The sequence below is a fragment of the Mytilus trossulus genome, chromosome 2 (assembly GCF_036588685.1).
Source record: "Mytilus trossulus isolate FHL-02 chromosome 2, PNRI_Mtr1.1.1.hap1, whole genome shotgun sequence".
NCBI lineage: Eukaryota > Metazoa > Mollusca > Bivalvia > Mytilida > Mytilidae > Mytilus > Mytilus trossulus.
The window spans coordinates 63,312,028-63,372,975 of NC_086374.1; the positions used below are offsets into that span (position 1 = coordinate 63,312,028).

At 31.9% G+C, this 60,948-nt stretch overlaps 1 protein-coding gene across 2 annotated transcripts; it reads right to left on the reverse strand.

Annotated features, from left to right (window-relative positions):
- Window positions 1-30,732: 30,732 nt before the first annotated feature.
- Window positions 30,733-60,738, reverse strand: LOC134707754 (uncharacterized). Of its 2 annotated transcripts, none has more exons than XM_063567782.1 (13): window positions 60,417-60,738; window positions 50,879-51,127; window positions 50,071-50,313; window positions 48,361-48,627; window positions 40,517-40,662; window positions 39,359-39,467; window positions 38,169-38,281; window positions 36,942-37,170; window positions 35,981-36,580; window positions 32,890-33,034; window positions 32,431-32,508; window positions 31,825-31,881; window positions 30,733-31,230 (listed from the first exon to the last, which is right to left on the reverse strand). In XM_063567782.1, the coding sequence occupies exons 1-13, from the start codon at window positions 60,502-60,504 to the stop codon at window positions 31,119-31,121; spliced, it is 2,436 nt and encodes an 811-aa protein (XP_063423852.1). In that variant the 5' UTR covers window positions 60,505-60,738; the 3' UTR covers window positions 30,733-31,118. The 2 variants fall into 2 exon arrangements, with proteins under 2 accessions (XP_063423852.1, XP_063423851.1); XM_063567781.1 differs by having other exon boundaries at window positions 31,825-31,884; window positions 60,417-60,737.
- Window positions 60,739-60,948: the final 210 nt, after the last annotated feature.

Genomic DNA, 60,948 nt, shown 5'->3' on the forward strand with positions numbered 1-60,948 from the left:
AATCTAGGGTGGGCTCGAATGTCGACAAGGTATGAAGAGTATGCAACGTTTTTGTGATATCTACTGTTTTTATCGGAAAGAGCATGTATAAATCTTGAATTTGAAGGTAAATTTTGGTTTTTAACCTTAATGACAGTGTCTCAGTTGCTGTTCTAGCAAAAAGCTAATTTCGTGAAAATTGGCCAAAAGGGTCCCTAAGCAAATACCAACGATTTAGTTAAATTGCAAAGTAGAAAAAATAATCTTGGCATTGAATATCGTAGTCTAAGAATAGTTTCTCTGGTTAAAGTAGAAATATCATAATATTTTCAACATTTGGGAAAACTATAGTCTGTTTCAAAAACGTGTTTTTTCGAGAAATGGTTTCATATATAGCCATTCTTCCAAATTCGATGTAGCTTTTCCATATCAGAACGGTTTTGTCGACAATATGGTCAGTGTTGGATGACCTTCGAAAAATTTAGCCAATAAATCAACATTATCTTCATGTCTCTTTGACCAGTACCGTTTTTGGTGAAAAAATCAGTTCCAATTTTAGGCCTGATCGGCGGGCAAAAACTAATTCTCCAAATTCAGAGAGTGATCAGATAATGTTTTGAAGATGTGATATCATCTAGATAGACGCGAGCGCGACTTTTGGCGCGGGCGCTTAATTTTCGGAAATTTTTTTCACTACTGTATAGGTTACAAGTGCGCAATTATTTGTTTACATTTTACCGGCAAGTTTTTTACCCCAAGATGGTACTCAGAATAGAATCCTATACGGCTTCTGATTGGTTGATACAGGATTGGAATTACATTTAATCGAAAGCTTATCAAATTAGGTTTAAAAATTGCCGAAAATCATATTCACATTTTACGAAGTATAGAAAATATCTTCAATTTCTGCATGTCGGAGCCATTAAAAATATGCCTTTTTCAGTAAGCGAAAAAAGTAGACGATTTTTTTCAACTGCATTTTAGGTCAATTTGAGCCGCATGACCCTATATTTTTTGTTGGTTGTAATGCAACACTGGCATTTCTAGTAACAGGAACTGCCACCCGTTTTTCCCTAGTTTGTGTAGTCTTCGAGAAAAAAAATACGGAACACTAGTGGTATCCTATGGAAAATGCATTACGAATAATTGCGCTCTTGTAACCTATAGAGAAATGACACTTTTTTTTAATAAGGCTTTGAAAAATATCAAAAATTGTCATTTTGCTCGGGAAAAATGTGAAACAGTGAGAAACGGGGTCAAATGGACTTTTCGTCGACGTGAATTCATTCTATAGTCTGTTTCCTATTTGTATTTATTTCTGTATCTAAATCTAGGGTGGGCTCGAATGTCGACAAGGTATGAAGAGTATGCAACGTTTTTGTGATATCTACTGTTTTTATCGGAAAGAGCATGTATAAATCTTGAATTTGAAGGTAAATTTTGGTTTTTAACCTTAATGACAGTGTCTCAGTTGCTGTTCTAGCAAAAAGCTAATTTCGTGAAAATTGGCCAAAAGGGTCCCTAAGCAAATACCAACGATTTAGTTAAATTGCAAAGTAGAAAAAATAATCTTGGCATTGAATATCGTAGTCTAAGAATAGTTTCTCTGGTTAAAGTAGAAATATCATAATATTTTCAACATTTGGGAAAACTATAGTCTGTTTCAAAAACGTGTTTTTTCGAGAAATGGTTTCATATATAGCCATTCTTCCAAATTCGATGTAGCTTTTCCATATCAGAACGGTTTTGTCGACAATATGGTCAGTGTTGGATGACCTTCGAAAAATTTAGCCAATAAATCAACATTATCTTCATGTCTCTTTGACCAGTACCGTTTTTGGTGAAAAAATCAGTTCCAATTTTAGGCCTGATCGGCGGGCAAAAACTAATTCTCCAAATTCAGAGAGTGATCAGATAATGTTTTGAAGATGTGATATCATCTAGATAGACGCGAGCGCGACTTTTGGCGCGGGCGCTTAATTTTCGGAAATTTTTTTCACTACTGTATAGGTTACAAGTGCGCAATTATTTGTTTACATTTTACCGGCAAGTTTTTTACCCCAAGATGGTACTCAGAATAGAATCCTATACGGCTTCTGATTGGTTGATACAGGATTGGAATTACATTTAATCGAAAGCTTATCAAATTAGGTTTAAAAATTGCCGAAAATCATATTCACATTTTACGAAGTATAGAAAATATCTTCAATTTCTGCATGTCGGAGCCATTAAAAATATGCCTTTTTCAGTAAGCGAAAAAAGTAGACGATTTTTTTCAACTGCATTTTAGGTCAATTTGAGCCGCATGACCCTATATTTTTTGTTGGTTGTAATGCAACACTGGCATTTCTAGTAACAGGAACTGCCACCCGTTTTTCCCTAGTTTGTGTAGTCTTCGAGAAAAAAAATACGGAACACTAGTGGTATCCTATGGAAAATGCATTACGAATAATTGCGCTCTTGTAACCTATAGAGAAATGACACTTTTTTTTAATAAGGCTTTGAAAAATATCAAAAATTGTCATTTTGCTCGGGAAAAATGTGAAACAGTGAGAAACGGGGTCAAATGGACTTTTCGTCGACGTGAATTCATTCTATAGTCTGTTTCCTATTTGTATTTATTTCTGTATCTAAATCTAGGGTGGGCTCGAATGTCGACAAGGTATGAAGAGTATGCAACGTTTTTGTGATATCTACTGTTTTTATCGGAAAGAGCATGTATAAATCTTGAATTTGAAGGTAAATTTTGGTTTTTAACCTTAATGACAGTGTCTCAGTTGCTGTTCTAGCAAAAAGCTAATTTCGTGAAAATTGGCCAAAAGGGTCCCTAAGCAAATACCAACGATTTAGTTAAATTGCAAAGTAGAAAAAATAATCTTGGCATTGAATATCGTAGTCTAAGAATAGTTTCTCTGGTTAAAGTAGAAATATCATAATATTTTCAACATTTGGGAAAACTATAGTCTGTTTCAAAAACGTGTTTTTTCGAGAAATGGTTTCATATATAGCCATTCTTCCAAATTCGATGTAGCTTTTCCATATCAGAACGGTTTTGTCGACAATATGGTCAGTGTTGGATGACCTTCGAAAAATTTAGCCAATAAATTAACATTATCTTCATGTCTCTTTGACCAGTACCGTTTTTGGTGAAAAAATCAGTTCCAATTTTAGGCCTGATCGGCGGGCAAAAACTAATTCTCCAAATTCAGAGAGTGATCAGATAATGTTTTGAAGATGTGATATCATCTAGATAGACGCGAGCGCGACTTTTGGCGCGGGCGCTTAATTTTCGGAAATTTTTTTCACTACTGTATAGGTTACAAGTGCGCAATTATTTGTTTACATTTTACCGGCAAGTTTTTTACCCCAAGATGGTACTCAGAATAGAATCCTATACGGCTTCTGATTGGTTGATACAGGATTGGAATTACATTTAATCGAAAGCTTATCAAATTAGGTTTAAAAATTGCCGAAAATCATATTCACATTTTACGAAGTATAGAAAATATCTTCAATTTCTGCATGTCGGAGCCATTAAAAATATGCCTTTTTCAGTAAGCGAAAAAAGTAGACGATTTTTTTCAACTGCATTTTAGGTCAATTTGAGCCGCATGACCCTATATTTTTTGTTGGTTGTAATGCAACACTGGCATTTCTAGTAACAGGAACTGCCACCCGTTTTTCCCTAGTTTGTGTAGTCTTCGAGAAAAAAAATACGGAACACTAGTGGTATCCTATGGAAAATGCATTACGAATAATTGCGCTCTTGTAACCTATAGAGAAATGACACTTTTTTTTAATAAGGCTTTGAAAAATATCAAAAATTGTCATTTTGCTCGGGAAAAATGTGAAACAGTGAGAAACGGGGTCAAATGGACTTTTCGTCGACGTGAATTCATTCTATAGTCTGTTTCCTATTTGTATTTATTTCTGTATCTAAATCTAGGGTGGGCTCGAATGTCGACAAGGTATGAAGAGTATGCAACGTTTTTGTGATATCTACTGTTTTTATCGGAAAGAGCATGTATAAATCTTGAATTTGAAGGTAAATTTTGGTTTTTAACCTTAATGACAGTGTCTCAGTTGCTGTTCTAGCAAAAAGCTAATTTCGTGAAAATTGGCCAAAAGGGTCCCTAAGCAAATACCAACGATTTAGTTAAATTGCAAAGTAGAAAAAATAATCTTGGCATTGAATATCGTAGTCTAAGAATAGTTTCTCTGGTTAAAGTAGAAATATCATAATATTTTCAACATTTGGGAAAACTATAGTCTGTTTCAAAAACGTGTTTTTTCGAGAAATGGTTTCATATATAGCCATTCTTCCAAATTCGATGTAGCTTTTCCATATCAGAACGGTTTTGTCGACAATATGGTCAGTGTTGGATGACCTTCGAAAAATTTAGCCAATAAATTAACATTATCTTCATGTCTCTTTGACCAGTACCGTTTTTGGTGAAAAAATCAGTTCCAATTTTAGGCCTGATCGGCGGGCAAAAACTAATTCTCCAAATTCAGAGAGTGATCAGATAATGTTTTGAAGATGTGATATCATCTAGATAGACGCGAGCGCGACTTTTGGCGCGGGCGCTTAATTTTCGGAAATTTTTTTCACTACTGTATAGGTTACAAGTGCGCAATTATTTGTTTACATTTTACCGGCAAGTTTTTTACCCCAAGATGGTACTCAGAATAGAATCCTATACGGCTTCTGATTGGTTGATACAGGATTGGAATTACATTTAATCGAAAGCTTATCAAATTAGGTTTAAAAATTGCCGAAAATCATATTCACATTTTACGAAGTATAGAAAATATCTTCAATTTCTGCATGTCGGAGCCATTAAAAATATGCCTTTTTCAGTAAGCGAAAAAAGTAGACGATTTTTTTTCAACTGCATTTTAGGTCAATTTGAGCCGCATGACCCTATATTTTTTGTTGGTTGTAATGCAACACTGGCATTTCTAGTAACAGGAACTGCCACCCGTTTTTCCCTAGTTTGTGTAGTCTTCGAGAAAAAAAATACGGAACACTAGTGGTATCCTATGGAAAATGCATTACGAATAATTGCGCTCTTGTAACCTATAGAGAAATGACACTTTTTTTTAATAAGGCTTTGAAAAATATCAAAAATTGTCATTTTGCTCGGGAAAAATGTGAAACAGTGAGAAACGGGGTCAAATGGACTTTTCGTCGACGTGAATTCATTCTATAGTCTGTTTCCTATTTGTATTTATTTCTGTATCTAAATCTAGGGTGGGCTCGAATGTCGACAAGGTATGAAGAGTATGCAACGTTTTTGTGATATCTACTGTTTTTATCGGAAAGAGCATGTATAAATCTTGAATTTGAAGGTAAATTTTGGTTTTTAACCTTAATGACAGTGTCTCAGTTGCTGTTCTAGCAAAAAGCTAATTTCGTGAAAATTGGCCAAAAGGGTCCCTAAGCAAATACCAACGATTTAGTTAAATTGCAAAGTAGAAAAAATAATCTTGGCATTGAATATCGTAGTCTAAGAATAGTTTCTCTGGTTAAAGTAGAAATATCATAATATTTTCAACATTTGGGAAAACTATAGTCTGTTTCAAAAACGTGTTTTTTCGAGAAATGGTTTCATATATAGCCATTCTTCCAAATTCGATGTAGCTTTTCCATATCAGAACGGTTTTGTCGACAATATGGTCAGTGTTGGATGACCTTCGAAAAATTTAGCCAATAAATTAACATTATCTTCATGTCTCTTTGACCAGTACCGTTTTTGGTGAAAAAATCAGTTCCAATTTTAGGCCTGATCGGCGGGCAAAAACTAATTCTCCAAATTCAGAGAGTGATCAGATAATGTTTTGAAGATGTGATATCATCTAGATAGACGCGAGCGCGACTTTTGGCGCGGGCGCTTAATTTTCGGAAATTTTTTTCACTACTGTATAGGTTACAAGTGCGCAATTATTTGTTTACATTTTACCGGCAAGTTTTTTACCCCAAGATGGTACTCAGAATAGAATCCTATACGGCTTCTGATTGGTTGATACAGGATTGGAATTACATTTAATCGAAAGCTTATCAAATTAGGTTTAAAAATTGCCGAAAATCATATTCACATTTTACGAAGTATAGAAAATATCTTCAATTTCTGCATGTCGGAGCCATTAAAAATATGCCTTTTTCAGTAAGCGAAAAAAGTAGACGATTTTTTTTCAACTGCATTTTAGGTCAATTTGAGCCGCATGACCCTATATTTTTTGTTGGTTGTAATGCAACACTGGCATTTCTAGTAACAGGAACTGCCACCCGTTTTTCCCTAGTTTGTGTAGTCTTCGAGAAAAAAAATACGGAACACTAGTGGTATCCTATGGAAAATGCATTACGAATAATTGCGCTCTTGTAACCTATAGAGAAATGACACTTTTTTTTAATAAGGCTTTGAAAAATATCAAAAATTGTCATTTTGCTCGGGAAAAATGTGAAACAGTGAGAAACGGGGTCAAATGGACTTTTCGTCGACGTGAATTCATTCTATAGTCTGTTTCCTATTTGTATTTATTTCTGTATCTAAATCTAGGGTGGGCTCGAATGTCGACAAGGTATGAAGAGTATGCAACGTTTTTGTGATATCTACTGTTTTTATCGGAAAGAGCATGTATAAATCTTGAATTTGAAGGTAAATTTTGGTTTTTAACCTTAATGACAGTGTCTCAGTTGCTGTTCTAGCAAAAAGCTAATTTCGTGAAAATTGGCCAAAAGGGTCCCTAAGCAAATACCAACGATTTAGTTAAATTGCAAAGTAGAAAAAATAATCTTGGCATTGAATATCGTAGTCTAAGAATAGTTTCTCTGGTTAAAGTAGAAATATCATAATATTTTCAACATTTGGGAAAACTATAGTCTGTTTCAAAAACGTGTTTTTTCGAGAAATGGTTTCATATATAGCCATTCTTCCAAATTCGATGTAGCTTTTCCATATCAGAACGGTTTTGTCGACAATATGGTCAGTGTTGGATGACCTTCGAAAAATTTAGCCAATAAATTAACATTATCTTCATGTCTCTTTGACCAGTACCGTTTTTGGTGAAAAAATCAGTTCCAATTTTAGGCCTGATCGGCGGGCAAAAACTAATTCTCCAAATTCAGAGAGTGATCAGATAATGTTTTGAAGATGTGATATCATCTAGATAGACGCGAGCGCGACTTTTGGCGCGGGCGCTTAATTTTCGGAATTTTTTTTCACTACTGTATAGGTTACAAGTGCGCAATTATTTGTTTACATTTTACCGGCAAGTTTTTTACCCCAAGATGGTACTCAGAATAGAATCCTATACGGCTTCTGATTGGTTGATACAGGATTGGAATTACATTTAATCGAAAGCTTATCAAATTAGGTTTAAAAATTGCCGAAAATCATATTCACATTTTACGAAGTATAGAAAATATCTTCAATTTCTGCATGTCGGAGCCATTAAAAATATGCCTTTTTCAGTAAGCGAAAAAAGTAGACGATTTTTTTCAACTGCATTTTAGGTCAATTTGAGCCGCATGACCCTATATTTTTTGTTGGTTGTAATGCAACACTGGCATTTCTAGTAACAGGAACTGCCACCCGTTTTTCCCTAGTTTGTGTAGTCTTCGAGAAAAAAAATACGGAACACTAGTGGTATCCTATGGAAAATGCATTACGAATAATTGCGCTCTTGTAACCTATAGAGAAATGACACTTTTTTTTAATAAGGCTTTGAAAAATATCAAAAATTGTCATTTTGCTCGGGAAAAATGTGAAACAGTGAGAAACGGGGTCAAATGGACTTTTCGTCGACGTGAATTCATTCTATAGTCTGTTTCCTATTTGTATTTATTTCTGTATCTAAATCTAGGGTGGGCTCGAATGTCGACAAGGTATGAAGAGTATGCAACGTTTTTGTGATATCTACTGTTTTTATCGGAAAGAGCATGTATAAATCTTGAATTTGAAGGTAAATTTTGGTTTTTAACCTTAATGACAGTGTCTCAGTTGCTGTTCTAGCAAAAAGCTAATTTCGTGAAAATTGGCCAAAAGGGTCCCTAAGCAAATACCAACGATTTAGTTAAATTGCAAAGTAGAAAAAATAATCTTGGCATTGAATATCGTAGTCTAAGAATAGTTTCTCTGGTTAAAGTAGAAATATCATAATATTTTCAACATTTGGGAAAACTATAGTCTGTTTCAAAAACGTGTTTTTTCGAGAAATGGTTTCATATATAGCCATTCTTCCAAATTCGATGTAGCTTTTCCATATCAGAACGGTTTTGTCGACAATATGGTCAGTGTTGGATGACCTTCGAAAAATTTAGCCAATAAATTAACATTATCTTCATGTCTCTTTGACCAGTACCGTTTTTGGTGAAAAAATCAGTTCCAATTTTAGGCCTGATCGGCGGGCAAAAACTAATTCTCCAAATTCAGAGAGTGATCAGATAATGTTTTGAAGATGTGATATCATCTAGATAGACGCGAGCGCGACTTTTGGCGCGGGCGCTTAATTTTCGGAATTTTTTTTCACTACTGTATAGGTTACAAGTGCGCAATTATTTGTTTACATTTTACCGGCAAGTTTTTTACCCCAAGATGGTACTCAGAATAGAATCCTATACGGCTTCTGATTGGTTGATACAGGATTGGAATTACATTTAATCGAAAGCTTATCAAATTAGGTTTAAAAATTGCCGAAAATCATATTCACATTTTACGAAGTATAGAAAATATCTTCAATTTCTGCATGTCGGAGCCATTAAAAATATGCCTTTTTCAGTAAGCGAAAAAAGTAGACGATTTTTTTCAACTGCATTTTAGGTCAATTTGAGCCGCATGACCCTATATTTTTTGTTGGTTGTAATGCAACACTGGCATTTCTAGTAACAGGAACTGCCACCCGTTTTTCCCTAGTTTGTGTAGTCTTCGAGAAAAAAAATACGGAACACTAGTGGTATCCTATGGAAAATGCATTACGAATAATTGCGCTCTTGTAACCTATAGAGAAATGACACTTTTTTTTAATAAGGCTTTGAAAAATATCAAAAATTGTCATTTTGCTCGGGAAAAATGTGAAACAGTGAGAAACGGGGTCAAATGGACTTTTCGTCGACGTGAATTCATTCTATAGTCTGTTTCCTATTTGTATTTATTTCTGTATCTAAATCTAGGGTGGGCTCGAATGTCGACAAGGTATGAAGAGTATGCAACGTTTTTGTGATATCTACTGTTTTTATCGGAAAGAGCATGTATAAATCTTGAATTTGAAGGTAAATTTTGGTTTTTAACCTTAATGACAGTGTCTCAGTTGCTGTTCTAGCAAAAAGCTAATTTCGTGAAAATTGGCCAAAAGGGTCCCTAAGCAAATACCAACGATTTAGTTAAATTGCAAAGTAGAAAAAATAATCTTGGCATTGAATATCGTAGTCTAAGAATAGTTTCTCTGGTTAAAGTAGAAATATCATAATATTTTCAACATTTGGGAAAACTATAGTCTGTTTCAAAAACGTGTTTTTTCGAGAAATGGTTTCATATATAGCCATTCTTCCAAATTCGATGTAGCTTTTCCATATCAGAACGGTTTTGTCGACAATATGGTCAGTGTTGGATGACCTTCGAAAAATTTAGCCAATAAATTAACATTATCTTCATGTCTCTTTGACCAGTACCGTTTTTGGTGAAAAAATCAGTTCCAATTTTAGGCCTGATCGGCGGGCAAAAACTAATTCTCCAAATTCAGAGAGTGATCAGATAATGTTTTGAAGATGTGATATCATCTAGATAGACGCGAGCGCGACTTTTGGCGCGGGCGCTTAATTTTCGGAAATTTTTTTCACTACTGTATAGGTTACAAGTGCGCAATTATTTGTTTACATTTTACCGGCAAGTTTTTTACCCCAAGATGGTACTCAGAATAGAATCCTATACGGCTTCTGATTGGTTGATACAGGATTGGAATTACATTTAATCGAAAGCTTATCAAATTAGGTTTAAAAATTGCCGAAAATCATATTCACATTTTACGAAGTATAGAAAATATCTTCAATTTCTGCATGTCGGAGCCATTAAAAATATGCCTTTTTCAGTAAGCGAAAAAAGTAGACGATTTTTTTCAACTGCATTTTAGGTCAATTTGAGCCGCATGACCCTATATTTTTTGTTGGTTGTAATGCAACACTGGCATTTCTAGTAACAGGAACTGCCACCCGTTTTTCCCTAGTTTGTGTAGTCTTCGAGAAAAAAAATACGGAACACTAGTGGTATCCTATGGAAAATGCATTACGAATAATTGCGCTCTTGTAACCTATAGAGAAATGACACTTTTTTTTAATAAGGCTTTGAAAAATATCAAAAATTGTCATTTTGCTCGGGAAAAATGTGAAACAGTGAGAAACGGGGTCAAATGGACTTTTCGTCGACGTGAATTCATTCTATAGTCTGTTTCCTATTTGTATTTATTTCTGTATCTAAATCTAGGGTGGGCTCGAATGTCGACAAGGTATGAAGAGTATGCAACGTTTTTGTGATATCTACTGTTTTTATCGGAAAGAGCATGTATAAATCTTGAATTTGAAGGTAAATTTTGGTTTTTAACCTTAATGACAGTGTCTCAGTTGCTGTTCTAGCAAAAAGCTAATTTCGTGAAAATTGGCCAAAAGGGTCCCTAAGCAAATACCAACGATTTAGTTAAATTGCAAAGTAGAAAAAATAATCTTGGCATTGAATATCGTAGTCTAAGAATAGTTTCTCTGGTTAAAGTAGAAATATCATAATATTTTCAACATTTGGGAAAACTATAGTCTGTTTCAAAAACGTGTTTTTTCGAGAAATGGTTTCATATATAGCCATTCTTCCAAATTCGATGTAGCTTTTCCATATCAGAACGGTTTTGTCGACAATATGGTCAGTGTTGGATGACCTTCGAAAAATTTAGCCAATAAATTAACATTATCTTCATGTCTCTTTGACCAGTACCGTTTTTGGTGAAAAAATCAGTTCCAATTTTAGGCCTGATCGGCGGGCAAAAACTAATTCTCCAAATTCAGAGAGTGATCAGATAATGTTTTGAAGATGTGATATCATCTAGATAGACGCGAGCGCGACTTTTGGCGCGGGCGCTTAATTTTCGGAAATTTTTTTCACTACTGTATAGGTTACAAGTGCGCAATTATTTGTTTACATTTTACCGGCAAGTTTTTTACCCCAAGATGGTACTCAGAATAGAATCCTATACGGCTTCTGATTGGTTGATACAGGATTGGAATTACATTTAATCGAAAGCTTATCAAATTAGGTTTAAAAATTGCCGAAAATCATATTCACATTTTACGAAGTATAGAAAATATCTTCAATTTCTGCATGTCGGAGCCATTAAAAATATGCCTTTTTCAGTAAGCGAAAAAAGTAGACGATTTTTTTCAACTGCATTTTAGGTCAATTTGAGCCGCATGACCCTATATTTTTTGTTGGTTGTAATGCAACACTGGCATTTCTAGTAACAGGAACTGCCACCCGTTTTTCCCTAGTTTGTGTAGTCTTCGAGAAAAAAAATACGGAACACTAGTGGTATCCTATGGAAAATGCATTACGAATAATTGCGCTCTTGTAACCTGAAGATACCAAGGCTTACTAAACTTTAGGAGTTGTCCTTCTGTTAAATGACTAGAAAACATTATGATTATGTTTCAAGGCAAACGTAAATTACTCGTGTCTTACATAATGAGACACTACACTTACCAAAGAGGAAATCCTGGATAATCATAGGTCTGTTCTTTGATCCTTTGGTATTTCAACCAAAGATGAAGAACTGGATCTTCCATCACTGTATTGGATACCTAAACTACATAAGTGTCCTTACAAACAACGGTATATTGCTGGGTCTTTCAAGTGCTCCACGAAACCCCTTTCTAAATTATTAACATCCATTTTATCAGCAATCAAAGACGGGCTTCAAAGTTATTGTGAAACTGCCTATTCTAGAGGTGGCGTGAATCAGATGTGGATACTTAAAAATTCCAAAGATCTTTTAGAGTACATACAATCTAACTCTCTTTCATCTTGTAACAGTATTAAAACATTTGACTTTTCTACTCTTTACACTAGTATTCCACATTCCAAACTAAAAGACAAATTAAAAGAGTTGGTATTACTTTGCTTCATAAAAAAGAATGGCCAACGTAGATACAAGTATCTTGTCTTAGGGAGGGATAAATCATACTTTGTAAAGAACCATTCTGATTCAAACAAAAAATTCTCTGAAACCGATATTATCAAGATGCTTGATTTCTTGATTGCCAACATATTTGTTACGTTCGGAGGACGTGTTTTTCAACAGACTGTCGGTATCCCAATGGGAACAAACTGTGCCCCTCTACTTGCTGACTTGTTTCTTTATTATTATGAGGCTGACTTCATGCAGGAACTTCTTAGGAAGAAAGATAAGAAGTTAGCAATATCCTTTAACTCTACTTTCCGCTATATAGATGACGTTCTTTCACTAAACAATTCAAAATTTGGTGACTATGTGGATCGCATCTATCCCATCGAATTGGAGATAAAGGATTTTACAGATACAGTTAAGTCGGCTTCATATCTTGACTTACATCTAGAAATTGACAATGAGGGTCGGTTGAAGACAAAACTTTACGACACAAGAGATGATTTCAGCTTTCCAATTGTGAACTTTCCATTTCTAAGTAGCAACATTCCAGCAGCACCTGCATTCCCGTGCTTGCATTTCCTATCATGATTGTCTTGATAGAGGGTTACTGCTCACAAGAAAGTTATTAAAGCAAGAGTTCCAAATGGTGAAGTTGAAATCATCCCTTCATAAATTTTACGGACGTCATCACGAGTTGGTTGACCGTTATGGAATAACCGTTTCACAAATGATATCGGATATGTTCCTTACGTCGTAACTACAATCCCCTTCCCTTTCATGAATTTGACCTACCGAATTAGACTATTTACCGGATTTGTAATCACATAAGCAACACGACGGGTGCCGCATGTGGAGCAGGATCTGCTTACCCTTCCGGAGCACCTGAGATCACCCCTAGTTTTTGGTGGGGTTCGTGTTGTTTATTCTTTAGTTTTCTATGTTGTGTCATGTGTACTATTGTTTTTCTGTTTTTCTTTTTCATTTTTAGCCATGGCGTTGTCAGTTTGTTTTAGATTTACGAGTTTTACTGTCCCTTTGGTGTCTTTCGTCCCTCTTTTAAAACAAGATATATAAAAAAGAATAAAAAACTGTGACATCAGTTGTGGTAATATTTTGTAAAAGCGAGACGAAAGATACCAGAGGGACAGTCAAACTCACAAATCGGAAAAAATCTGATAACGCCATGGCTAAAATTGAAAGGGAAAAACAGACAAACAATAGTACACATGACACAACATCGAAAACTAAAGAATAAACAACACGAACCTACAAAAAACTAGGGGTGATCTCAGGTGCCCCAGAAGGGTAAGCGGATTCTGATCCACATATCACATCCGTCGTGTTGTTTATGTGATAACAATCCTAGTAAATAGTCTAATTCAGTAGTTCAAATTCATGAAAGGGAAGGGTATTGTAGTTACGACGTAAGAAACATATTCAATATCATCTGGGAAACAGTTATTCCATAACGGTCAACCAACTCGTGATGGCGTCCGTAAAATTTACGAAGAGATGATTGCAACTTAATCATTTCGAACTCTTGATTTAATAGCTTCCTTGTGAGCAACAACCCTCTATCAAGAAAAATCATGATAGAAAATGCAAGCACGGGAATATCGTATATTGGGAGATATATACATTGTATGCAGGTGCTGCTGGAATGTTGCTATTTAGTAATGGAAAGTTCACAATTGGAAAGCTGAAATCATCTCTTTTGTCGTGAAGTTTTGTTTTCAATCGACCCTCATTGTCAATTTCTAGATGTCAGTCAAGATAAGAGGCCGACCTATCTTTAATATCTAGTTCAATGGGATAGATGCATTCAACATAGTCACCAAATTTTGAATTATTTAGTGACAGGACATCATCTATATAGCGGAAAGTAGATTTATAGTGTATTGCTAACTTCTTATTTTTCTTCCTAAGAAGTTTGAAAATTGATTCCTACTAAAGAAAATTATAAAGTAAAAAATGCCAATTCAAACAATTCACTGTTCAAAATATATGTATTGTTTATACCGTGGAAGTAATATTGAAAGGAATAACAACGCAAGATCAAAGGATTCGTCTAAGTTGCCGCATATTCGTTAATCAGTTTACGATATGGAAAGGCAGTTGATTCTCCGCATGTGATCGATCAAATCACTAAAACTTTTCGGTCGTTTTCGTGTTAACGATAAATTACAAATCGACATCTTGTTGTCGTATACATGTGCGGAGTAACCCGAATAGACCACTCGTTACATTCCTCTGATGTCACTGCCGAATAGATTAATCGCTTAATGCTGAATTTAGTGTTATTTTCCTATTTCTGTTTATTTCGATCTTAATAGTTTTAGCCGACAGCAAGCACATAATTGATTGTATTCAATTTCAATATTTACAAACAGTTAAGACATTTCTTAAAGAAAAAAAGAATATGATTGTACTAAAAATGTTTGGACCCCCTTTACTCACAAACATTTCCATTTATTAAAATAATTCGTATAAATCAATTTGAGGTTAAACAGATAGGCTCAAGCATATGTGATCATATGTGTCTGGTTTTTTTTTGTAGTTTGTTGTATTAACTGTATTAAAACACTTTTTAAAAACAAATATATTTACGAACTTATTATCCCGATTTTAGTTGACCAGTTTCAATAATGTAACCAATGACATTTATTTTAAATCTTGATAAAAGTTGCACATTTCAACAGTAAAAAAATCTATGTCTTCATTTGTCTTCACTATTTTGTAAAACATCATGTGAAACTTGATCGCTTCGTTGGTATTACCTGTTTTACTTGGGATTCTATTTCAACCAGAATATACCTTTTAATCAGTTTAAAACGAACGGTAAAAAGTAAGATATGTAAGAATAGATACAAATTTTCATTTTAACAATGCTAATGTCAAAGAAAATATGTATTTGCAATTCATATAATATCCTTCGATATACAAACAATTAAGTTGTAATAGCACACACTCATAGTACGTCACATCCGGTTGCATACGGAAAAGGACATGTTTATGACGTCCTAACAAAATGTAGCGGGCAGGGGCTTGACATGCTACGACCCAAGAGTTTTTACTCAAATATTATGAGTAGTTTGTATATAACAAAGTCAGTATGACAAGATATAAGCTGGTCAGTATAGGCTTTTGCTAAAAGTCACATATACAAGTTTTCTATATTTTATTCATTTCAAGTTATATTCAAGATATGACAAGATTCTATTCAGTATAATACATCTAGTGATTTATCTCTAAACTCAAGAGATATTTTCTTATTTATCTCTACACTCAAGATATATTTATTAACTTATCTCTACACTCAAGAAATAATATGTTGGTGTGTCAGAAAAATACATAAAAAGGCTGAGTTCTGCTTTCTTACTAAGAAAATAAAGTACCTAAGAGAAAATCCTTACTTCAAGTGAATTTAGTCAGAAGACCTCTTTCTAACTATTTGGTATAAAGTTGTAACTGATACCTCACCAGTAACTAAAAAAATGTTTATTATTATTAGTTATATTTCAGAACCTTTCCTGAATAACTAACAATGAAATACAGTTTATACCTGTCCTAAGTCAGGAATCTGATGTACAGTAGTTGTCGTTTGTTTATGTAATATATACGTGTTTCTCGTTTCTCGTTTTGTTTATATAGATTAGACCGTTGGTTTTCCCGTTTGAATGGTTTTACACTAGTAATTTTGGGGCCCTTTATAGCTTGTTGTTCGGTGTGAGCCAAGGCTCCGTGTTGAAGGCCGTACTTTTACCTATAATGGTTTAATTTTTAAATTGTTATTTGGAAGGAGAGTTGTCTCATTGGCACTCACACCACATCTTCCTATATCTATATACCATACATAAACTGTTTTGTTTATTATAATTTCCGGACCTTTAGGAAATTATCCCTTAACTGCCTTCTTTCCTATTTAATTCTATTTATTACAAAAAGACAAACGTTAACAGTAAACATGAACTTCATTGAACAATTTCAATAATCCTAACTTTAAAAAGATAAACTAGAAATAAAGCTTTGCTACTAAAATGAAATATTCCTTACTTTAAAAACGTTAACTCTACTATTTAACTTTACAAATTTACCTTTAAAAAATAAAAGTTTCTAAGAAAAATTAACCATTTTGACTAAAATAAATAACGAGCAAATAAAAATACAAACTGTAAGAACCAAAAGATTAAGCAGAACTGACGACCAAGCGTCGAAATTACGTCAATGTTGGATTGTTGGCAAAGTTGGAAAACTGTTGGATTGTTGGATTGCGCGCTTGCCGTCCAACTAAATATTTAAATTCTATAATAAATTACAAAAATCACAATAATATACAATTTAAGTAACCTTTATATACAGCGCCACCGGAAGTCACAATACGTTAACAACATTGCGAAAAGTGTGTGTGTCAGCGGCGGATCAAAATGTTAAATATCAAGGATAGTGATCCTTAACATCAACAAAACATTGAAGACGTTGACTACAAATACTAAAAGGAATTACAAGAAGTATGTGAAAACAGTTGACAACACGTAAAAATAGTGTTTTTATTGAAGAATCGTCCCAAGTGACACATGGGTTTTACTGCGCATGTCTATACATTTCATTCATAAAATTCAAGTACAGGTGCGTGTAATTTACTACGATTTACTATAGTTTCTACAATTGGATCATCACAAAAATACAAGACGTTCAGTTGGATTATTCAGTGGATTATTATTATGAACTGGTAATTATTACATGAACTTCAACTGGTTTATCAAATATTCAAATGACAATAATTCAATATTTCTAGAAAACTCATAACATTGTAATTGTTCTAACTTCATTAAATGTTAATTAAAACTTATTTGCTTCAAATTCAATTATCATATGTTCCAGACTACAAACATTACAAGAAGTATAATACAAGTTATTTCACACAGTTACTGTTTCCTACATAATAACTTTCATAAAAAATACAGAATATTAAAACAGTATGTATTATTAATACCAATTTAAAACATACATCAAAAATATCTTACAAGTCTATGACACCACAATAAAATACATGTACCCTAGTCTTCGTACTCTACAATAAGATGGGTCTGAGATAGATTCGAGGCACGATTTAAGAGTGTCCTAAGATGATCCTAAGTCTATCATATAATTGGTCTGAGATGTGTCTTTGGACTAATATAATGATACTTTCGAGAACATCACCCAGGTTTTCATGGAGTGAATAATCAAAATTCAAGGATTAAAATTTTTCAAATCAAACCAATACATTTATTTAATAAGATAATATTGTATTGTGTATCACGTACTTTTAAAAAGCTATTCAGTTGTAAACATTGTTGTTTGCCACTTTTTGTGCTGACATGAATTGTCATTGATAAGGTTATATTTATAAATTTACTGTTTACAAATTTTTATATTTTTTTAAAACACCAAGGCTTTTCTACCTCAGACACAGATTACCTTAGCTGTATTTGACAAACTTTTAGGAATTTTGGTCCTCAATGCTCTTGAACTTCGTACTTTATTTTGCCTTTTTTAAACTCTTTTGGATTCGAGCGTCACTGATGAGTCTTTTGTAGACGAAACGCACGGCTGGCGTATATATTAAATTTAGTCCTGGTATCCAAGATGAGTTTATTTACAACCACTGGATCGATGCTGTTGGTGGAGATTATTTCCTCGAGGTTATCACAAGCCCAGTAGTCAGAACTTTTTGTGCTGACACGAATTGTCATTGATATGGTTATATTATAAATTTTTTATTGTTTTTGGAAACACTCAGGTTTTTCTACCTCATTACCTTAGCTGTATTTGGCAAAACTTTTAGGAATTTTGGTCCTCAATGCTCTTGAACTTCGTACTTTATATGGTCTTTTTAACTTTTTTAGTCCTGATATCTATGACGAGTTTATTCACATCTGATAAATTGCATGAACATCGTCGTAGGTATAAGTTTGGGTAATTAAAACATAGTCCTGTCCAACAAGAAAACGAATACATTTTGGTCAACATGTAAAATATAAATTGAATAATACGTTATACAAAAGAAAGGAAAAAAAACACAAACAAATCAAACAAATATGACAAACATGAACCAACGACAACCACTCAATTTGACTTGAGACGAGCAAACAAAGAACGTTTTCATTTAAAACCAAAGCCTTCTCTAACATCAGAAGGTAGTGTTACAACTGAACAAATGAGCAAACGGTAAAGATCTGTTTTAAATGGATGAACTCAACTGATCACTACAAATCACAAATAAATCAACTTATTTGAAAAATAAATATAGACACAAGGTACCGATATCAGAGAACTTGCATTTACCGAAAGTTAATTCACAGTCAAATACATAAATACAATTAATACATACAAGTATCGAACAATACAACGATGGATTGAGATGAATGTATAATATATGTGTGTGTTTTAAGAAAGGTATGTGATTTATTTTAACGGTTTTCTATCTAGAAATTATGTGAGGCAAGGCTCTGTGTTGAGGTCGTACTTTTACCTATAATGGTTTACCTTTACATATTGTACCTTTGGTGAGATAATTATCCAATTGGCACTCATATCACATCTTCATATATCTAATTACAATTCAGTATATACGTCTTTGGAACTCTTACAATTACATGAGCTGAAACCTGAGGTGTACGCTGTCATATACACATTTCCTCAAAATGATTCTATTAATACTTAATGGTTGTTTATTTCGTTGACTATTTTACATGTCATTCAATTTAGATTACTTTTTTTTTGGAAAATATAACAGGTGCCGCTTAAATTATGCATACGTTTTTTTTTATAACTAAATGGCTAGTTTTCTTCACAAAAATGTATGTGAAATATACCTCTTACTGAAGAAAATTCTTTAGTTTTCCCAAATTCAAGGGAACCTTCCTTTTTAAATTGTTGAATTCTGCAGACAGCAATTCACCAGTTATCCGTATGCAGTTACCTCAGCGTATATTTTCTCGTCGCAATACGAAAGTGTCAAAGGGTAAACAAAGTTGGCTGAGAGAAATTAACAAAACGTAAACATCGAAACAAACTATATCTTATTGTACGTACATGTGATTCCAAATAAATTAGTTATGCTCTTCAACCTTGTACTTGGTTTGGCTTTCTAACTATTTTTATATGAGCGTCACTGATGAGTCTTGTGAAGACGAAACGCGCGTCTGGCGTAACAAAATATAAACCTGGGGTGGTGTTCTCGAAGCTATCTTAGGATTAGGACGTGTCTTAACTTAGGATATATCTCATTTTTCGTCCTAAATTTAGGACACCCAATTAGGTGTCTTAAGAGCATCCTATCTTCATCCTAGTGTAATAAAGTTTGGATTTCACTTTTTGCTCATTATTTTACGTGAAAATGGACATGAAATGAAACGGAGCATCGGTTATTAACTCGTATATAAAGAAATTGTGCATGATTTTAAACTTTGAACTTCGTGTTTCACGATACGATTACACTACAAATTTATTTCTCATTTCGAAACAAATTGTTTTCCAGTTTAATTAACAATCTTTTTAGATATAATTACATTGGTAATTAAGCATTTAATTCTGTACATGTTATTATAAAATTCGTATACAATTGTATTGAATAATTTCGTCATTAATAAATGTTTTATCAAAAAATATCTTTAACGATTTAAAATTTCGACTTAGGATATGTTTAGGACGTCCTAACATAAGATTCGTCTGAGATAGCTTCGAGACACAACTTAAGAGTGTCCTAAGTTGGTCTTAAGTCCATCCTAAAATTGGTCTAAGATGTGTCTTATGACGAATCTTAAGATACTTTCGAGAACACCACCCCTGGTACCTTTGTTAACTATTTTATTCAACTTTGTTATTAGTACGGTGACCGAGTAAGGAAAATACACTTATTTAAGGAGTGTAATCGTCATTCGGACTATACGGCTAAAAATTACAAACTTATCATTTTGACATATCGTCAAAAAATCGTACGGTGTAATTTTTGTAAAATGGGCATGGAAGTACGTTTGTTGATTTGAAGGAAAAATCGAATTTGAAAAGTTTTGAGGTCTACATGGTTATAGAATATTCGTGTTACTGAATACATTGTTGTAACACATATTGTTTAAACGATTTCAAATAAAGATTTGTAAAATTTATCCGTAAATAAAGAGTTTTTGTAAAAGTTTACCACTACAAATATTTTGCATTTAATAGAGAACATTTCAATTATATTTCATCACTTGTTTTTACACAAAATGTTAAATAATCAACATTTATATGATATTTCATACCTTTATCAATCAATAATATTAAATCAAAAGTCTGTCCAATGGATATTACCTTGAAAAAGAATACAGCGAAGTAGTTCGGATCAGAGCTTTTTAGAAAGCTAAAACTTATAATTTTCTTAATTTTCAAAGTGTATATCACTGATGCGTTTTGTTTTAATCTGCGTCAAAAAAGCGTTTACCAGAACGTAATAGGTGTTTGCACATAACGTTATTGGTGTTTGGACATAACGTAATAGGTGTTTGCACCTAACGTAATAGATGTTTGGACATAATGTAATATGCATTTGCACATAGCGTAATCGGTATTTGCACATAATGTAAGCGATATCTGCACATAACGTAATAGTGTTTGCACATAATGATGTAGTTTTTATACAGCCCGTAACAGAGAAGTGATCGAATTGGTGTTTCTTTACCGTCAAAATTAGCTACGTTATCGACAAACTTAAATGAGTAGTGACCTTACTATTGGTACTTTGACGTTAAAAAGATTGACAATGCGGACAAACTTTCATATGTCGATAATCAAGTTTAATACCGATAATATTGAAAAAAATTCTAATAATATGAAACAAAATATGTCCATGAATCATTTCGATTGGGCGAAAAGTAGTCATTTCTTCAAAGTCAGAACAGAAAAAACAGGTTTATGGAAGGACGTCTTGATAGTACTATTTCCTTTACAATTTTACCCAAAACTAAAAGCAATATACTGGTAAACAATTAAAAAGGTGTACTTGATAAGAATGAAGTCCTTTATTATGTGTGATGGATTTGAATTCAATTAATAACTTTAAAATGTTTTCTCAAATGTATACACAAAAGGGAGGACTGGTATTTGTACTTCTGTTAGAATATGTCTTCGTCCGTTTCACATGCCAAACTTTTTTCTAGTACATTTTAAACGGGAAAATTTTGTTGAGAATTGTTTTCAATATGAGAAAATAACTAGCAAAACTATTTCTTGCAAAGGCACACAGAAAATATTTTTTTTAGTAAAAATCAGTAAAAATAATTTCTCCAAAATATACAATCGCCAGGACCTGACAGTTTTTAGCAGTGTATAAATAAAAATCGTCCGCAAAATTGCGCTTGCTGTCATTTTGATGGATCATGCAACATTTCACCTATTACCAATAAACAACATAGGTTCTCAATTACTTAAAAAAAGTTCTAGTATAGATAGAAACTTAGATAGATCAAATCATAGTAAGCATATAAACTTCAATAAATACAGTCGAATTTGTCTAAAGATTACACAAAGCTAGTTCTTAAAACGTTTGTATCAGGGAACACATTTTTCTTTGACTTTTAAAACGTATAGTGGAAACGGATTTCCCAACTATTCACTTATAATATTCCGTATTTCTGATTTTTTGTTCGATAACGTAAATTATACGACTTTTTTTTATGACTACGTGAACTTGTGCCATTTATTTTTACTGGTCTTTAGGAAGACAATTTACAATTTATAGTGAACGGAGGCACTTATACATAACCTTATAATTCTGTTTGGAAACAAAAATAAATTCCCAATATATAAATATACATGTATAAATATACATGTATTATGTGTCGTGAACATGATTGGATTTTGTAGATATAACTACCGCACAGAAAAAGTATCATGGATTTCGAGGCTTTCATATTCAAGGTTTTGAATTCTACCCTTGTTGAAAACCTGTGGAGTTCTTTACAGTTCATTAAAACATCAATTATTTTTTTTGTAAATTGGGTGCCGTTAAGTCATATCTTTTCATTTTCATATTTGTTTCGCTGTTTGTCTCTGTTGTTTGATCGTTTGATTGTTGGAACGATTAGTGGTATCTACCAATATTTACGAAAACTTTCTGAGAATTATGAATATTTCTTCTCTGTCAGATATGGATCATTACCAATGATAAAATGAAATGCCGTACATCACATCTTATAGAGGATTAAATTTCAAATATTCGTCAATAATTTAAGATAAAGAGCAATTTTCAAATGTTAAAGGGTACATTTGTAATTTTTGCTTCGATTTGAAAGAAATTTATTTCAGTTTTTTCTGTGACAAAGTACAAGCATAACCGTACGGTTACCTATATTTGTTAATGTTTTTGTCATTTGGGTCTTTTTGTGGATAGTTTTCTCCTTGGCAATAATACCACATCTTCTTTTTTATATGTCGGTATATAATTGCAACAATGTATGATTTACTTAATCCCAGGGACATGATAAACAGATAGGTATGAAAAAGAAAAGATATGGGGGTATTCTGTATCAGGCGAAAGAAAAACTATTACAGTGTTGAATCCCATAAATATTCAAAGTGCAAGCAGTGTATAATAAGTAATCGGTGATTTCTAAAATTAAAAGAACCTGGATAAAGTGATGCAAATAATTCTTTATACTAGTAAAAACTTTCAAAGAAACAATGTATAAACAACAGCATGTACAATGCAATTCGTTCTTGTTGTATGTAAACGTAAGCTATATTTGCCTTTTCATGGGAACAAAAGTATAGAGATTATAGACGATATAAAGAAAAAAAAATCGACCTAAACAATGAAAACTCACACATAGGACATGAAATATTTAGTCGATGAGGAAAATTAAATTATGTCACTTCTGAAATAAGTTTGTCGATAACGTAACTTATTCTGACGGTAAAGAAACGCGAATTCGATCACTTCTCTGTTACGGGCTGTACATAACTTAATAGGTATTTGCACATAAGTTAATAGGTATTTGCACATAAGGTAAACGATGTTTGCACATAGAGTGAACGATGTTTGCACATAGAGTAAACGATGTTTGCACATAGAGTAAACGATTTTTGCACATAAGGTAAACGAGGTTTGCACAAAACGTATTAGTTGTTTGCACATAGTGTTAAAGGCATTAGCACATGACATAATGAATGCTCACAGAGAGTATCAACTGTACGGCAAAACGCATATGAATTATGATGTATTATGTTGTTCACTGGAGATGCATATGTATCAACACAACATAACGCCAAAAGACTACCAAATCGTGAGATTTACATATAACAAAGGTGTATGAAAACAAAACGTTTAGAACATTTGACATAACAATTACACCTGAGAGAGGACGCAATTATTAATTGACTTACGTGAAGGAAGAATAGACACAACATATATACAATATGAGAGAATGGAAAGGTGGTTGATCATAAAGTTCCGAAGTATTCACAAAATATATAGTAGTTACAGCATAATGTAATGCTTATGTTACACAACAAAGTTCAGCAATGACATATCATAAAATTGTTTGACCAAACAAATTACTAAATTGACATAACACAGAGATTCCATGTCAGGATATAAAGGCATATGCACATAACATAAAGAAGAAATGACAGGACGTAAAGACAAAGCAACAAAACACATTAAATATTTACACTATAAGACAGTTCCTGCGTTCCATAGACCCAGTGTAAAACCTTTAAAACGGGAAAACCAACGATTCAATCTATATCAAGATGTACGTAACTAGTGGTGAAATGTCATGGAAATGGATAAAAAAACAAGGATAAGGATCCCTATACGATCTATAAGAAATTAAATGGAATACATTTGAAATAAATGTTATTTCTATTGAATCTATTTAGAGGTTTTTTAAAATCAAACTTTCCTCCGTAAGTAATTTTTTTTCGAATCCGTCTCATACTTTATCTATTGTTTGAGCAAGTCGGCTAAATTAAGGCTTTACAGGTAATTTCCTAATGCATGTAAAGCAAAACTTTGGTTGACTTGCTTGCTTAGTTTGTATAATTGTTTATACAAACTTTGTAAATAAGATTGACATCTTTAAACAATATGTATCGGCATAGTTTAACCTGTATTTATATAATTATTATATTTGAATTCAATTGGGTGTTATCATAATGATTGTACAAAAAAAAGAACGCAAGCACGCTAACTAAAGTCTTGCTTTACATGCTTAAAAAATACGTTGTAATATATATATATAGATAAAAAAAAAATGTATCATACAGTGAAAATGCGCCTCATATACAATACTAATGAATCGCTCTACAGTGAAAATGAAAGAATAGTATCATTATTCGACAGCAAACATGACTTGCATAAAGAAAGCATCATATTTGAATTCAGTTCAATATGAAGAAACTGAATAACAAAACATATTCTTCGTTATACAACTTTAATAATTGTGTTGAAATGTATATTTTTTCTGCAACAACATCTTACCTGTTAGTTATAAAACACCTGCACGATCTGTTAGTGAAATGTCCTCAATATTCACCTATTTTGGTATATATTTCACAGCTATTTGGATTTAGGCGCGAAAAAAAACCCGTTCGCATCTCTTACTTTGTTTTATTAGTATTATGTGTTTCTTAACATATACTTTTAAACTAATTTTCTTCATTTTCTTCAAAAAATAAAAATCAAGTCGTCTGTTTATTTATCATTTTACATCAAAAATTTCTGGCATATACAGTAAAAATGATATTTTAGGATCCGCACTTTACATACACTGAAAATAAGGACTGTAAAAAATCTGTCATAGGTTTGGAATGGCATGAAGTCACATTTGCCATAAATAAGAAATCTGCCATAGATTAGGAATCTGTCATAGATTTGGAACCCACCATAAATTTGATTCCTACATATTGATTATACAAAAATAAACACATATGTTGGAGTTTTAAACATTAATGACTTAGTTCTAAATTATTTGTTTAAAGGTAGACGATTTGATGAGAACATAAAAAAAACCAAGGTAGAATGATGATTTGTACAAGTTATCATCTTTTTTCAGTAAAAATTGTACTAGTAATTACTTGTACAATTGTATTTGTACAAATAATAACCACTGTGTACGATGGCATCATACACATAAATACTTGTATAACATGTTTGTACAAGTGATAACTTTTACAAATTATAACATGAACACGACATATATACATTTGATTGGACACAGAAAAATATATTCTTCCGAATTTCACAAACATACCAGCTAGCCGATTTAAAAAAAATAAATTGTAAAGATCTATTATATATTCAAATTTTCTCTTATATTATTGAGGCATCATTTGCATTCTTGTTATCTATGATGCTTCCTTGCTTGCTATTGATACAGGTAGGAAAGTGAAATTTACACACATTTTGCATGCCTATGGTCCATAAGGTATCGCCCCCTGGTGGCAGCTGCCTTTAGGAAATTATAATACGTTCCTATTTGAGGCTTACACAGTATGAGTCATAGACATGTTTTACTTCTTCTTTTTTTTGGCTAGTTATTATATGTTTAATTGATGCAACTTATTTTGAACAATACATATATGGATAACTATTTTTTCTTTTTTTTCGTTTTGAACTGCTTGTTTGTTTTCTATATCAACCACACTTGGTTAAAAATACATTAGTATTTAAAAAAAACTCACATATTATAGATTCCTTATCTACATATTCTTTTTTTTTGTTGGTTATTTTCATCCAGGATTGACCTTTACCTTTACTTTAATTGAGTCATACATAATAGATATAAATAACTTTGAAATTTTAAAATCTCTTATCGGAAAGGGAATTTCCATTTAAAATTAGTGTATGGGAATCACAGTGTACGAAACTATATGACAAATCAAAACGTGGAAAATATTCATAAATATTTCAGTCTTAAAGAGAACACAATATTCTCAAAATGACAGAAAGTGATACAGAATTAACACAACTTGAAAACAGTGATACATCCCGTCCATCAGATGAAATGGAAAGTACAGAACAAACTGGTATACTAGGTATAATTCAAAATAGATGGAATGATATAAAACGTTTCAAAAATGAAAGCCCTGGCTGCTTAAAGTGTGCGATTGTAGTTTTATCTGTATTGCTAATGATATCTGTCTGCGTAAACATTGTCATCAGCAGCAAAGAGGTAAGACCTATTGGGGAGAAGTCATTAGAAACAATCATACCACAAGTAAAGAAGTTCGACGAACTATTTGGGATAAGTCATTTTCTGAAAAAGTAGAATCAATCGGACCCTAAGTAAAGAAGTTCAACAAGTATTTGTCTATGTAAAACAATATCCATATAAAAGTGAATTTACAATCAATTAATGATATTAATGACGACAAGACATTTTAAATTAACTTATTTTTACCGAATTTAAAACCCTAGAAAAAAAGATTTGATAGAAAAAATGTCTTTCATTTAACTACAGTATATCTTTACAGAAACAAAGTTGCATTCATGATGAAAGCTACCAAAATATAAATAACCTACCTATGCAAAAAATAAAGGATGACAACAACTGCTCAGGAAAACAAACAAACAATGAAAGTAGAAACATCGGTGAGTAAGGAATCAATAGCATGACACACTAACAGAACTTATTATACACAAAAATAGAGACGTTTGATAAAATCAACAATATTAAAGTCGAATGGCACGTTAACCCAAACGTATGTAAGATGTATAAAATCACCAAAGGGCCTAGTATAGATGACACAAAGTAAAGATGTCCTATATAATAACTTAAACGTTAAAAATTGTGTATAACGTCAATGAACAAAAAACTAAAATGACAAAACTAGTCTAACGAAACATAACAGACATTTGTTTCCCTAATTTTATTTAACATATATCATTTATTATACAAAATAGAATTAATAAAAAGAAGAAGTTAAATCGAAAGTGAAAATAGAAAAAAATCCATACTTTTCTACATACATTGATATTCATATAACGAGGTTAAATCTAACTGAACTTTGCTATCAAAATAAATAAGATAAACACAAAAATATGATAACAACAACACAGATAAAGCATAAGTACTATTTTCTTCTTTCTGTAATAAAACATAGAGACGAATTGTAGAGTATTACCTTAATTTTATTTTGATCTTACTGCTTTTGTTGGATAATATGTAATTTTAATTTTGTTTGTTGAAAAAATGATATTTTTACTCAGATATATGTCAGCAATTTAGTCATTCACATGTATGTATGCTGACATTGGATAAGGCTTACATCTAAAACAAGTTTTTATTTGTTGAAGGAATGATTTTAAAGCTCGAATTATGGGAAGATGTGCTAAAAATATTATTGCGACTTCAAACTAATTTTGTTTTAAGTCAAATATCATACGATGAAAGAGAAATTGCGTTGTGTAAAAAAGACAGAAATCACTTTTATATTTCATGTGACCAACCATTTCACGATAACTGCACTGTTATTCATAAAAGTGAAGACAATACCACTATAACTACTATTCAGGAAGCAGGTGATCGAGTGCTGACGTATGAAATACCTACAAAATGCATTGATCGAAGAGCTGTGCTTGAATGGATTCAAACACAAATGTAAGAGTACAAGCCAATAAAACCCAAAATTGAAGTTTGCAATATATATATTTGTATCTTAATATCTTGAAATATTGTGGTTTTCATATTATTTGACAAATCAAGAGTAATCAATTGCTTTTTATTGTGCTTATGTACAGTGAAGCGATAGGAGAAAAATGAATGTACTGATTTTATGTCATTTTGAATTTTGAATTGTATAACATTTGATCTTGAAAAGAAGAGGTTTACCGAAAGCATATTTCAAATCCAAAAATATTTTAAGTAGTATACTATCTTGCTCTTACATTATTTTGCAATGTTTTTATTTTTGTAGTGCTTTTTTTTTAATGTTTGTAATCACACTTTTTTATTTTATTGTCATTGTCAATTGATATCGTTGCAAGATGCATACTTACCGGTGTAACTGAACAATTGCTTTAAAAAATAAAGAAATCATGAAAGGTAACACCGATCTGGAATAACTTATCACCTGGATGATATAAACTCCTTTTTATTTCTGAGTTCAAATCATTATTATAAAAGGAGATGGTAATTTGACTTTAGAAGTTGATGCGAGTTTCTAAATTTTCGATTGCAATCTAATTATTCAATACTGCGACAAATCTTTCTAAACAAGGAGTCAGTTATTTTTAGACTTGGAAAGCATTGACTCATCAGATTGCAAAAAGGACGAATGTTTCATATCATGTATATTTATATTTAAAGAGAGGCAACTTGAAAACTGCATGTCAAAGGTCAACGGCATTGTAAAAAACTAAATGATTTTTCTATCAGGAATATGTTAACTAAATTTCAAATACATGACCTTGTAAAAAAAATGTGCGTTACAATAAAATACTAGAGAACATAGAGACTGTAATACCTGCAAAGTCATCATAGATGAATTACATTTTTTTCTGAATTCCAAGATAAACGAAAATTTCAGACAAAATCTATTTATTGATAAAATAAATAGGATGAACCGTTCATTCATTTCCCTGATGCAAAAACGTTATGTAATTTATTTTACCATGATTCCTTTTCATGCCTTTGAACATGTTATAATTATTTGCTTTTGTCAAAAAGGGTTATCAGAACTGAACTGCATTTATACAATCAGATACGTTTTTTGGCATATTGTTTTGTTTTTATTTTGATGTTTATTGTTTGTTTAAAATTGTATTGCCGAAAACATACTGTAATTGTTTACTGACTATAAGATTGATTTCATATGATTTGATGAAAAAGTATAATAGAGAAAAATTAGTTTTATAACCCTTTCAATAGAAATTTGTCGTTTGAATCTTCATAAAATTATAACCTTAATATGAAATACTCACATTAGTAACACACAACAAGAATCAGGTTTTAAAAATTTCATTAAAATATAAGTTAACTTAAAACGTATAAAAATTAAATCTTATGCTTTAAGTAGATATATTATTGAGATAAACGAGAAGACCAAATAGTTTGTTGTCTTTGTTAGAAGCATTCCACCCCTTTGTTAATGCTTTCCGTGGAATGTGTAGCTACGTTAAGTGTATCAGTGACGTATACTTTATGTGCATTTTATTTACACAAAGAGTAAATGACAGTATACGGGATTGTTTTTTGTCGGTATCATAAATTATCGTCCAAATCTTTATTCAATATTAGTCATTTATAAATTTATTTATGAATGGGGAAAAATATCAACAATTAGAATAGAGAGAAGTAACTATACAACATGAACAAAGGGTAATAACTCTAAACAATCATTTTTTTTAAATTTTAGCTTTGATATGTAATAGGAAATTTCACTTGTAAAATTAGTTACAAGGGATCATAGTCTCATCTGTTATCAATAAAACTATAACTTGAAAAAGAACTTTAATACTGTGTGAAACAGATCTTCAAAGTTAACACAATATTCTAAAAATGAGAGAAAATGAAGAATAAGAATGACACAGACCAAAAAGAATAAAAAAGACAATGAATTTCCTGTACTTAAAAAAAAAAAAAAATCGTTTTATATTTTCATACTATCATGTTAATCATATTGTTTTCTTAGTCGAATTATAAGTTGTAATTGTAGTTTTCTCTGATACGTAGTTTTTATTATCATTCTCTTCATATTTCATGTTTACTGACATCGGTGGTAAATGCATTCTAACTGGTCTTCATTCGTATATGAAGCGTGCTTAACACAAGTGAGTGTCTTTCAAAAACTGAAATATTCGACTATTCGAAGTTTAGAAATATACACATAAGATAATTGACTTGATGACTGTGATAAACAACTTACCGTTTCATGCAATTATTTGTCAAGCCATGTTGCCAACCATGCTGGTTTGGTGAATTTTACCTTTGGTTTAAACTTGTTTATTTCTATATCTAAACAAATGAAGGACTGTAATCCGGTTTTTTTTCTTTCTCATGTGACTGTTTATGTAGGATCAGTGAATAATGTATCTATATTTTGTGCTCGTATGAATACTTTGTAAAATGCAACTAACACAGAATATAAATTTATGATCTATTTTGTTAATCAAATCCGATGTTATTTTTTGCACTTCAGAGTTTCTGTTGTTTTTTGTTTCTCTCGGTTTTAGTTGATAACCCGGAGTTCCTTCTCTCAATTAATTCATGACTTTTGAACATCGGTATACTACTTTTGCCTTTACTTATCACTCTTGTTATCAGACAGTAATGATAATAATAATAATAATAATAATAATAATAATAATAATAATAATAATAATAATAATAATAATAATAATAATAATAATAATAAAAATAATAATAATAATCGTAATAATAATAATAATAATAATAATAATAATAATAATAAAAAAAAGATAATAATAGTTATTATATTAGCAAAAAAATAGGCTTTTTAACATTTTTAGTACTATTTTAATAAACATTTTATTTTGAAAACAAACAATAATGTAACAATATAAAATATGATTTCAAAGATATAAGTCGTTTTGGTATCACAACTCAATTGTCTATCTTTTCACCTGAATTAAAAATTAAACTCCTTTCGTTAATTTAAAGGAAACCGTAAACTATGAACGACGTGTTTTCACAATTCTATTGTTTCTATTTCTTATACTCTGCCTTATATAATCCACCACACTATTTCGCCAGTTTTTCCACTAATGTCTTTATTTAAACCTAACCTAGAATTATCTAAATCCCATGCCGTTGTTTTATTCCAACATACAATAAAGATTTGATAATATTTCTGATAGGTTTGTTATTCTGTGTCCAGAGTCCACCAATAGAAACTAATTCCTTAGCTTTAACTTATCCATTTATTGAATATGATTCAATTTAACGTTATGTTGGTCGACGTTGATGACAGTATTCATTAAGAAATTTTTCGCACTATATAGTATATTCCATATAAGTACTTGACGCTAAAGTTGATGAAGACGTACCGTGATTTCTAACGTACATCGGGTTAGTAAAAGTTACATCTGGAGGTGGACCACTTGGGCTGTAAAAAGCATAAAATATTAGTATTAACAAAATAGAGACACGGACAAATGTTATTTCATTAACACGGATTTTGAAATTGAGTTGATAGAGATACAGATACCAGCGACAAATTCTTTTCATCACTAGTATTTCAATCGGATTAAACATTTGGCAAGGAACAAGGTGTAAACGAGTGGTTTTAGTTATAAGAAAGAAGCATATTTGTACACACTTATTGCGTAATCAAATAAAACTTTTATCTATTCTTTAAATGTAGGATCTACCATGTCCTATAGCAGTTCTTTTTCATTAATTCATGGATGCAACGAGAAATCTTTTTGATTTACTACGTTAGAAATGCAATAAGATAACTCAAATGATCCACTTCATATACGGTGAAGAGAATGTTGCTCCTCTTGTTTGTATTGCGTATTGATATTGAAATAAACGGTGAATGAATTCATAGCTAGGTATAAAACAAAAAATAAAAGCAAGGTAATAACCAAACATGACTACCTATCTGTTATAGAGGATACATGAGCACATTCAACTCCAAAGATGTAGAGAATAACAGTCAAACTGACAATTAAAGTGGCTATTGGATGATACAAACCTCGGTTGTGGAAGATTGATGCTTTCAGAAGATCCTTTGTCTAAATTGTCGTTTAAGCTGCTGAAATAAAGTATAAAGTTTATAGAATTTCCTTTGAAACAAAATACTGTATATGAATATTTACGCGAGATTTAGACGTGATATGGTATTGACTGTTAGCTAAGCAATACTGAGATATTTTGGCTATTTTTTATATCCTTTTAGGTGTACAGCTCCTCAACGTTTTTGCACTTCTTATACATCCTTGCTTAAATATTCGGCTTAGAGTGTCCATTTTGTAGCAAATCCAGAAAAGCGTTTCGGACAACATGGCAATTAGAACGTGTTTGTAATTTTTTTTTCCGTTTATCATATAAGCCAAAATATTATAATTTGATATTTTTCGAAAAGAAAATAATTCTAAATTGTTCATTACTTATGCATATTACGGAATACAACAGATGTCAGCCGCGTAAACAAAGCTTAAAATGAACCAACAATAAACGGTCAGATAGTTATCAAAGGTACTAGGATTAAGGTTATCTATTCCTGGGATAAAACAATCCATAGTTTTCCGAAAAATTTAAAGTTAGAATAATTTTATAGCTGATATCACAATATACGTACTTATCATGACGGTACAACGTCTCACTTTCCTCAGTAAATGGCAAATTACTTGTATTACGTCGTTTTGGTATTCTAGTCCTGTGACAAAAAGAAAGTAATATTAATTTGCATTTCAAAAATTGGTGTTTCAAGAATATTCACAATTAGTATTCTAACAGTACAGTTATCTGTAAATATCTCTTAAATCGTAAATAATTTTTTTATAGGCAAAATTTTGATACAAGATTTCTACTCCTATTATGGTTTAGTAAAGCTATTTTATTTTCGTCATTTGATGATAGTTAATCTATTGAAATTCGATTTCTGCATCTACAAACACTATTCATAGTAACCATTAAATAATAATCGGTACGATCAAAGCGTTTTTGAACATAGTTCTGTAAAACATCTTTTATCATGAGTGATTTTTTTTTAAAAGTAAGCGGATAAAAATTCTGACTGGAAAAATCTGTTTCTTACCTATAATATCGGCATACAATAACTAGTGTTACAACCACAACTGTTACTATAAATATGAATATTATTATCATTATAATTATTGTATGCCACAGTCGAACATTTCTTGTTGTTAAATCCTTGTCCATCTGTGTAACAGCAATATTTTCTGTAAGGGAAAAATACATTTTTGAATACATGAACAAATGCTCATCAGTCAAAAAATATTTTAAGATTAAAATGATATTGTGCATAAATATTTTCATAACTACTTTTTGTTTTTTCATAGTAAATTATGTGTTTGAATAGTTGTATAATGGGTTAGATGCTGACTTTGTAATGTCCAGCGGCAAAAAAAAATACTGATCTTGTAAATGCTAAAAAAGTTTTTTCTTATATTTTGAAGAAAAAAAAAACCACAAACTTCATGCTGTGTTGGATTTAATAGTACTCATAGTTACTGAAAGTTTGTCATGCTTGAAAAAGCCCATTTTTTAATAAAGAAAATACAGGCTGTTAAGAGCATGTGCCGCTCATCTGGATTTAACTGATACTTCTGTAATAGTCACTCTGTAACATTGAAGACTATAATATGATCCATGAATTAAATATCGTTTTGTTTGTTTGTTGGTCTTGTTATGCTTACCATTTTGTACCATTCATGCAGTGTTTCGCTATCTGCCAGAAAACACAAAATTTACGTTTACCTCTTGTAGGTTTAGGTGTACAAACTGTCATAGGTAATCTGAGAAGAAATTGTTCATGTGCAATGCAATAATATTAGTTCATTGGCCGTTAAAACTTCTTCTCTTGACATGCAGATGAAAAATACAAAATGAAAATGCTAATTGTCAATCCCTTTGCGATGGCGTGAATTTTGAAATTAATCCCCACAGTAACACATCGTGTCAACAACACAATCCAATATAGACTTCATAAACAATATCATTAAACTGCAGTTTTACGATAAGATACAAACAAAACAAAAAACTACAGAGCATAGTCGACGAATAAAAAGTTGTGAAGATAAACAGGCGTAAAGTTATGTTACTGTGGTGTTAACATAGAAAAGAGATTACGTAAAGTTGTGTTACTGCGGTGTTAAAATAGAAAGGAGTTTACGTAATAGACAGTCAATCCAGACGTAAATGACACATTAAGTTGTAAAAATACCAATAATAATCCGAAGTTTAACTACTCAACAACAGAAAAAAAACTATTCAAGCACAGTAGAGTGTTGTTCAAATTTTTTAGATAACTTTTCCGGACCATATCATCCCCTGATACTTCACAATTTAATTTTTTTATGATTTCAACTTGTTAAACAATCGTTATCAATTGCACTGAATGTTTCATAACATGTTTGCTGTATCAGTGAAAAACTACACCACAGAAAATACAATGAATTGTTTTTGAAAAATAGATTACATCGCGTATATATTGAAGCAAACAACATATCAGTGACTCTAGAATCAAAACAAATTTGAAACCAAATCAACTGCAAAGTTAAAGCATGTACTTCCGATCTTACAATTATGATATTAAACAAGAATGTGGACTTATTGAAGTTCAGTATTTTTGTGATTTCACTTTTTAATCAGAGGAAGGTAATGTTCCCTTGAGACGAATGCTAAAACAAATGTTTCAAAAAATAAGTCTAGTCAAACATTTATCAAGAATCAAGTAAAAAATGATGATCTTATCTTTCATAGACATATTAAGGGTGTCTTTGGCGTAATACAAGTTAAAGGCAACAACAATGCGTCGATTTACAAATCTCATAAATCTTTGAAAAAGGTTCGAATAGGGAAAAACAAAACTAAAGGAATCGCATTAAATCCCGTTTCAGTGAGTGGTTGCATCTCATTTATTGAAGCAAATATCTGTATCTTTTCCTTGATATTTACTCAAATGAAAACTTCAAGCTAGATCTACGACAAACACAATGATTTCAATTACCGAATTGGCAACTTCCCGTTTCTCAAAAGAAAAATGAAAACAACACGTTATAAACTTTATTGCGACCATATAGCATACCCTCTGCTCAATCGATCGTATGTTACATCTTTTTGGTATTTTGTTTTGTAATGTGTCTTGTACCAAAATTATAATTTAATACGCCAGACGCGCGTTTCTACTACATAAGACTTATCAGTGACGTTAAGTTAAAAAGATATTAATCCAAACAAGTACAAAGACAAAGTAGAATAGTATTGAGGACCAAAATCTAAAACAAGTGGTGCCAAATAGGTATTCTATGCCTTGGAGCAGAAAATCCTTAGTATTTCGAAAAAATCATACTTTTGTAAACAAGTAATTTGTAAAATGATCACGTAATTGATATTCATATCAACATCTAAGTGCGGACTACTGGCCCGGTGATACCCTCGGGGACGAATTGTCTACCCGCAGCGGCATTGACCTAGTTGTGTTAATAGTTCTCAAAGAGGGACAAAAGATACCAAACTAAAGAAAAAGCAACACGTACCAAAGGTACCAGGATTATAATTTAATACGCCAGACGTGCGTTTTGTCTACATAAGACTCATCAGTGACGCTCAATCAAAATAGTTATCAAGCCAAACAAGTAAAAAGTTGAAGAGCTTCGTGGACCTAAAACTCCAAAAGGTTGTGCCAAATACGGTTAGGGAAATCTATGCCTGGAAAAAACACAAACAAAAAACAAAATATTAGGAATCAAGTTCAACTTGGTGGGAATATCACATAAAAGAACCTTTAGAAATGAGCAACTTTGAGGAATTTGCAACCGTTTCTTTTAGCATTATCTATCAGTAAAATTTTGTGAAATCATATTATTCAAATCAGGCAAATACCAAAGCACTCGCTACAAGATGAATATCAAAATTTGACCATAGCAAGATACCTAATTGTGTGAACTCACAATATAAATACTCGAATCGAAAATGGAAATCCTAAAAATTGAACACCAAAAAGGCGAAACAACTAACACATAGAACGACAAATGGTACAGAATCGACGCGATGGAGTTCTTAATTGATTAGTTATACTGCTATTGTCAAAGATATTGTCAAAGCAATACATTTGATTTGTATACTCATATAAAGATTGAGATATCTATATAATAAACACAAACCTGATTCTGTTGTTTGATCAATCATCTGTGATTGTTGTGATTTATCTACAGGAGAATCATTATGTCTTGGTTCTACAAACATTGCTATCAATGATAGGTGTGAGGCATTGAATGGGAATATTTTGGCCGCTGTTTCAGTTGTAATAGTTGCGCTTGTAGTTTGTATTGTTGTCATTTTTTCTGTTGACGTAATAGTTGTATCTTCGGCTGTTGTTGATTCAACTGTAGTAGTTGGTGGATAAAAGAACTTATAAACAGCATGAAAACCCCTTTCTTGTACTCTATCGTCAGATATAAACGTCACAGATAACACATTTAGTGATGAAGTATATGCATGTATTCCTTTTTTACCACAAAGTGATGCTAGTCTTGAAGAATTCTTTGTTGAACCGTCAAAGATCTCTAAGCGATCATATGCAGCATAACAGTTTCCTTTTATATGTTCTTCTAATTCTACAGACGTGAAACTGAGATATATTGTACTTCCATAAGGAGCTCTTATAGTCCATTTACATAATGAAAATGATGGATATTGATATGGCCATCGAGGAGATGCAAATTCACCATTATCGTCTGTAAGTACAGCACCACATGCCCAATCTATATGAATAAACGTAAAAAAGTATATTTTTTAAACAAAACAATATTTAAATTTCGAAGAAAAAAAATTCAAGCTAAACCAACAATATTTTTTTTTAAATTTAGACACTTGCATGTACTCAGTCACATGTTCGACTTTATAATCTTGCACTTTAAGATTGTATAATTTGTAACATGTGCACATTTGGTACACATTTATTGTTCATCATAGTATTATGATTTGTCTGACAACTTTCAATAGATTCACTGCGTTTAGTCAAATCGTTGGCAGATACGTGAACTGGTGCAGTGATAAAAAGCTTATAGAATATTTTCGTAGTAAAGATAAGCAAAGGATCTGATAAATAATTCTTTTACTTACCTTCCTGATAAAACAATTTAAATCCAGGCGCATCAAGTTTCGAATTGCTTTGAAAAGTAAGGCTAATACTATAAGTTTTACTTGTGTAAGTGTCAACATCATGTTGTACACAAAGTGTATCGTTCTGGTGTTTGTACTCCTCTGTTATAATAAGTCTATCATTAACCACATCACAAGGAAAGTCTGTATACTTTCCGAGATTAAAATGGATGATGGTTAGTCGTATGACCTATAAATAAAGTATGGCATACTTGATCATTCTAAATGGTGTCACTATCTACATGTTCTACTGACACTTGCCAATTTCCCGCCTTCATATATTTGGATTTGATCGTTTCTGACATTAGAGTCAGAAAAGCGCCTTTTGACTGCAATGTATTATTTATTTTTGTTTGTTACAGACAATCCTGATTAAAATATACATGATTTTGACTATTAAACTTCTCAGCTACTATACATATATTAGACGAAGGAGACAGGGCTGAAACAAGTTCTAAAGTGCACATGTAATGACAGTCAGTTCAGTTCTAGTTGACAACAATACTTATAATAATTACGATTGGCGCATAAAGAAAAATGTGAGGAATTCATTGCTATGCAATTACAGAAAAAGGTAAATCAAAGTGCACCATTCAGGCACTGATTGAAATAATTTATTGTTGGTAATATGTATAAATAATGTTTTGAAATCATATTCTATTGTTATAGTCAAATTTAAGGTAAACTTAGTGCATATATATATATTGTTAGTTCGTTAGAATATCAGTTTTATATCAAATATAATTTTATAGCAATTCATAATTTTTGTTCAATTAAACGAACAATCTTCATGTTGGTACTTAACAAATTGATATCAACAGTTATAAATAACTTAAAGAGAGCTTCACCTGTAAACCCGAATTACTGAAGTTTGAGTATATAAGAATTTCAATAATTTATCCTATTAATGGGGGTTTGCTCTTTTGTTTACAGATAGCCGTCATTGTAATCAATATGTCATCATCTGCTTTCGCAATTTCTTTTTTACTTTTTAATGCAAAAAGAACAGGCTATATTACTGTATCTGCATAGCAAGAGATGTTTAACGTTTAAAGTTCACTGAATTGTACTGTAAGTGATATGTTAACTAACAACGGGGTAAAACTACACAGTCGTAATTAGTAAGAACTAATCCGTTTCAAGCTGTAGGAGGCAATCATGCTGCATCATTTGACAAATGAAACATACCTTAAACTTTGATACTGTTATATTCCACGTACATTTCATATTATGTGGATAATTTCTGGGCCAGTTCGGACTAGCTATGTTACCCGTTGATGTTGTAAATATTCCTCCGCAGTCTAAAATAACAGAAATGCAAAGAATATAAATAGCATAAACTATTTTGAAATAATTCAATTTTGGATGTAACGCGTCTTCTGATTGACTGACGTAATTTTGTTATGAGTCCATAGACATAATTTAGAAATGTGACCGTGACGTCATCAACGTTTTTTCATGGTTTTCTACGGTTTAAAATGGAATTTGAAATTAAATTATAAGGAATGATAGTAATATTTTTTCTGTCTATTCGAAATAACATAAAAAATGTGGTGCACACTGTTAAATAACCCGCTACGCGCGTTATTCAGTGTGCACCAAATTTTTTATGTTATTTCTTCATAGACAGAAAAAATATTACAGTCATTCCTTAAATATTCGTTTATGCATTACCTAATTAATGTACCTTAAACCATTTTTATAAAGCATACAGTCTGTGTATTAGATGTTATAAACATCTAATGAGAAATTCACGTCTACAATCTATTCAAACATTTCATTTTTATGTCTAAATATATGTTTACAAGAAATGGAAAAAATAAAATTGTTAATCTGGCGCGTCCAAAAATGATTTTCTGTACTTACTGTCATCAGCACTAATATATAAAATATAAAAAAGATGTAAAAACTTTAGGAGCCATATATCTAAAATGCGAATATCAAAACAAAAGCAAAGACATTTTATGATCAGCCATGTCTAAGATAGTTAGAAACTAAGTGTCATTATCATTAAAATTATTAATGTTAAATTTATGAAATATAATGAGTTATAACAATGGAGATTTGATATTGAGAAATGCGTCAGAATTTGTATATTTAAAAAAAAAAACATTTATGACATTTTATCGGTTCTAAAATAAAAGATTAACGATTATATATTTTTTTCGTTCGACTTAGTTGTTAATTTCGTTCGGTTTTCATATTTTATCTTTATAACTTATCTGACTTTAATTAGTTCTAAGAATATTTTGTTTTTCAAAAACAGTATCAATATGACAAGTAATAATATTAGCAGTACCATTTTCCCTACACCAGATCAACATATACACTAACTCGATTTTATAATTCGTTTACGAGTAACAGCTATTTATTCTTACCTAAATAAGGTTTCATTTCAAAATGGTGTACCTGTGCATGACCATGTGAAGTTAGACCACCTACGTCACTTCCTGTTTTTGAACTCAAAAGACATTTAACGTCTTGGATCTATAAAAGACAGCAAATATATTATAGCATGTAGCAGGTACCCCTTATTTGTAATATTCACTTAAGATAGCAACCATTTAATTATCTGGATTCGGGCAAAAATTGTACGCAAAAATCAGCTCTGTGAAACCAAAATGAAACAAAAATCCGGTCTTCGTGCTTGTTCATATGCGGTGTTATCGGTTATCGGTGGTGTCAACATTTGTCAGAATGCAGATGTAATCGACTTACACAAAGGCTGTATCAGAAATTGTAGTAACAGCTACGGTCAAATTTTTATCAATTTGCACATGTGTTCTTGTTGATATGAGTCCGATATTTGATACATGTCTATATTGTTTGAAATCGTTGAATGATTTTCAGAGTATTTTGATTTTGAAATGAGAAACTCTATTTATTCTAAAAATCTTTTATCGTATTGTGATTTCATCGATCTTAAACTTGATATTTGATGTGAAAATGAAATATTAATGTTAATAATAATATATTTTGGATAATTTGAAGTGTGTAAAGATATCTTCATTAACAGTATGAAATGGCACATGCACTGTTACAAACATTTTATTACAATTTATACTAAATATGATTATAGCGAGAAACGCATATAGTCAGTCTACTAGTATATACCATGCTTGACTTTTAATCAAGAAATTAGTATATGAGAAGTTTCATTGTGATAATGCGCTTGTATAGTTATTCAAAACCGAAACAGAAATATTCACCCGATTGTAGCTTTTTTATATAGCGATATCAGAAAACAAAACAGTTGTAAACAATATTTTATTGGACGCCGGTCACTATTTATCTTCTTTTTGTTATTTATTGTCATCTGCTTATCCTTTTCAAAGCTCGATATAGGGTATGAGAATCGTAGGAGGTGTTATTGTCGAAATATTTAAATGTTCAATCGACGATCTTTAGCAAACAAAAAATATGTTTATCGATCATAAGGAGTATTGGTGGGTATGCCTGCACTTCCTTTTAAATCTCCCTTGCATTACTATCTATTGTTTTCCCTTATGTTGTACAGTTAAGTATATCTATCTTACCTGATAATCAAATGATCTGCATATAAATTCTCTCTCCATCAAACACATCCTGGCACATTTACTTGGTGTAATATGTGATATTGTTTTCTCGTTATGTCCAACTATTGCTGAGTACGGCGCTGGATAAAACTTTTCCAAATACTCATCTGCGAAATAAATTGATCAAACTCAACTGAAAATCTAAGTAATTAAATAATAAAAGATATTTCATTTTTTAAAACAAGAAAGAAAATAACAAAAGGCAACCAGAAAACAACAATATAGATAACTATAGATCGAACAATCGAAAACCAACACACAGGGGTGAATTGATTATCATACATACGTTAAACAGAGACATCTCATAAGCTTAAGATTCACAGATGAAGAAAAGCTAAAAGATGTATAAAGAAAATATATGAACTCCAAAATGAGTATAATTTTAAATGACAATAAAATCTTGACTCAGTTCTAGGAGGAACATAATGTGTACTCGAAACATCAAAATCAAGTCCTATATCTGAATGGTTTATGGCTAAGTCTAAAACGATAATTAAATTCAAGGTTGTTTGACTGTTAGACAGGGTATTGGCAGTGTTAACATCTTGCATGCAAAAGCTTAATCGAATTTTCGTTTTTGTGTTAATATTCTTATAATTCATTCAGTGTTACCGAAGCTTTACATATTAGACGTAAATCCTTCAAGAATCTGTCTGGGAAACTCGATAAAACTACAGTGCAAAAAATTGCTTATGAATCACATCAATTCACCTCAAATGACCAGCCAAAACTTTATTAATCAATTCAGCTAGCCACAAGTTTCGAACTTTAGTTTGGGGAATAACCCAAAGACTTCCAAGGGACAACCATCCGACCATAAGTAAATACAGTCTAACATTTTCAATAAATCAATTCTGTCAGACGGCGTTAATGAAAGAGAATAATAGGATATAATTATAGAGTCAATATCTGACTTTTTGTCACTCTCGGTGACATTAGGACTGACGTGGGGGTAAATTCACTAATATCTTAGCAAACGATACACCATCATAATAATACAACCAGGGAAGAAAACTCAAATATCATTTAGGTGAAAAAAGTAAGAATACCTCAAAAAAATTGATAGTCGGAATGGGTTATTATATTGAAACAGCAAAAACAAAAGAGAAGAACTTCAAAATAAACCCTGTTTAAACTTTACTTAAAGAAAATAATATAAAAATAATAATACCATTCACTTTCTTAAAAACAATACCATTGAATAGCTGTTCTTAAATAGACTATCAATAATACCACGCTATTGCTGGTCCGGTTTTGGAATAGCATACATTGTGTAGTTTACTTGAACTTGTACAGACTTGTGAGGCACCCTTGACTTTAAGAAGAAAAACTGCAATAAAAGTGTTGATCGTTTTCTTTGAGTTTCGTCAGATGCGTAAAATGTGTGAAGACTCGGAATTAATGCAGTATTTCTCTTTTATTCTTAAAAAAAAACAGAGCGAGAAAAATGCATGGGCGATTTCTTATTTTTATTTTTTCCCCATCAAATTGAGGTGTTATAACAGATAATGAACTTAAACAAGTATACTATCTTTTATGTAAATAAACTTATTTCGATCGGACTTTTCTTCTACATGGCAGTATTGAACACATTAATCTTTAAAGATGTAAAGCTAAAGGAAAGTCTATCATAGATCACATATATATCATCGTCAAAGTGGTCAACGATTTTCCCGGGCAGAGAAATTAATTAACTTGCATTTGTTTTGTCAGAGGTTGACATTTCGGTAAATAAGATGACTTTTATGATTGATATTTAGAAAATTATAGAGAATAAACCATGCAGCTAATAACCAACAAATATAGCGTAAAGGAAACGGCTTGAAGATGTATTATTAAATCAGAATATTAAGCACCTCTTCCAATCAATTAACAAGAGAGCTGAAGGTCAACTGTTCGTGCTTGGCGGAATAATGTATATATATATATATATATATATATATATATATATATATGTAACAACAAATATTGAAAAAAATATTTCCTTTAATTTCAACAAGATTCTGGTATAATTCTGTTGTATGTACCATTGGCCAGTACAGTCGTTATCCTTGACAAAAACAACACCTTTATTTCTAACGTGTACCTGTTATGAATGTTCTTGCGTATTTTTGTGCTGGGTTTCTGGCAAGTAGTATTTTAGCGATATTTTTTAATAGTGTCATGAAGAGGGAGACATGGCTAGATGTCCTGTACCAACTCAGGTAAATGGCAGTTGTTATCAAATAGTTCTATGTGTGTTGGCGTCTGTTTTTGTAGCACTTCATGGATCCTGCTGTTCCTTTGTTGTACGCTTATGTGTTTTTTCGGTTTTGGTTTGTAACCCGGATCTGCTTTCTATGAATTGATTTATGGTTTTTGAACACCGGTATACAACTATTGCCTTTATTCATAATAGCATTATCCATTTTAAACTACGGTGAACCAAACTACGGAAACAAAATCGTCACAACGTACCTGATATAACAAATAAAAAACTGCGCTCTGAAATCTTACCATGATCCTCAAGATAAATTAACGTTTAAAAACTTTGTCAAATATACAAATACAAATTGAACTAGTTTTGTTGCTATGTGCACTCTCGTTTGATTTCAATATCGATCATTCACATATTGAATGTTCTTAAACAGAATTGGAGAGATTCATTTCGATCAAATATATTTGAGAACGTGGTTTTGAATTAAAATCCTTCCAAAATGTGTTTGTAAGTCAGGAAGTGTAGCAAGATTTGTTATTAAATGACTGTTCACTGAACGATGATTGACGTTTGTGGTAAACACATAAATGGTTGAGTATCTCTACACAAGGCATGTTTGGTTAAGATGACATAAACACATTGTTGTTAATAAAAGTCTGTCTCCATCTCTTATATTGTCAATTAAGTTTTCAATCTGCATTAATTGAAGATGTTTTCAGCTGGAAACTAAATAAATTCTTCCAGAATTGATTTTTGTATTATCTATAAAAAGAACGCAAATAGTTGCTTGAAGCCTTTTATCTTCTATACAATAGACAAATAAAAGACGCAATATAATGGTTTGCCATTATTGTTTCAATGAACTTTATGTTGAAAATTGAACATTTCATCTACGCAGACTAAAATATCGAAATTAGATAAGTTTAATAGTGGCATTCACATTAATAACACAATTTGTACTTGTATTTTTCATGTTAAGTGGTGTTGACATTCGTTGTGATATGCCGACGTCTTTTGCGAAGGAGATGAAGTTGCCGTCAATATGATATTTATCTATTAAGATTACAACACCATATTGACTCCTGTACCCCTATTTTTGATATTTTTACCTATTATGTCTGTTAGTTTTGATTACGCGTTGATGTCAATTAAATGAATATGATATTTGTTTTCAATTCGTTTGATGTGTTTGAGTTTTTTATTTTGCCATTTGATGAGTGAATTTCCGAGTTTAGTTTTCCTTGGACATACTTTTCATGTTTTACTTTTTATACAAAGCTGTTAATCGGCCCGAGTCAAAAAAAGTTTTGACGAATAAAATTAACAGATCAAATATATCTGCATTAAACACCGAATGATACTAGTAATCAAAAATTAAAACAAAATTAAGGAGTACCACTACAGACGTTGTTCCAAACTTAAGGTAGTCAAATAAACATATCTGTGGCATTGTTACATTTGTACGTTTTTGAAGAACATTAATCCGACTAGTCGTCAAGTAAAATATTTGATATCTTAAACAGAATTAGTAAACATAAAAGACAGAGGTAAACGAAACATTTCGTGGGTTAAACTTTTTCTCTTATTTTTTTCATTTTTAAAAGACAAATAATGTTTATCATAAACTGCAATAATCAACTTATTTAAATATTCCAGAGTAATAAAAGAAGCAATAAAAATAAATATAAAATATCATTAAAGTATATTCGTGAGACATACAACTAGCTCAAAGTTTTAATCTGAGGACTATAAAGAACGATTTTTATACAATTACAATATTGTAATAGGAATTTTTTTTTGTGTGAAGAAAACCATTTCTATTTTATTACAGATGTCAATAAAATCACCAAACAATATTAATAACATAAATTTCATCATCAGAATTTTGAGATATATAATGAGAATATACAATCTTGAAGTTAATCCTTTCCATACACATGATATTCTTCATTGGGCTTATTGTAAAAACACTTTGCAGTTCAACTTGTTGTACCTTCTTGTGTTCAACCGCGAACCAGTTTAATTAATTCTACTTCTCGGGGGTATTGAATTAAAAAGATTCAGTATGATGAATAAGCCAATATCAACTAGAGAGTCTTCATTCATTTTGTTGGCACGAGTAATTCTCAATGAATTGAGCGAGATTTCTTTAATTAATGAGACACAAGACTTTATCAAGACGATAACGGCTTTATAGAACAAATTCGATTGGTACTTGTAACCTTCAAGATAAAGTTGTAGAACGGATTTGAAAGGAAGTTTTGAAGTTGTTTGCATGTGCAATACAGTGATATTGATTCATTACCCTTTTGCCTTTTTTTGGTTTATTTTTTACATAAAAATTTCAAAACTTATTTATTTTCTCTTCTTTTTGGTCGTACAATATTCGTTTAAGTTTTAAAAATAATATCTGGCTTTAATAACCTGAATTTCGGTTAAAAAATATGTCTACGTTTGCATTCTTGTGTCACTATTTTAATCACACTGAGAGTTTATGGTCGATCTCTTAAATTAACTGTAAATTATTTGTTATTAATTTTGGTAGCTGTTGGTGTACGTCTCTTATTCCAGGATCATCTCACTTGTTAACAAAATTGTAGATCTTCCAACCACAGACAATAAAATTTCCCACAATCACAAAAATAACTAGAGGCTCTAAAGAGCCTGTGTCGCTCACCTTGGTCTATGTGCATATTAAACAAAGGACACAAATGGATTCATGACAAAATTGTATTTTGGTGATGGTGATGTGTATTAAGTTCTTACTTTACTGAACGTTCTTGCTTCTTACAATTATATCTATAATGAACCTTGCCCATTAGTAACAGAGAAAAATATTTGGTAAAAATTTACATAAATTTACCGAATTAATGAAAATTGTTAAAAATTGACTATAAAGGGCAATAACTCCTTAAGGGGTCAATTGACCATTTAGGTCATGTTGACTTATTTGTAGATCTTACTTTGCTGAACATTATTGCTGTTTACAGTTTATCTCTATTTATAATAGTATTCAAGATAATAACCAAAAACGGCAAAATTTCTTTAAAAATTACCAATTGGAGGGCAGCAAGCCAACAACCGATTGTCCAATTCATCTGAAAATTTCAGGGCAGATAGATATTGACCTGATAAACATTTTTATCCCATGTCAAATTTCCTTAAAATGCTTTGGTTTTTGAGTTATAAGCCAAAAACTGCATTTTACCCCTATGTTCTATTTTTAGTCGTGGCGGCCATCTTGGTTGGTTGACTGGGTCACGCCACACATTTTTTAAACTAGATACCCCAAAGATGATTGTGGCCAAGTTTGGATTAATTTGGCTCAGTAGTTTCAGAGGAGAAGATTTTTGTAAAAGATTACTTAGATTTATGAAAAATGGTTAAAAATTAACTATAAAGGGCAATAACTCCTAAAGGGGTCAACTGACCATTTCGGTCATGTTGACTAATTTGTAAATCTAACTTTGCTGAACATTATTACTGTTTACAGTTTATCTCTATCTATAATAATATTCAAAATAATAACCAAAAACAGCAAAATTTTCCTCAAAATTACCAATTCAGGGGCAGCAACCCAACAACAGGTTAACCGATTCATCTGAAAATTTCAGGGCAGATAGATCTTGACCTGATAAACATTTTTATCCCATGTCAGATTTCCTCTAAATGCTTTGGTTTTTGAGTTATAAGCCAAAAACTGCATTTTACCCCTATGTTCTATTTTTAGCCGTGGCAGCCATCTTGGTTGGATGACCGGGTCACGCCACACATTTTTTAAACTAGATACCCCAATGATGATTGTGGCCAAGTTTGGTTTGATTTGGCCCAGTAGTTTTAGAGGAGAAGATTTTTGTAAAAGATTACTTAGATTTATGAAAAATTGTTAAAAATTGACTATAAAGGGCAATAACTCCTAAAGGGGTCAACTGACCATTTCGGTCATGTTGACTTATTTGTAAATCTAACTTTGCTGAACATTATTACTGGTTACAGTTTATCTCTATCTATATTAATATTCAAGATAATAACCAAAAACAGCAAAATTTCCTCAAAATTACCAATTCAGGGGCAGCAACCCAACAACAGGTTAACCGATTCATCTGAAAATTTCAGGGCAGATAGATCTTGACCTGATAAACATTTTTATCCCATGTGAGATTTCCTCTAAATGCTTTGGTTTTTGAGTTATAAGCCAAAAACTGCATTTTACCCCTATGTTCTATTTTTAGCCGTGGCGGCCATCTTGGTTGGATGACCGGGTCAAGCCACACATTTTTCAAACTAGATACCCCAATGATGATTGTGGCCAAGTTTGGTTTGATTTGGCCCAGTAGTTTCAGAGGAGAAGATTTTTGTAAAAGCTAACGCCGGACGACGGACGCCGGACGCCGGACGCCAAGTGATGAGAAAAGCTCACTTGGCCCTTTGGGCCAGGTGAGCTAAAAATCATTAGACGTTTAATCACTTCATTTGTACTTTCACTAGAATAAAAACAATGTAATTTTTAGTTATAAGGTTGTCATCACACAACAATTTTATGTTTTTTTTATTGAGCATAGTCATTATTCATTTCGTCAGCATCTATCTAATTGATACCCTGAAGAATACGATAAGCTATAAACCTACTTTTATTGAGTCTTAATCATTACATATAAGTAAGAACTACAATTAAGCTTAGGTTTTTCTTATGTATTTGTGGAAACGTCTACTGACATAGACTACCTTGAATTATCTGACGTTTTTAAATCTTGTTTCCTTTTTTATTTAGTTATGAACAATTAAAATATACTAACATATAGTCCAATTTTTAGTGTTTGAATTGACAAAAAGAATCCCCGATAAAACCAGGGGTGACACTATGTGGCTTCGGAAAGGTAAGAATTACTGCAACATTTCTGATTGTCATCGTGTTGCTGATGGCAAGTATAATTCGTTGATATGTCGAAATCAATAAATGTACATTATCACTGAACTAGTATATTTGTTTAGGGGCCAGTTAAATGACGCTTCCGGGTGCGGGAATTTCTCGCTGCATTGAAGACCTGTTGGTGACCTTCTGCTGTTGTCTGTTCTATGGTCGGGTTGTTGTCTCTTTGACACATTCCCCATTTCCATTCTCAACTTTATTAGGGGGAAAAATAATCCGGTTTTGTAAGTAGTGTTATGAAAAGAAGATTTAAAGGAAACTTTGTATGAAAGAATAGAACAAAAATTCCTCTTAAAGGTTAAAACAAATAATCTAAAAAAAAAAGGTCTACGACCAACTTTAATTTGTTTGATGTGGTGGTTACCTAATTATCGATATAAATTTTGGCGAACGATTGATTTCAAAAGGTCGAATAGATCTTATGACAAATCCGAATACCATCTACAGTAGTTACTTTTACGTAAAAATATGTATATATTAAACAGGTGGACATTTATGGAACTGTATTTGGAAAAACATTTCAGATTTTCGGGTCCTAAACACTTCTCAACTTTGTTTCTGATTTGACGTTTTAGCATTTATGATTCGAGCGTCTGCGATGAGTTTTCAAAGACGGAACGCGAGTCTAGTGTACACAATTATAAGCTTGTTATCTTTGATTAGTTTCTGGTTACTTACCTTTCACCTCAAAATGCATAGATTTTGATTCTTCTGAGTAATCATTCTGTAAACCATGGACATTAGCTGCTATATATTGACTCATGTGACACGATTTATCATTAAATAAGTAGTCAAAACTGGAGCAGGTAAAACCAGTTTCAACCAGACACAACTGAGCGCAGTATTCTAAATTTACTCCAAGCATTATCTTGTTGTAGACGTGTATTCCTTCAAGATGGCGTAATGTTCCATATCCAAAATTGATAAAATTTTCAAACGGTCCATCTGAAAGCAACAATATTTAAATATTATATTTTGTCAAAATATAGGAAGGGCTAAATTACCTTGAACTTGTTTTTCAAACTAGGGCCATTTTCAATTTTATTCATATACTATCGCAGCCCAATGTGTGTCCTTGAAGATTCTCATAATGTTATGGATTCGTTTTAAACAGATCTCCAAATAATAAAGCCTGAAGAAAATATATCATTCCTCAAGTTTGAAAGCCACGGTTTTAGAAAATTGTGAGGTGTAAACGAATTTCACAATTAACCGAATCTCTCAAATACTCGTTTTGAAAACGACATTCTTCGATGCAAATTCTGACAAAAATATGTAAATTTTGCTTTTTTTCATTAAACAAAATACCTTTACATATCATAGATGAATAGAATTTTTATATCGTGTTAGAACTTTATTATACATTCTAAGTATATGATGTAGACTCTTACACAGTCAATTCCCAGAATGATTTGACATTTGTTTTTAATTGAACATGCGAGTGAAACAAATACAAGGACAATTGACCTACCTTTTCGTATGATCGCATATTACAAGACAGCAGTTAATTTTTAACAAAATAAAGTAAAATTAAGTATGGAAATAGGAAAACAACCCTACCAAAGAGCAGAAAACACCCAAAGGCCACCAATAAGTGCAATTCGATAAGATTACATGTAATTCATTACTACAAATATACAAATGAAGTTGTTTGATGTTGGTAATTATGGTTTTGATGTAAATTTATTGACGTTAATATTGGAACGCTTAAAGACATTTAGCTCTCAAAATTAATTTTCATCGTGCATTAGTTTAAAATTATAGAATCTGATTTGTTTATTTTCTATTTTTTAAATTGTTATAAATTTTAGTTTGCTCATTTTGATAATAAAATCAAAGGCAGAAGGTTAAAAAGCCAAGAAATCAGTTTGAGTTAAAAGAGCAAATGTTTGGCAAAATTAATCAAACCTCAAACCTCGAATTTTTAATAGACTTTAATTGATCTACATTGATGAACTTCACTCAAAGATCCGAATGATTACAAGTGATACTGTATATCGTGCATCATGTGAATAATGTCTATCAATGTGTTGCTGTTCTATTGAGTGTTAGATACACCAGCTGTCTGTTATGTATTGTAGTAGCAATCCTCATATATCCAATGGATTAGAAAATGATAGACAAAAGTTACCAATAAAGAATTTATAACTCATGATTCGAAAATAGACTGACATCGCCATGATAAAAAACGAGAAAAAGACCAAAAGATAATCAACTGAATACAAAGAAAAATCGAACCAACCCCACCAAAACTAAGGGTTGATGAGAGTATAACCACGTTTTATCAGAAATTTGTTTTCGTCATAAACGCGCCTTATATGTCACAATTTTTTTACAACCCCTTCGCTGTCTAACTGCGTGATGGTGTAAAAATAAACAAATACTCACCAAAGGTTCTCTGGTAATAATCTGTTCCATATTGTATTACCACTCCTCCGGACGCCGCTGGAGTCTTTGAAGTCAACCAACAGTTCTGGAGTCTAACTTCATAATCAAATCCTTGACATTTAAACGAAACTTCTAGAACACATCGTCGTGCACATTTTTCTACATCTATCCCGGATATTTTCCTATCATGTGATATGGTCACTATATGATTTGGAAGTCTATGAAAAAGCTTTTCATATGCAGCTGTAACAATAAAAAATAGTAATCATATTGAATGAAGGGATACATGGATAAATGTTGATTAAATATTTCTCAGAAACATATCATGAATATAGTGTATATGTTTCATTACTTTAAATATGTTTTATGGCTTTTTTATGTAAAATTTCCTTTATGCCTAATATATGTTTATCAAACCCAAGACCTGGTTTGACAGTTTGGTGATTTTTGATTCAAGATTATCATTTTTGTCAGCTAACTTTTTCTTCTTGTCCAAATAAAGACATGATAATGGATACCAAGGATGCGAGTTAATTTTCAGAATATAGATTATCATTTTCGTAGTATATAAGAACTTGAAACGTTCGTGTTGCTCGGTCATTAGTTTTATATGTTGTCTTTTGTATACTGCTGTAAGTCATTCTTTACTTTTCTTTGGTTTTTTTTTGACATGACGTTGTCAGTTTATTGTCACTTTGGTATCTTTCGCCTCTCTTTTAAAACTTAATAGACCGGATTAGCGGCTCTGACCTATAGTCCATGACCCTTTTCAGCATGTGGTAAATATAACAACTAGTAATAAACATACTTCTATAATGATCAACATAAGTTGATGGTATCAGATGAATGAACGGGTCACCGATTGAATCGTTGTACAGACGACATCCTTGAACTTTGTTGTCAATGTCAAATGATTTACATTCAAATGCAGTTTCTCTAACGCACCGTTCTGCACACGCTTCTACATGAACATTGTTGATTGTGATGACTGGAAGACTTGACATGCGCATATTTGGCACCCGGAAATATAATGAATTGAAGTTTTGAATATCACAACCTGTAATGTATAAGAAATAAAAAACGTGTGTAAAAATATCCCGAACGATTGCTTAATCAAGGGGTACAATCAAAATCACGTGATGGATATACACACAGCGGAAGTAACAGTCGAGCAGACCGCTTGAAAGGTAAGAAGTCGTATTTACTTGTTTATATCAATAAATATTTAATAAATAAGGTAGTGCACCGAATGTCGGATACTATCTAGTTTTGAAATACACAATTATCCTTGCTGGAAAGCGTCCAGCTAATGCTAACACTTCGACAAAAATTTCCGTCAAAAAATTTGGAACTGTGTCGTAGTATTTGCAATAACTGCACGCTTTCTAGCAAAAACAATTGTGTATTTTAAAACTACATACTATCCGACATTCGGTGTGCCAACTTATTAATCAAAATTTCATTTTTATAAACAAGAAAATGAAACTACTAACCTTTCAAGCGGCGAGTTCGACTGTAACTTCCGGTGTGTGTATATCCATCACGTGATTTTGATTGTACCCCTTGTTAATGGACCTATATGATCGTCCACAATTTGTATCTTGATGTTTTATGTGTCTTTACAACTTTTCATCAAATGCTTACAATCAATAAGTACGTAAATAAACAATGACAATAGCATGGTCAACTGATAGTTTGTCACACAGATTTATTTCTTATATCAAAATAAAAGGAAATAATGTAAATAGGAATATTATCTAGTACCATTATGTCAACAATAAATCGTGACATAATGACCAGCAACTGGACAGTTCACATACCAGTTTTGCTGCATAATAGAGACGTCCAAAAATATTAAACGGAAGAAGAAAAATCGCATATATCTATATACTAAGCATCAGCCAAAAAAAGCCAAAACAACATATGATTTTTTACGAAACTATTAAACAATTTCTTGAAACATAGTGAATGTTTAAAAGAAATCAGAAATTGGCCAGTGGATAGTGGCTTTTTTTCAACAATACCAGTGTTTATGAATATTGATTTTTTTTTATGAAACCTTAGATAAGTACATTTGCTCTATTCCTTAATCTTACGTTTGACTGAATGTCCAACTTAAGCCATTTCTACTAAATGTTGTAAATACGCCTAATTACCGATAAATGAGAATGAATAAAAGAAACAACATAAAACAGCCAAATTATTCCCTATAGCACTAAATACTGATATTTTTCATGTTTAAGCATCTTTACTATACTGTAGGGCCTCATTAAATAGACTTGTAGTGGTCAATTGATTGTGTCCAATTACTATCTGTACATTAGCTTCAACATCCAGACAATAACCAAAAGTAATAAACTGACCATACTATATTTACAAAGCATTTGTTCTGTTCTAGATATCTTCGAAAAAATACACACTGTACTTTATATATTCCAACCATAGTTTTTCTTAGAAATTAATTACAGCTGATATGATATACATGTAAGTAGAATGTCTATTGGCCATCAACTGAATGACATGGACCACGCTATGGTCTGACTTTCTTTAACTTATGAGTGCGACATCAACTCAATGACATTGACCACGCTATGGTCGGACTGTCTTTAACTTATGGGTGTTATTCGGTCTTTTGTATCTTACGCCTTTTTTTTTACGGGTATGTCACTAAACCTCAATGGTCAATATGTGTCAAAAGAGGACTCAACATGTCATATCGTTGACTTATTTTTGCTTGTGCACGAAAACTATATGCTAACATGCTGTAGATTGTCATTGAAAGTCAAGATAAAAGAAAAAGAAACATTTTAAGTATATAAAAAAAATATATTTACATTAATGTCATAAAAACAGCTATATACATCCAGACCACTTCAGACAAATAAAGGACAATAAATACTAATATACCATTTAGTAATTGTAATAAGTCTGCAGCTATATGACAATTTTTAATTTAAGATAGATTTTCTGTGTCAGTATATAAAACACATCTGCCACTGGTATAAACTTTTATTGCATTTTTTGTTGATTAAAAGATATAACTTTAAAAGGATTTTCAGATCTCACAAAATGCATACTCAAAAAATAATTCATAGTATACGTCGAAAGGCAACAGATAATGATTTACACTTGAAAGAAATAATTCAAACTACATTACAAAACGAAACTTCCCAAAGGTTAATTTATTTAGAATTTTCAATATGGAAATTATCATTACTACAGCTTTATATGGTCAACTTTCCACTTCCGCAAGATATAGTTCTGCTGTACCGACAAATCTGATGGCTTTATTTACGGTGAATTACTTTATTGCTAATTTGATCGCAAATAATTGGTTGCTATAGTCGGACTGACACTGAACTTCATCTCACTTTTAATTAATCATCAACGTGCACTTTGGAAAATCGTATTCCCTTAAGAACGAATAAAAGTTAATCCTGATTCTCCAATCCTCTAGACACAAATGATCAAAACAATTTTGTCTGCGACTATTCCAATAACTCACTCGTCACTCGATAAATGCCACAGGCAAACGTCCTTCATTTGATTTTCAAAGTTTTAAATTCTATTGTCGATATTTTAAAGTGTCTGATTTAAGTTATTGTTTTAATATTCTCGAATATAGAAGAAAATTAATCGCACTTATTTTTTATGCAGACAGACTGAATTTAATGCAGAAAAGTGAAAACAAATGAAAAAATTAAGAAAACAACATCCGGGTAATTATCTACTGAACAGTACTGAATTAACTACCCTGCCTAAATCGTCTGTGCAATCTTGATTTACTGCAGTGTATAGGTCGGCAAATTGACTGAAAGACTGAACATGAATGGATAATTTATTGTTCAGACTTCGCAGTTGATAATAGGTCAAAATGACCGTTGAAGACCTTGTAAGTTGATATGTCTTTGTCTCAACTCAGTAGCGAAAATTCGTGTTTCGTAGTTTTAGATAATAATCTACCTGAATAGTCAACTGATTTTTTTTATCGATTGCTTTTAATCTCGATTGTGAAATTTTTTTCACTGAGTGTAGATTCGCATGAAAGGGAATGTATACATAGAAGAGACGTTTTCCCTATGGACTTACCCTTTTGGTGTTCATATAGAAGGATCGAGACGCTTTCCCTGTGGACTTACCCTTTTGGAGTTCATATAGAAGGAGACGCTTTCCCTGTGGATTTACCCTTTTGCAGTTCATATAGAAGGATCGAGACGCTTTCCCTGTGAACTTACCCTTTTGGAGTTCATATAAAAGGAGACGCTTTCCCTGTGGACTTACCCTTTTGGAGTGTATATAGAAGAAAGCGCTTTCCCTGTGGAGTTACCCTTTTGGAGTTCATATAGAAGGATCGAGACGCTTTCCCTGTGGACTTACCCTTTTGAGGTTCATATAGAAGAAGACGCTTTCCCTGTGACTTACCCTTTTGAAGTTCATATAGAAGGAGACGCTTTCCCTGTGGACCTACCCTTTTGGAGTTCATATAGAAAGCCCTTTCCCTGTGGACTTACCCTTTTGAGGTTCATATAGAAGAAGACGCTTTCCCTGTGAACTTACCCTTTTGAAGTTCATATAGAAGGAGACGCTTTTCCTGTGGACTTACCCTTTTGGAGTTCATATAGAAGGAGACGCTTCCCTGTGGACTTACCCTTTTGATATAATTCCCTCACTTTTATGTTTGTCACCTTGATTTGCCTCATCTTAAACATCGATAAAGTACCTACTGTCCCTTTAATTTGAAATCATTTTGATTTTCCCGTTTGGTCATTACCTTAATCGAACGGTAGGGTGCATTCAAATCATCCCTTTTCGATCACATTTGGACTGAAGTATTGTCCGCTAGACGTCAAACGCCTATCTATGGAATTGAGAAAGGAAATGGGAAATATGTCAAATACACAACAACCCGAACAGAGCAGTCAACAGCCGAAGGCCACCAAAGGGTCTTAAACGTAGCGAGAAAATCCCGCAACCGGAGGTGGTCCTCAGCTGGCCTCTAAATAAAATTGTGAAAATAGAAATCAAACTAAACTCCAAAATATGTAAATGAACTTAAGTTAAAAATATACAAGACTAACAAAGGCCAGAGGCTCCTGGCTTGGGACAGGCGCAAAAAAAAAATGCAACTAGGTTAAACATATGTTGTGAGATCTCAACCCTCATCCTATACCTCTAGCCAATCTGAGACTACTATAACGCATACAAAATTATGTGTTATAGTAGTCTCAGAGCCAATGAAGAATAGAGAAACACATAGCAATACACACAGTAAACAAAGTTTAAGAGAAGTCGGAGTCAGATTTTAGTATAGGTAACACAAGAAACTAAACAAAATAACAACGATACATAAATTAACAAAGGACGACAAGCAGTTACTGACATGTCTGCTCCAGACCTCAATACGCTGACTGAAAGATTATGTCTTCATATATGTATGTATAGAAACAACATGTGATCTAAATATTTTATTTTACACACTAACTGACTTGTTACTTTAACAAATAATGCAGTATCTCTAGACACATTCTAAATGGAGGGGAGTCATAAAACAATATCGACAGCAACTAACTTTTAATGTTCCATTACAACTTCTTTTATTCTCGAATTAGTTTCTTTTGCGTTACATATTTCCTTGAGACTTTGTCTGCTTATTTACATTCTTAGAAAACTGATGAAATCCCTCTTTTTGAGACCTTTATGGACCTATAGTTTTAATGTCGATTCTATATTCAATAACGGTTGTCGGACTTGTATATAGACATAAAGCTTTCATGTCGATTTTATATTTAATATACCTGTAGCTTATCAGACCTGCATAGACCTATCTTCACTATAAATGTCGATTCTATATTTTATTTAACTTATGATAATTGTATGGACATATCTTTACTATACAGTGGCAGATTGGAAACTTTTCAAAAAGAAAGGGGTGGGTCGACTGACATAAGGGGCGCCCGCTCTAGTCATACTTCAGAGATTTCATTTATAATCAGCCAAATTGTTTCAACCAAAAAAATGGGGGCGGATCCGCTAATGCTATAGCTGTCGATTCTATATTAAAACAGAGAAGATTACATATTGGTAACATAGTTATGGCTTTGTGTTGTTATCTTGATTCAGTCAATGATCATCTAATACGATTTTTGCAGTATAATAAAACACAATTAAACTAATTGCTACATGCAGTTGCGTGCGTTTTGATGATGACATCCTTTGAAGATGTGGACGCAATGTTGTAATTTTTCATGTATTCATTTCAGCATTTTTCTTGGGCAAAGGAAACTATTATTTGTAAATAGTAAATAATGCAGGGTTATAGAAACAAATTTTATCTCACTGTGTTTGTAGTATTACAGTTGCTCACGCAGTGCCCTATAGATTTTCAATATCGGGAGATTTCAATAAAAATATTAGTCAGTAAATAGACGACTGCTTTATTCGGTGGACAAACCTTGTTCAACAAGGGCATTTATATGCTTTTTTTTTAATCCGAATCTTGAATGAATATATATTAAATCATTTTGGATAACAGAGTACATTCTAAATTCTTACAAGAAAATTTGACATGAACCACAGCTTGAGTCTTATAACAAGACTGGTACCTGATATATCACAGTCTGACTCCTACAACAAGATTGGTATCTGATATATCACACACCGAACTTACGTTCAAATCAAAATCATTGTATTCATCGAATAACTATTGTCAGTCTTGTGAATTGAAAAAAAAGGCACAACGGCTGTTTTAGTCTTCTATGAACTATCATACCCGTATTTACTGTATTATTGATATTGAAAAGTACGTATTTAACACCTGAATTTCCCAAACTAAATCAGGTTAATAAGGCACAAGAGAATAGAATGTTATTTCTACCTGTAACGTCAAATAGAAGCTTTTCCGTTATTGCAACTAATGAGAGACAAAACCATTGAAGCAAGAGACCTTTATAAACAAACAATAATCGTAATTTCTGTATCAAAAGCTGACTGTTATAACACTGATACTATCTAATAACATATTGATCAAGGTATCGCTGAACTATTGTCCTGGGACTAGAGAATGCAACCCAACATATTCATCCGAACGCACCTGATAAAAGGTTACAATTTAAAATTTCAATAAGATCTTTAAAAAGCAACTGACGTGTAGAAATTGACAATTGCAATTAAAGTAGTTTTGATATTAAAAATCTAACAAGATTTAATGTGATTGTACGAGATTTCAGTGCACTGTGTTTTATACTTTATTGGGTAAATCGTTTATATTATCCTCAACGAAAATAGTATAGACTTATAAGTATATGTTATGATTATGTTAGAATGCTGATTTAATCGGTTAAACGTGAATGTCTCATCGAATAGGTTGTTTCCCAAAGTGATAACTTCAAAAAAATTCTCTTGTGTAGGATGCGTATTTTCTTCCCTTTTTTGTTTTGATTTTGTTCAAGTTGATTAATTTATATCGTATGTTCGGATTTTAAGATCTTTTTGCTTATATATTCACTCTTTTATTGTGACTTATCATTTTTATAGTTTCCATGACATCTTCTTTCTCTTTTGCTGTATTTAAAATGCTTTTTTTCAGTTTTTAGTTTCTTTACTCTTGCATTATTTACGTTTTAATTTAATGTTTTTATAATGAACCCAGTTTATAATACATAGTACTGACTGAATCAAGTGAAGTTAATAACTAATGAAAAATGACCTTTGTCCCTTTTACACATTACCATGCTATTACAAAGTGTAGATGCATATATTACGAAAGACTAATTCAAATATCTAACAAAATTTTACATAGTGCACCCATTTGACACATTCTTTACATCTTTATACTATTTTAATGATTTGTTACCACAACCATGCATGTGAGTCAACATATATAACATGGGCAAACAATTTTAATCATTATTGTCCTTTTTCCTCATTTGGAATCTGTAAATGTTAAGTTATCTAGCCGAATCGCGAGTCTGACGTTCTTTTAGTTATTTTTGATGATTGTTTTTTAAATACAGGAGGATTTGGTCATGCATTATTACAAACACCTTTGTTTTTTCTATCTTTGTCGTATGATACCAATATACAGAATGTAATATCGTCCTGAAAAATCATAAAATATTTGTCACTGGACGTTTTAAATAACCAACAATCTTCCAGTGTTGTGTAGCATCAAGGTTTTAATACAGTTCGGTTATTTACAAAAAAAAAAATATATGAATAACAGGAAAGGTCTAACGTTAACGAGATAGCAACATATATATTAGATCGTTGGTTTTCCCGTTTAAATGGTTTTACACTAGTAAGTCTGGGGCCCTTTATACCTTGTTGTTCGGTGTGAGCCAATTCAAGGCTCTGTGTTGAAGGCCGTATATAAACTATCATTGTTAACTTTTATAAATTGTTATTTGGATGGAGAGTTGTCTCATTGGCACTCATACCACATCTTCCTATATCTATTTAAAATGTGTTATTCAACAATAAGCAAGAACGCATCAAGTCTTTGCAATTATTAACTAAAATCAAAATAGACTATCAAAGACCTGTTATGAGCACCAAATCCTACAAAACGATGGAAACACATATCAAAGTTTACCTGTAGCAACCACTAACAATGTGGTTTAGTCCAGTTTGATTATATATTCAAACTACTTTCCAAACGTAAAAATTGAATGTGTTGCATATCAAGTTGTAACTTTTGGATTGACCTTTCCAATAGCATATGGTCATTATTTCGCGATTGCCCCTGTCGTCTGTCTTATGATGTGTTAAGGCAGTGAGATATTAATTCCATGGTTGAACACAAGTTTTAAAAGCATACGTCAGTGCGATCTCGAACTAATTGGGTATAGAAACGCATACTTTTCTTAGAATATATAAGTAAATGTCCTTAGTTAGCACTAACGGAAAGCTGAATACTAAAATGTATGATAAAAGGGATGATTTTTCATTTCCTATCGTTAATTATCCGTTTTTAGACGGCGACGTTCCCTTGTCACCATCTTACGGTGTTTATATATCTCAACTTGAACGATTCGCTCGTGTATGTAACAATGTTTTAGATTTTAACGAGAGAAATTTATGTATTACTGAAAAATTATTACACCAGGGTTTTCGATATCACAAACTAGTCAAAACATTTACTAAATTTTATCATCGGTATAAAGACATCATTCGTAAATATAGCTCAACATGCAGACTTTTTATACGTTCAGGTATTTCACATCCAATTTTTTATGGAAATATTCTTTATAAAGCACAAAGGTGTCAGTATTCACCTCATAAACTTACAAAACCTTTGAATAGACTTATTAAGAAGGGATATAATTACGATACTGTTGTCAAGTCATTAAAGATTGCATATTTTGGCGTTAATATTGAGTCACTGATAAGGTCTTTGAGTCGGAACTAAACACATTTATTCTAAAAACAGTTGTTGGCATGACACGGGTTATGTTCTTCTCATATATGTTATGATGGTATGATACTAAACCCCTTACGGGAAGGATTGTGCCTGATGTTCATATGATGAAATCATAATCTTTCAGTCAGTTTAATTGAAGTCTGGAGCTGGCATGTCAGTTAACTGCTAGTAGTCTGTTGTTATTTATGTATTATTGTCATTTTGTTTATTTTCTTTGGTTACATCTTCTGGCATCAGACTCGGACTTCTCTTGAACTGAATTTTAATGTGCGTATTGTTATGCTTTTACTTTTCTACACTGGTTAGAGGTATAGGGGGAGGGTTGAGATCTCACAAACATGTTTAACCCCGCCGCATTTTTGCGCCTGTCCCAAGTCAGGAGCCTCTGGCCTTTGTTAGTCTTGTATTATTTAAATTTTAGTTTCTTGTGTACAATTTGGAAACTAGTATGGCGTTCATTATCACTGAACTAGTATATATTTGTTTAGGGGCCAGCTGAAGGACGCCTCCGGGTGCGGGAATTTCTCGCTACATCGAAGACCTGTTGGTGACCTTCTGCTGTTGTGTTTTTTATTTTGGTCGGGTTGTTGTCTCTTTGACACATTCCCCATTTCCATTCTCAATTTTATTCATAAATTCATGAAGATTTTTTATTTCAAGATTATCAATTTCCATATAATGAACTTATCAGGTCATGTACAACTATAGTTGTTTCAATTTAAAACAAATATTGAATTTAGATAAATGATTAGTTCAGTTTAAAGACATGTAGCATCAATTAATAATCGATCAAATGAACAGTGCATCTTATGTCTTATTTCAAAAAGACAGCTTCTTTGTTCATCAACGATAACATTATCAATTTCAAACATATTAAATATTTATTCTATAACGGCTAAAACCGGATTAAATTTCAGTATAAACTTACCTGTCTTTGAAAATATTCCAATTTGAATAAAAACCAAAATAATCCAATATTTCTTCAAACGTATAACAGTATTTATTACACATTCCATTGTTTGTCAACAGCTTACTACGAAACCTGAAAATGGAAAAACTTTTATATTGCTCACTCCGGAAATCTGCATACAATCTTACTAATCAGATATTTGAGAATAAAGTAATAGATTCCGATAAACTGTTATATAATAGAGGAGTTCCGGACCTCCGTATTCCAATCAAGACACCGGAATAAAAATTGATCGTTCACTATTACTGCTCTCTTAAGTTATAAGGTATTGATTCATTAAACAATAAACCAGTATACAATGGTTTTCGCACTATTTCAATAATTCATACTTTTCAGTTTTGCTTATAAAAAGCAAACAAATTGTTTACAAAAAATCAATCTGACCTTTTTCTTTCTTTTCAATTTTTAACAAAGTTTAACAAACACTTTAAAAAGTCAAAAAAAATCAACCGTTTTAAAGTTTTACCAAAATAGCAACAGATTTTTAAAA

What these genes read in the sequence shown, in the direction of transcription:
- LOC134707754 (XM_063567781.1), bottom strand. Translation starts at nt 60,504, where the DNA reads ATGGAATGTGTAATAAATACTGTTATACGTTTGAAGAAATATTGGATT. An exon ending in TAAATTGTTTTATCAGGAAG is followed by an intron (nt 36,581 to 36,941) that starts GTAAGTAAAAGA and finishes TTATTCATATAG; the next exon opens with ATTGGGCATGTGGTGCTGTA. An exon ending in ACGTTGTACCGTCATGATAA is followed by an intron (nt 31,885 to 32,430) that starts GTACGTATATTG and finishes ACTTTATTTCAG; the next exon opens with CAGCTTAAACGACAATTTAG.